Source organism: Sciurus vulgaris (genome assembly GCF_902686455.1).
Source record: "Sciurus vulgaris genome assembly, chromosome: 1".
NCBI lineage: Eukaryota > Metazoa > Chordata > Mammalia > Rodentia > Sciuridae > Sciurus > Sciurus vulgaris.
Window position 1 is genome coordinate 204316353 of NC_136461.1, and position 72089 is coordinate 204388441.

The 72089-nt window shown below is 46.3% G+C and overlaps 1 long non-coding RNA gene across 1 annotated transcript; it reads left to right on the plus strand.

The window, feature by feature from the left end:
* Positions 1-19234: 19234 nt before the first annotated feature.
* LOC306660919 lies at positions 19235-40023 on the plus strand. The gene is made up of 3 exons (XR_013763785.1): positions 19235-19319; positions 39310-39495; positions 39764-40023. It is a non-coding gene; the product is annotated as an uncharacterized lncRNA (long non-coding RNA).
* The last annotated feature ends 32066 nt before the right edge of the window (positions 40024-72089 follow it).

A 72089-nucleotide genomic window follows, 5' to 3' on the forward strand; every position in this document is an offset into this window, starting at 1 on the left:
CCCGACTCTTGTGGTCCCTCACAGCCCCTAGGAGTTGGGTGCCCAGTGAGGGACAGGTCACAGGGAAGAGGCAGGAGCCAGAGCGGGAGGGTCCAGGCAGGCTGCGCTGGTTTTCAATGAACAGTCCCTGCCTGTTCTGGGGCAATCCTCTGAAGGAGTTAGGGCACACACTCCTGAGTCCGCCTAACGGGAGTGTCGGTCTTTTCAAGCTGCAACCACCCAGGATCTGTGACCCAAGAAGGGGTCTTTGACCTCTGCCCCTTCACCCAGAACAACATCAAGACTTCCTTAGGGGGGGTGCCCTCCCTGCAGTGTGGAAGGAGACGACCTTCATCACCAAGGACTGGCAGTTGGGGTTGCAAGGAACCTCGGTACATCACCCTCATCTCCTAGTGGCTTCGCCTCCCACCATCTCTCTCCTCCCGATTTCCTAGAGCTTACTCTCCTAGTCCAGAGACCCTTTGTCTTATCATTATTTTATAACCATTGTTTATCTAAGTTATAAAAATATCTTGTCAAGACCCTCATGGGCGTGGTAAATTCATAAACTCATATGGTTTTCCCTTATTCATCTTCCTTGTGCTAATGTTACCCCTTGACCCAGCTGAAGAGCTCACACTGGAGCTGGGCTAGGGCATCCCCTCTCCTATGTGTCTTCCTGCTGAGCCATGGCATTAGCCAGGTACATGCAGATGTCACCAAAGGCTGCTCTAAGTGCTTCATAAACAATAACTCATTTGACCCTCGCAATAACCCTGGAAGAAGGATTTATGATTTCCATTTCCAGGTTACAATTCAGTAATTGAAAGCCTGAAAAGATAAGTAAATTGCCCACAGCTGCAACCCGGACTACTTGACCTCCATGTGTCTGGCTCAAGAGCTCCCCACTCCCTGTTGACGTGTGTCGCCTCTAGTAGAGCAGCCGAGCGCCCAGCTGCTAGCAGACTCAGGTCAAGGAGTGGCCATGAGGAAGACGTAGGCCCTCTGCTCCTCGCACACACTGCTGGAGCACGGAGCACGGATGGACTAGACATGAGGTGCAGAGAAGGGCAGGCAGTGCCGGAAGGCCAGCCAGATCCTGCTAGAAGCCTTGCAGTCATTCTGCAGATTGAGGTGTCTGAACCTCCAGTTCTGAAGTACAGAGCCAGATACATTTTGAAAATATTAGGGTTGAGAAGACTAAATAGGCTCCTGCTGTGCCAAGCAGCCGGCACTGGAGGTGAGGGCGGGGCAGGCGCTGGCCCCCCTGCGTGGCTTTTGCCCAGTGCATCTGCTCCAGGAAAAGACACCAGTGCCAAGTACTTATAGCAGGACACAAACTGGGACAAGCTCAAGAAACGTTTAGGGGTGAGATTGACGGGACTCTCTGCCAGAGGGGATGTGACAGCAGAAGGAGAGGAATGGACAGAGATGACTTCCAGAGCTCAAGCTCCTACCACCTGAGTGTGGACAGTGCGAGGGGTGGGGCATGGAGCGGGGTGCTAAGGGGACCAGTAGAGGAGCCAGGTGGAGAGGCGAGCTGCAGAGGCCCAGGCCAGGGAGAAGGTCAAGCAGAAAGACTCCGGCAAGGTCAGCATGCCAGCGTCAGTTACAGTCACAAGAGACCCCGTCATCTACAGAGAGAGACTTCAGTAAAATCCGGGCTAAGAACAGGGTCCTCTGAATCCACAAGATGAGTAGAGAAAGCGGAGCTCAGATGGCAGGACGGAGCATGCGCGGGGCAGGTGCAACCCGACATGCGCAGCCCCACCTCTCTGAGCCATGGCCCTTCTTCATTCAGAAACCGGAGGAGGGGAGACCGGGGAAGAAAAGACACACAGGTCCCAGAGAGGAAGGCGAGGCTCGTGGTGGCCGCCGCTAATGGGTTTGACCTGGAGCAAGCTCATCGGGCTCATCATAGGTTTCATCAAAAATTGTGTTGAAGGGCATCCAGGGGGTTCCACAATCTAGCTACTGTGAATTGAGCAGCTGTAAACGTTGACGTGGCTGCATCTTTGTAGAATACTGATTGTAAGTCCTTTGGGTATAAATCAAGGAGTGGGAGAGCTGGATCAAATGGTGGTTCCATTTCAAGTTTTCTAAGGAATCTCCACGCTGATTCCCAGAGTGGCTGCACCAATTTGCAAATCAGTGGATGATGATATATGATAGGGGTGGGGATGTGGGGGTGAGAGAAGAATGGAGGAACTTTAGATTATGTAGAGGGAAATGAGGGGGAGCGGGTATGAAAGATGGTGGGATGAGACAGATATGGTTACCCTAGGTGCATATATGATTACACGAACAGTGTGAATCTACATCGTGCACAACCACAGAAACGAAATGATGTGCCCCTTTTGTGTACAGCGACTCAAAATGCAGTCTGTAAAAATAAAAAAAAAAAAAAAAAAATTAAAAGAAAGGTTAATTGTGGGAGTTTCAGCAAAGCCGCCATCCGAAGGAGTCAGAGCGTGATTCAAATCACCTCTCTCCACCGGGAGCGTGGCCACAGCGGGAGGGGGGACTGCCACAGGAGCGGGAATCCAAGCTCCCCAGGATTCATTCCACGGTCCACATCCATGTGCTTCACCTTCCTGAAATCCTTCCAGTGGGAAATTTGTGATTAAACAACACACATAAGGAGGTAGAGCTGAGCAGGAGAGCAAGGTCATGACTGAATCTTTGATGACACTTAGGGCTATTTTATTTTTTCTAATGAAATAGCAACAGTGTTGTATAAAATAATTGCATATTTTATTTGTAGCAATAATGTGAACTAAGATTTGTTGAGTCCTTTTTTGTGTTTCACGAGTGGTACTGAATAATCCTGTAGGGCAAACAAAACACCCCAGAGCTTGGAGCTGCTCAAGGCTAGTCCATTGGCAGAGCCAAAAATTCTTTTTTTTTTTTTTTTTTGATATTTTAAATGTTTTAATTAGTTACACATGACATTTAATTAGTTACTAATTAGTTAATTAGTTACATATGACATTAGAATGCACTATGACACATAATACACAAATGGAGTATATTTTCTCATTTTTCTGGTTTTACATGATGTAGAATCCCATAGGTCGTATAGTTACATATGTACATACGGTAATAATGTCTGCTTCACTCTACTCTTGTTCCTACTCCCATGCCCCCTCCCCTCCCTTCACTCTGCTCTACATAATCTAAAGTAACTCTATTCTTTCCTAGTACCTCCCACTTATTGTGAATTAGATCCACATATCAGAGAAAACATTTGCCCTTTGGCTTTTTGGGATTGACTTATTTCACCTAGCATGATATTCTCCATTTACTGGCAAATGCTATAATTTCATTCTTTTTTAAGACTGAGTAATATTACACACACACACACACACACACACACACACACATATGTATATTACATTTTCTTTATCAATTCATCTGTTGAAGGGTATCTAGTTTGGCTCCATAATTTAGTTATTGTGAGTTGAGTTGCTGTAAACATTGATGTGGCTGCATCACTGTAATATGCTTTTTAAAAGTCCTTTGGGTATAAAGCACATGATAGCTGGGTCAAATAGTGGCTCCATTCCAAGTGTTCTGAGGAATCTCCATATCATTTTCCATAATGGTTGCACCACTTTGTAGTTCCACCAACAATGTATGAGTGTACTTTTTCCCCACATCCTTGACAACATTTATTGTTGCTTGTATTCTTGATAATCGCCATTCTGATTGGCGTAAGATGAAATCTTAAAGTAGTTTCAATTTGCATTTCTCTAAATGCTACAGATGTTGAACTTTTTTTTTTCATATACTTGTTGATCATTCATATTTCTTCTTCCGTGACGTGTCTATTCAGTTCCTTTGCCCATTTATTGATTGGGTTAATAGGTTTTTTGGTGTTAAGTTTTTTGAGTTCTTTGTATATCCTGGAGATTAATGCTCTGTCTGAGGTGCAGGTGGCAAAGATTTTCTCCCATTCTATAGGTTCTCTCTTCACATTCTTGATTGTTTCTTTTGCTGAGAAGGACTTTTTTAGTTTGAATCCATTCCATTTATTGATTCTTGATTTTACTTCTTACAGACCCAAAGTAGCCAAAGCAATCCTTACCAAGAAGAGTGAAGCAGGAGGCATCACAATACCAGAACCTAACTTATTATGGAGCCATAGTAACAAAAACAGCATTGTTTTATTGGCACAAAAACAGACATGTAGACCGATGGTACAGAATAGAAAACACAGAGACAAACCCACATTAATACAGTTATCTCATACTAGACAAAGGTGCCAGAATCATTCTGGAGAAAAATAATCTATTCAACAAATGGTGTGAGGAAAATGGAAATCCACATGTAACAAACTGAAATTAAATCTCTCTCTCTCACCCCGCACAAAACTCAAGTGGATCAAAGACTCAGGCACTAGAACAGACACCCCACACCTAACAGAAGGAAAAGTAGGCCCAAATCTTCACCATGTCAGCTGAGGATCTGACTTCCGAAACAGAGCCAGCAATCGTATACACAAAACCCGGAGCATTAGCCACGACACGGGGCAGTCTCACACACTCATACACATCCAGGTACCGTTCTTCTGTCACTAGATACTAGGGACATACCTCCCTCCAGGAGCTCGCCAGATGCCTGTGCATTCTGCTCATGTTTTGCAGAAGCACACACGTGCTGGTTTGCTGGTTTGGGACTTCATGGTTCTCTCTCCCTCACCTTAAGTCCCTGGTGGAATGCCATGGAATTTGCATGAACTCATCAGAGTGCCGAGGTAAGTAGGAGATCTGCCCGAGTCTATGAGCCACATTCCTGGCTGGGGAGGAACCACAGTATGTGCTGAGTTTCAGGTGCACTCTTTTGTCCCTGTCGGGAGGGAAGCAGCGGGGTACAGCATCCTGGGGAGAGGGTGATTATATTTTAAACCTGTCATTTTCCTGGAAATGTGCAAATGGATTATGGCCTCTTTCCCCAGTGCGAAGAGTGCCAGGAAGTAGAAGTGACAAAGCCGTTCCTTCAGTTGACTCGAAGGCACTCTCTGTGATCCCATTCGGGTTGATAAGAAACTAAGGAGCAGACCCCTTGACTAGACTTTTTCGAAATAGAGAAAAGATCATATCCCTTTACAACTTCTGTCAGCTTGAAAGAACCATGAATCATGGCAAAATGGCATTTTATATTTAGTAATTCGTCTCCCGTTCGGATCAAGATGACAAATCTTGTGCAGAATAGCTCCCTGTGACTCACATCAGCTTTTAAAGATGTTGGTAACAAAGTTTGACGAATCGTTATCGACCGAGCTTTGAGGGTGTACACGATTTATCTCAGCTATTAATAAGAGATGCAGTCTTCATCTGCTTCAGAATGTAATTGTTATTTCCTTCCCTGGCATACCTCTCACAACAGAGAAAGGATGTGCTTCAGACCTGACAGAGCCCTCGTGAGCCTTGTCAAGAGCAATGCTTCTGGATTCCACCACACCGAGAAACCTTGGTGTGGATTCTAAGTATAAGAAAAAAGCCAGATACACCTAAAAATGGACCTAAAATAGTGTGATAAAACAGCTTCATTGTTAATACATTAATAATTCATGCATATTAAAATTCACATAATGAAAATGGCAAAAGGCTAGCGAAATGTCCATCATTAGGAGGCTGGGGATCACTGTGCTCTTGTCTCCAGGGGCTGGAGCTTGGATGTCATGCTTTCATGCGCTCCAATTCATTGTGCCCAATCTCATCCCTGTAGTTAATTTGTTGACTCACTTTTTCCGACTGGTATTTATTCAGAAAACGCATTAGGCACTGGGGTATGAAGCTGGGAAGTCCCCGGTCCCTGGCTGGGAAGTGCTTGCAGACCCCTGGAGGGGTGTGCAGTGCACAGATTGATGCGCAGGCCAGGAGGAGGCTGCATGGTGTTGTGTGGTTGGATCTACTCAGATTTCAGAGAGGGGTGAACATCTGGTTTTCAGGAATTCAAGCTCAGAACTGGAAACTGATGGCTGGCTGGAGTCAGGGCTTCAGACACCGCGTGGACTCGCGCACCTCGGCTGCCTGGCTATGAAACGGGGCTGAGCGAGCATGCATTCTCTCAGCAGCGGGAGGGCTGCACCAGGCTGTGCACGCCAAACATGCAGCGGCGTGTTTAGAGCAGAGTCCTGCTCAGCTCCCGCCTTGCGAGTGAGCAACCGTGTGCCCGCTCTAGGCCAGCACTTGGCAGTTCCCCCTTGGCACCCCCTGGCAGGTGTGAGCTGGAGGAGTGGCTCAGGGCACCCCTTGCAGGGCCGGCCACTGCTCTTTCTGAAGCCCACATGCACAGATCTCGCCTCCACATGAGGGGGCTCCTCGAGCAGCTTCCTCTCCTGCCCTCCCCTGCCCCGGCCTTTGTCCCTCTTCACCTGTGTCTGGGAGGGATGCATCTGGACAACCCAACACGGGAGCTTCACCACCTAAGGGTTTATTGGTTTTACAAGGGACAGTTGTGCTGCAGCCATTAAGAACCAAGCCCTACCATCTCTTTGGTGGTGTGACTTTCCAAGAAGAAAAGGTACACGTGTTAACCAGCTCTGTTACGGTGATGAATACCTGCGATAATCACCTTGTAAAGGGAGAAGCTTTATTTTGGCTTACGGTTCAGAAGTTTGAGTGCATGGCCAGTCAGCCCCGTCATGGGCCTGTGAAGAGGCAGCTGGAGCAATACCTCATGGCCAGAGAGAGACCAGGGTCCCACAGTCCCCCAAAAGGCACACTCCTAACAACCTGCACACCTCCTGCTGGGTCCCACCACGGAGAGGTTCCACTGGCTCGGATGGCACCGTGCTGGGGACCAAGACTTTAACACATGGACCTTTGGGGAACATTCCAAATCCAAACTACAGCAGTGCAGGATCAAAGGAGTGAATGCTGGGCGGAGGCCATGCTGCTGAGCACCTTACAGAGTTCCTCCTAGGGACCTCACAGTCCTGAGCAGCGGGGCCATTGGCCACCTGCCTGTGAGAGTCTGGAGTAGACGGCAAGGAGGTGCTTACGTGGTCACGTGGTTCTGGCTGTCCTCCAGGACCCCATTTAGGTTCCCACAGAACCTCCCTGACAGCCACCATTGTCACCAGTAGCCCACCCAGGAAGGGCCCAGGTGCCTGCACTCTGTCCCTCTCGTCAAGCCTTCAACACCAACCTTGGTGCCACAGTTCATGTGCACTTCACTTCCCAGGTCACAGAGTGCTCTTTCTGTGACCTCCTATTCTACCCTCACCACCCCAGAGAGTCACACATCCTTTCTGAGGTTCCAAGAAGGGACCAGACTCCACCTTGCCCAGCAGGATGTTAGAAATGCCAGACTTTGGGCCACAAGTAGGAACCCTCAGCCCAGCTCTGGGATATTTTGGAGTCAGGTAAAAGAGGATTCCAGTGTTGGTTTGGCCATTTATTAAACGTGCTAATAGTGCAAAGAAACAGGTATCTTGTGTTGCTCTAACAGAATAGCACAGATTGGGTAGTTTACCAAGAACAGAAATCCACTTCCTCGTAGTTGTGCAGGCTGGGAAGTGTGAGGCCAGGATTGGTGTCTGCGGGTCCTTCTTTCCGCATCATCCCCAAGTGGAAGGTGGAAAGGCGAGAACAGCAGAGAGGGGGCTGAACTCTTGCAGGGCAGCTGCCCCGGATACCGAAGCTGCTCCCATGATCTTGGCGTTGATCCATCCACGAGGGCCGAGGGAGACGTCAGCCTTGTTCCTTTGAGCAAGTACTCGGGACGAGCCGCATCCGGAGCAGAGGAAGGTGAGAGGAGGCGCCGCAGGCACCGAAAGCCCAAGATGCAAGGGCTCAGGGCTCCTACCATGCTGGGGACCAGAGGGACTGGAACCCAGTCCCAGAGCACTGCAGCAGGGGTCTTCCCAACAAGCTCTTCAAGAATAAACCAAAGAGCCCCCATGCCCTGAGCTCTCTCTCCAGCTCCGCTCAGCGGAAAGTACTTGGCCTTTGTTCTGATGTGCAGTGCAGCCATCTCCTTTGGGTCTCACAGGTAAGCAGTGCATCCCGCTTTATTCCCACTTTACAGAGAAGCACACGGAGGCCAGACCTTGCCACGTGGACAGCAGTAGGAGGTCTCCATTTGAACTCAGACCTGCTCCAAATATATGCGCGAAGACCACCCCCTCCTGGGATGATGTCTTCATAGCCCCCTGGGATGCCATCCCTAGTAGTCCTTACTGGTCGGAAGAGAAGGCAGTAGCGGCGGTAGTAGCGGCGGCGTTAGCAGTAGCAACAGAAGCAGCTTCAGCACCATGAGTCGCGGCCTTCCAAAAGCAGTAGCCACAGCAGGGGCAGCAGCGACCCTCTCTGAGCGCTGCCTGTGGGTCGGGCTGCACTCTGTGATCTCAGATCTCCACTAAATAGAGAGAGAATTGGTGCCCCTCCCCTCCCCGAGGAGCAGGGAGGTAAAGCAGCTTAACTGAAGTCGGGCACCTAGGGGTTGGCGTGTGGATTCTGCCTGCATCCTGGTCCCCTGGCTTCCCGCTCTGGGTTTGGAGTGGACTGCCCCAGCGCTCGTGGCTGGACAGTGGGCCACCATAAGGGGAGGCGCAGCAGGAGGAGTCCATGCACCCCGTCTGAGCCCTAGCCTTCCAGTCCCTCGACAAAGGACTCGTCCTTACCTGTTCCCCTTGCCTGGAGTGGAGAACCAGTGGAGCCTGATGGGACTGCAGGAGCTCAGCGGGGAGTGGTGGGGACTTGTCCCCATCCACCGCTCGGGGAAGGCTATCCCTGTTCCACCCAGTTCTCCACCAGCCCAGCTGCACCTCCGACAGCCACGCACACGTCCTCTGTTGGCAGGCGTCCAGCGGTGGGCACCCTGGCACAGGTCATCCTACCATGTTATCTCGAGCACCCTTCTCTCAACTGCAACCAGCTTGCTCTGTCCACGCTCCACGTTTGTTGCAGGCATCTGGGCAAAACAAGTGGACTGCCTCCTTCCACGTCGGTGACAGGGCCACGGGGTCCCTCTGCTGGACTCTCCTAGGGTGGAGTTCCCCGGTCTGCTGCCTCCCGCCTGGCAGGCCACCCTATCCTGAAACACATCCAGCCTCCCTATCTCCCTTGGTCACTGTCTTTCTCCAGCCCTCTTCCTGCCACTCGGTCCTGCAGACCCTCCACCCACGCTCCCCATCCAGAGGGAAGGCTGGAGTCCCTGGCCTCAAACGGCACGTCCACATCTCTTTGACATTGTCCAGCCTGGGGCCTCTGTGGGGCGTGACCTCCTTCTGCATCTGATGTCACTCTCTCCTTCAGCACAAAGCACAGAGGACCTGCTGAGCAAGGACCTGAACAGGTCCCGCAAGCCGAGCTTGTACCTGAGGGACAGAGGCGAGTCCTGCCGGCTCTGCCCTGTGGAGGCCAGCAGCTGCTCCTGGTTAGGGGGCAGGAGGCCTCCTGGAGGGCTGTGGCCCTTGGGAATCAAACCATCCAGAGGGCTTTTGCTTAGCGAAGGCGGGCAGGGGTGTGAGCAGCAGGAACAGTGGGAGAAAGGTGGGGAGAGAGAACAGCCACGTGTAGGAGCTTGTGTGTGGGGGAGTCTGAAGCCGTGAGCCGGGCAAGGCCCCGAGAGAGTCTCAGTGCTAAGGGTAAATGCGTCCGGCTTTATTCTGTAGATTAAGAAGTGTGGGTCTCAGAGAGATTCTAGAAAAGAACTTACTGAAGGCTCTTTGAAGTCCAAGTATTTATCCTTCAGACCTCGAATTTCTTCTCCAAGAAGCCTCCTCTGCTCCTCTCTCAGGTCTCTGGAGACAGAGAAGCTGAACTGCAGCCCAGACGCTGCGTAGCCTTAGGTCAGCTACTTAGCCTCTCTGTGCCTCTCTTCTCATGGATAAAATGGGTGCAGTTGAAGTTCACCCACTTCACTGGGTTTTTGGATAATTAATTGACTAAGATATGCAAAGCACATTCGATAGAATATTAGTATTGGTTGTTTTGCAGACTAAACAGAAGATCCTTAAAGTCAAGAACTGTTTTGTATTTGGTGCTACATCCTTGTTGCTTAGAGGAATACTTGATATATTGAGGTTGGATAAATACAATACAATACAACACACAGCTCATCACCAGGTAAATATATAATGCAATACAATAGTAAATAATGGGGCATATGCAGCCTCTGTCCTCCCAGCTACAGGCCTTTTCCGTGGGCATCTGTATCCCAGCCCTCCCTCTTGCTGTGCAGTCCTAACACAGCCCTGATGATGAATGAGTGAGTGTGTAGCCAAAAGTGATGCTCAGCCCAGGAGCAGGCTGGCAGAAAGGCAGCGGGTGGCTGGCTGCACAGTGGACTCCTTGTGGTCCAGTGTGAGACATCTGCCCTCGTGGCTCCCCATGGCTGCAGAGGGCTTGCCGTTCTCCACCTGCCCATACAACACGTACTGCAGGAGGAAGGCTTTCTGTTCCTCTGACTGGACTTCATACCCCCTCAGAACCAACCTGGCAAATACTTGCTTGTAATTGAGGGGAACACTGACTCTGGGGGAGCCACCACGGAGACCGTGTGAGTGCAGGCTGCTGCTCATGGCCACTTCCAACAGTAGGAGCACACTTCCATCCCAAATGCTGCCCTTCAAGCCCCAGGAACTCCTGCAAAGCCGAGTGGCCTGAGCCGCCTCCGCCTGCCCCTCCTCCTCCACACCAGCAGCTCCCGAGACTCCAGCTCCGGACTGCAGGAGAGGCACCACCGGGCCATGGACGGAGGGCATTCTCTGCCATGAGATGGACGACAAAGCCAGCAGCCTAGGCTGAACAGGGAGGCAGCCCCAAGGTCAAAACAGACATTAACGGGAAGGCAGAAAATCGTAATGGGCAGGACTCACACCCTGCACCGGGACTCACCTTTCCTGTTGACTTTCTGCCCAGAAATGTGCTTATTTTCCAAGTCACTCCAACTCAGAAACCCACTAAAGTGTTAAGAGCAGTTCATTCTAAGATTTGAGTGCTACGACTTTCTTCTTGACAAATGTATATATTCCATATTTCTAGTACTAAGCATGTAGATCTTAAAAAATAAAACCAGGAAAAAATGTTCATAAGCAAGAAGTAATTTCTATCTACAGCTTACTTCAGGGCCTTTGAATTTGGAAGAACCTCTGAGGCAGGGCAGGGCCGCTGCCTGACCTCACCAGGGCTGGTTCCAGGGAACAGACTTGGCTGTTGACATTGGAACATGTTCTAGGCTCTGAAAAGAAAGGACAGACTCCACCAAATAATTCCCTGGAACCAGAACAACCGTGGGCAATAGTTTCCTTTGGAGCCTAAGGTCTGCAGAGAATCTGTTCATCTCATATTGGAATCAGAGCAGAGGGTGAGAAGGCAGCCCAGCGGTGGGACCTCTCTCCCCGGGGTGTGAGGCATAGCTGAGCAATAGCTTCTTTTAAAAGAGAAACCAGCAGAGTGCACATCTGGTTCTGGGCAAAGGTCCCAAACTGGAGAGGAAGAGTGACAGGTTCAGCTGGGGCTGAACTGAGACCAGCTTTGTGCAGTCCTTCACTCTGCCTTTCTGCCTGGGTTTGGGGTGAGGGGCTACTGCCCCAAGACCCTCCAAGACCCCACAAATCCACTGTGCTGGAGGGCCTGGGGGACACTGTGGATGGAGGGACCTGTACTTGTGCATGCAGCTTTGTTGAGTACCATGGTGACCCCTAAGTTGCAATTAGGGGATACCTTTCCACTGGCCATTGGCAGGTTCCCTGAAGGGCCCAGTTATCAGGAATCCAAAGCCGCAGCAGGAAGGCCACTGGGAGACGCGTGTGAGTGAGCCTGCAGGCCATGTGCCCTCAGCAAACTCTAGACATGGAGCCCTGGCCACAGAAGAGGTTGGGATTCTTTCCTGAGTGTCGATTTTCACTGTCCAGCTGCAGAAGCCTCAGGGCCCAGCGCGGGTTGAACACGCAAAGACATGTCATCCTTCACAGTGGAACCATAGGCACTGCTGGCTGTGTTGATTTATTTGATTATTTGCTTGTTCAGACCCATGTTCCTCGAGAAGATCAGGGCTGCCCTCTGACTGGTCGTCCAGTCCCTCTGACTGCTCCTGCCCTCTCTGGGCATGGGTGAAAGAACGAAACCCAGGGGCTGGACAATTCCACAGCCCTTCAACAAAGCAAAGCAAGCAAGACCAAGCAGGCGTCTTCTCTGAAGAGCATTATATAGATTTGGGGAAGTAAATGGTCTTTTGTGAGGATCATAAGCTATAAAAAATATGGGTGGGTATGGAATGCACAGAGGCATCTTCTCTTTTGCAGGAAACCCAATCGAGAATGAAGTCCACCCAGCAAACTGGACAAAATAAAGTCAGAAACACACAGATAGACGGCATCCCGAGATCCGGTCACTGTTGCAGGCAGGCAAGGGTCTCCTTCCTACCTTGGGTTTCCTTCCAAGCCCACACCCCCTCCCTCGCTTCCTTCTTGATTTACCGCAGTTGAGCTGTTGGAAGGACTTCTGTTTACAGGAGGAGTCAGAGGTCGGACGCAGTGCATCTCCAACGTGGGCTTCCCTGGGTCACTGGTTGTACAACTCCCCAGGCCGCAGAGAGATGAGGAGGTTAGTTGTTAAGAGACTGCAGCCAGCTTGGAAGGGGACCCTCACCAGCACCTGTCACAGGTTGGTCAGAGAGACAACGCAAAGTTCTGCCCTTTGAAGGGCAGAACGGATGGGCCAGGGGGACTGGTCAGCACACAGCTGAACCTGACTCCTCGGCCTCAGGAGGGCTTCACAAGCAATCCATTCTCCCGTCTCTTCACAGGAAGGAGAAAAGCTTTTCCTGCTTTTTCTCCACTATCATATACCAGGTGTGTCAAGAGGAATTAAAATTGTTGTAAAATCCACAGTTTGGTAGATCATGAAAAAATACACCCGAGGAGAACTGAGAGGAATTCAATAAAGATATGTGGGACCAGGTGAAGACGATTCTGAGTCTCTGGAAAAGAAATGGGTCTGTTTCCACTTATATATGGAATCATTCTTTTTTTTTTTTTTGGAGAAAAGAATAGCTGCAGAATTTACGGAAAGAAGGACCAGGCATGGACAGGGCAGCACAGTGGTGAGAGCCTTTCCAGGTTCCGTTTTCTTTCAGTCTATCAATCTGGCCCCTCCTTCTGTGGGTTTGCCCTGGGGTTGTCAGTCAGAGCCCCACCCTCGCTCTTTACAAGGTGCTCCAGGTATCGATTGCTGCCTACTACATGGCCCCATAATTTGGTGGCTTAAAAACAATAACCGACTCTACCCACTGCGTGTGGGTCAGCTGGACCCAGCCTGGCCCTCTGGCCGCTCTCTGGGCGGTGAGCCTGCATTCTCAGCAGGGGCTGGGAGGCGCAGGGCAGCTTCCGGAGAGGGAAGGGGAAGCTGCAAGGTCTCAGAAGACCTCATCCTCAAAGTCACACAGCATCACTTCCTCCACCTTCTGTACCACAGGCCAGCTCAGAGTCCAGGGACGAGAACAGCAGCTCCCCTCTCGGTGGGGAGAGCAGTGTGCAGAGACAGGAGGAGGGAATGGTGGAGCCCTGTGCTGATCGCCGACTACACTTCACCCTGGCTACAAATATTCAGATCTCTTGTGTGTGCAAAATGCCCTCAGGCCCTTCCAAGATCTGCTCATGGCATCAGACTGGGGCTCCAAGTCCCAAACCCCAATGTCTAATCCAGTCCAGCCAAGATGGAGCTTCTTAGGAGTGATTCCTTCAACACAACGCTTCAGATGCGGCACGTATTGATCCGCAGGCCTGACAACCCGGAAGAGCAATGGTCCTCAACCACGCCCTTGATGTATAATGATGAGTCTGGGCCAGATAACTGCATGAGGTATTCTCCTGCTCATGAAGGGGAAAGGGGACGCACATAGCAATCTAGAGTGCTCTGAAATTTACACAGCAGTATGTAACCTGTAGTCCTGGCTTACCAGCTTAAAACAACAACCAGCAGTTTATTTTGTATGCCTTTGATTCTGTGAACTCTCTGCCTTCTGAGGGTGGTTCTGCTCCGTGGGCTGCTGGCTGGCATCCCTCCTTTGGCTGCAGGGTTGGCCTGTTGCCCACCATGATTCAGGTGATTGGCACATCCAGGCAGGGAGGTTGCAGGACTCTTAGGAAGCCACTGTGTACTGTGGTGAGGATGGCAGGTCACGGGACAGTAAAATGTCTGGCTTGACTTCTCCATCCTCAACCACCCCTGGGGCCTTGTTCTAATATTTTGTAGGAAGGGGAAATCAGTAGCTGTCATACCCCACCCCATATTGCCGGGCAGGGACCCTAGAGGCCTGTGAGGGTCTGCACCTTTCCCATTAGTGTCCTTAGGGAGATCCACTCTTCCTCCTCCTGAGCTCTCATTTTAGTCCTCTGGAGACGCCCTTCAGGGATGAATCACAAATACAAATTGCAAAATTTCAGTGATTTATGCATACGAGTTAAATGCCCTGACTTTTGTACTCAAGACTGGAATTGCACAAGATAAGGATGAATGGTAAAAGTCATGCCAATAAATTAATATTTTAATTTTCTTTACTTAGAGTAACATTAAAGATCCAATTTTTTAAATGCCACAAATTGAGAGACACACCATGGATAAAAGGGAGGAAACTTTGCTTTTTAATACATCTAGTTAGCATTTCTTTTCCACATTTTTTTTTTTTAAAACGAAGGGCTCTGTATTTTCACTTGCACTGGGTTCTACACTCTCTGTAATCAGTCCCGTGTGACCACAGTTGGCTGGGAGCTTGACCCGCCATGCAACATCCATCCTGGCTTCCCGCCCACGTCTGTGGCTTCAGGAAGAAGCTGAACTGTGGGACCACCTGGGTTTCTCTTGATGATCTTGTCACTGGATCTTCACACAGAGGCTGCTGACCAAGAGGGCGGGAGTGCACGGTGCAGAGGCTCCCAAAGCCCAGGGCTGAGCATCACTTCCGCTGGGCTCCACAGGTCAAACCAAGTTGCGGGGACATCCAGATGTAGGGGCGAGGGTGGCTGCAGCACAGCTCCTCATGGGAGAAATGGCATGCACTACCAGGAGAAGGGTTGCAGTCACCCTGCTGTGACTACTTACCATGTCCCTCCCTTTGTATCAGAAAGTGGACTGCAGGTGGACACAAGACTGAAGCAAGCCCACTCGCTCCCTAGCACCTGGAATTGGACTCTCGAAGAGGAAGGGGCGTCCCTTCCTTCAGGTGGCAGCTGTACAGATTTAGGCTGGGAATGACCCACAGCCATTGTTCCTCAGAGGTGGAAAGAGCCAGATCATCAAATGAAGCAGCCAGAGAAATGGTTCTGCAGAGCAACTGTTGTACTATGTAGGTAAGCAGCACACCACCTGACCCTCATGGGGCACCTATGCAGGTAAGCAGCACGCCACCTGACCCTCATGGGGCACCTATGCAGGTAAGCAGCACGCCACCTGACCCTCATGGGGCACCTATGCAGGTAAGCAGCACGCCACCTGACCCTCGTGGGGCACCTATGCAGGTAAGCAGCACGACACCTGCCTTTCTGTTTCCATCACCTTCAGTTGGGCCTCGATCCCTGAGCTCAGGGCTGTGGCGGTGGAGGTCAGACAGGCTGTCTGCATTGTTTCCCATCATTCTCCTGCAAACAAAATCCATCCTGCTGCTTAAACTGAAAGCATGAGACTCTTTGCCCTTTCCTCCCTATTTTTCCAGACCCCGCGCCCAATCTGTCAACAAGAGTTTTTGACTATATTCCAAGCTGAAGCTCGAATTCATCTGCTTTTGACTAGCCTTTGTTCTTAATTTAAGTCAACATCCTCTTTCTGCCTATGAGAGAATCCTAACAGACTTTCTGTACTCTTATCCTGATCTCTTTATAAGCCCATGCAGTAGGATTTTAAAATAAAATTAGATCATAATAATCCACTAATAAGGACTTTCTATGCCTTTTTATTGTTGTTAGGTAAACCCGAACAGTTTGACAGCACCTATGAATCCTCCATGTCCTGGCGCCTGCCTGTCTCTCCCAATAGATCCGTCTCAGCTCCCGGCCTCTGCAGACCATCCCAATGTCACCGTGTTCTTTCAGCACCCCTGAGTCCCACAACCTCCCGGGAACTGGCCCTATTCACATGGCCGGTGCCAGTGCGTCCTGGGCAGGGGCCTGCACAGAAGTCTGCGCTGTCCAGAGCCTCCTCCCATCCATCTCCCCTTACTGGACTAGACATCATTTCTGCCGTAGCTCTTGCCACTATGACATTGTCCTTAAAAATTTTGGATTTTTTTTTTTTTTGTCTATCATCTGTCTTCTTCTATTAAATTATAAGCTCCACAAGGCTGGGACTGTAACCAATAGCCACCACTGTCAGGTTTTCAAACAAAAAATAGCAGCAGTAAAATAAAAATCCACCCCCATGAGGCACATATTATAATCCCCATTTTAGAGATTTGAAAACCAAGACTTAGAGAAGCTGGCTCATCTGAGGTCGCACATGCAGGGTGTGTAAAGCTGGGGTGGGAGGCATGCTTTGCCTGTACCCCAGGCCCTGCCCTGGCTGGTTGTATATGCTCCTTTATGAAGACCATCTGTCTGGGGGTTATTTTAGGAGATTCTGTGAATCAAGGATCATTCTGGTGGGATGCTGAGGCATAGGACCATCAAACAGTGTCCTGGTTCCTCTCCATTGTATTCTTGCTACTGAACACAGATTAAAATAATTCCTGAGCACGGCCGTACAGTTTAAAGAGAGAACAAAAGTGTGCACGCAGTTCCTGGCCACGTGGGGAGCTGTCTTGACCTGGTGGGGACGTGTGTTTGAGGGTTTATTTGACCTTTGGGTGGGTCGCTTCCCTCCCTGGGTTCAGGACAGCAGAGCGATTCCCCTACGAGCTGGGAGCGCCTGAGACGGCTCCACAGTGGCTGCCCTCACCCTCGTCCTCACGTGCAGGGCTTCCTGGCTCTGAGAACGTCACCCACCCGTGTCTTCCTGTGCTCTGAGTCTCCTCTCTTTCCTCCACGTGCTAATCATCACCTGCCATTTCCTATTGAGTGTCTCTGTCTGCACCTTTGAGGACAATGTGATTTTCTGGCTTTGGGGCCTTATTTTGTTTGCCAAGTGTACACGGGGCCCAGGCAGGCCTCTGGCATTGGACAGAAATCTGACGGGTATTTGCTGGATGAGTGGAGAAAGCAGAGCCGCGTCCCTGACGCCTGGGTCCAGAGCGTGCCGACGCTCCCCGAGGCTGCCTGAAAGGAAGAAGACACTGCCGTGGCCGACCTCCAAGCGCCCAAGCTCCCTACTCCAAGTGACTCGTGTGTCCCCAGCTATACACGTAGAGAGTTGGAAATGTGCCCAGTGTTCTGATGCGCAAGCTGACGGGTCAGGACGTTGGATGGGCTTCCAGCGGCCCACAGCTGGAAGAGCCTGCTGCCGAGAGAAATGTGCCCTGGCCAAGTGTAAAGGCCATGCCCTTGCAGCGGAGCACAGGCCCCGTGGTAGGGAGACGACTATTAATTATAATATTGAAATAGAATTACAGTGACTTAAAGGTACGGAAAAATGTCAAGCCGTCTCCTTCTCCCATTCTCCGCTGGGCACCTGACATTTTCCCTTCAAAACAGAATGAGATTTTATAGCTTTGGATAATGAGATCTTTTTTTCCCTGTGTCTCAAAATGTTTTCTCTTTGTCCTTTTGGTTGTCCCACTCTTTTCTGCACAAAAACCCTGCTATTTCCAGAACCCATCGCAGGACAGATTCGCCTGGTGTGGTGTAAAATTTATTTAACATGGAATTTGGATTAGAGGGGCTTGAAGAGCTGAACTCAACAACTGAGGTAAATTATGAACTATCAGATAAGACAGGGGCTCTGCCCTATCTGGAGTAAGCCGCTGCCCTGGTCAGGACCTCTAGGGGGTCATTGCTGGACATCCAGAGAATCCATTTTATGAAACCTTTCTAAAGTTTCTTTCTCTCCATTGAGCTGGGACAGGAAGATTATCGCCACTCACTGCTCCATCATCCAACCTCTACCCAGGTCAGGAGAGAGAAGGAGTCTGGGGTTCTGGGAACTCCTTTTATACCCTCACTGCTCTGCAGGGCTAATCACAGTCCTTCTGCAAATATCACAAGGGGTTAAGCTGCTGAGAGCTTTGTGTTAGGTAGTCATGTGGGACCCTAACTGCCCACTCCTTCCTGAACAACATGACAGTGGGCTTCAGTACGTGGCCACGTAACCACGCTCCCGCCCCACTCGTGAGCATGGTGTGGGCACAGGGTTTTTTGATGCGTTGCCTATGATAAACATTTGCATGACTTCCGCTTTGGGTCCCGTTCCTTAGAAAGAAAGAGACAGGAATTCTTGTACACACAATCCCCAAAAGGGCGGTTCTTAGAAGAAGCCAGTAAGGAGGTGAGGAAAGCAGGATGGAGTGGGGAGGGAAGAAGTTCTAGGGCCTGGCCCAAGAGAAGCTAAAGAAGGACTGAGTTCTGTAAAGTCAGTCCCAGCATGACCTGTGGACATGAATCACACCTCAGAGTCTGGCTTGCCTTGTGCAAGGAAGTGGAGCTTTGAAACTCTGCAGGAGTCTGTGCTGGCTTAAGGTCACCCAAGGTCACTGGTGTGGGGTTAACTCTCAGGTACCTTTGGGAGAGGTGGTCCACAAAATTTAAGGAAGTACTCACTCTTAAGGCTGTGCAAGTTTGAGGTGAGCATTTGGATAACCCCCAGAGTGAGGGTTCCCTTACAGTTTGCTCCCCAGGATGCTCACTAGCCTCACTCTGGTCCAGGGCCTGATGCTCTGAACTCTGCATGTGTCTTTGGTGTGAGCATACCTGTGCATGGGCTGGGACAGACTTAGGAGGAAGATTCCTAAATGACAGGGCATGTGAATATGCTAATGTCCAAGTGTAGCAGATACTGCCCAAGAGTTTTCCAAAAATGCTTGTGTAATTTATACACCCACTGGTACAGTACTGAATTCCGATGCAATCCTTTCTTGGTATGTTCAGCCTTTTAAATTTCAGTCATTCTGGTCAATGAGTTTAATTTACATTTCCCTGATGATATTGAACACATTTTCGTGTTCATTGACTATCACGTTTAGTGTTCTTGTTTTTTCTCCAGTTATGTTGTCTGACTTTTATTGATTTATAGAACTCTTCTGTGTGTGCATGCGTGTGTGTGAGAGAGAGAGAGAGAGAGAGGAATGGGTTATTCTGGGTACAAATTCTCTGTGGATAATATGTATTGAAAACATCTTCTTCCCATCCTGTGACTTCCTTTTTTTAAACTCCCTAAATAGTTCCATTTGATGAACAGACGTTCCTTCTTTCAATGCAGTTCAACTCTAAGCCTTTCAGAGGTGGGCAATGTTCCTATTACAAGGTAATATATATACTTTCCATTTTCCTCTAGAAGCTTTATTTTTGTAATTAAATAAAGGGGCATGTGAGAATAATGTCAGATTTCCAGACAAGTTGGAAAGATAATGCAGAGAGCGCTGTCAGCTCTGCGTCTGTCCTGCTTGGCTCCATCTTACATTAGCTAGGTGCACTTGGTACAGCTGATGAGTCAATGAAGAAGCATTATTATTATTAACTCCATAATTGATTGGGATTTTCTTAGGTTTTTCTGTACCAGCATTTCATCGTGGATACCACAATACATTTAATCTTGTTTCCTTAGTTGCCTCCTCAGATTTTTCCCATTTTTGATGACTTTGGCAATACTGAAGAATGTCAGTTAAGCATTTTGTAGAATTCCTTTCAATCGGAACCTGTCTTGTTTTTCTCCTGTTTAGAATAGGGGTTAGGTTTGGGGAGGACAGTGATGGAAGCAAGTATCTTCTCAAAGTACAACATCAAGTATTTTGGGTACACAGCATGGCTGGCAGTGTGACCTTGATCACCTGATAGGGCAGTGCTGCCAGGTCTCCCCTGCACAGGGGCCCCTCATCCCGCTTTAGACTCTGCTCTTTGGAGAAGTTCCCAAGTGCAGCCCACCTGAAGAGTTGTGCTCAGAGCAGGTATTTGGAGGGGGTTTCTCTCTTTCCCCCATGTACTGATTCAATCATTAATATGTATCTGTGAATATTTATTTTATATTTTGGGTTATTTATTTGTTTGCTTTGTTGCTTAAGTTGTCTGAGGTTTGCCTAGTGGCTCTTCTCATTGACACATGTTATTCCTCTGACCCAAACCTGTTCTTTTACTGTTTTAGATCACTTCTTTCCTTCCTAGCACTCCAAGATTCTCCAGGCTCATTTTGTATATTCCACAACCCTGTCCTGGAATTAATCATATTTGCAAGGAGCCCTGATTTCTGTTACCGGAACATGGCAATAGAAACCAAGATCTGGGTGTGAGGGGTGCTCATGGCTACTGGAGTGTCACTGCTCCGAGGCTTTCTCAGAGGACAGAGCTGAGAAATGCATGTGTGTGCACGAAAGCCATGCACATGTGTACACATGTCTACAACTGTTATTATGCCTGGTCCCCTCGTAGCTATGTTAAGCAGTCATTCACACTGGTGTCTCCAACTCTAATCTGATATCACATGATTCATTCCCGCTTTCCTGCTTATCTGTAATCTCCCATTTCAACACAAGCAATCTGATTTCCACCATCTACCACCTGTTTACATGTTTTTAATCCCAGTGTCCATTCACAGAGGGTGTCAGGACTGTTAACCTCTCCCTCCATGCAAAATATGTTGAAAATTGAGACATAGTTCCTTTTGTCTCGGTCTAACAGCTTCCATTCCTTTCTAAAGTTACAGAAATCAGCACCTCTTTTCTTCCATTTCCTTCAGAACGGTTATGTCAGACATTTATAACATATTTAGATTCTTTTGCTATAGTCTGCCTTCTATCTTGAGATTTCCTACCCTCTTATTTTTTTAAATTGCATACATTAAGATTTGTTCATCTTGCTGTGAAGTTCCATGGGGTTTTGACAAGTGCACAGTGTTGTGTATCCAGTATCTAACTATACAAAATAGTTTTGTAGCCCTAAAAAAATTTCCTGTGCTTCACTTACTTAACTCTCTCCCACCCTCATATCCATGGCAACTAGTGATCTATTTTCCTTCTTGACAGTTTTGTCTTTCAGAATATTATATAAATGGAAGCATACAGAGTATAATTTTATCACACTGGCTTCTTTCACTTATCAATATACATTTGAGTTTTATCCATGTTGCTATGTGCATTGATATTCCTTCTGACTGATTGCTGAACAGCACTCAGCAGTGTGGCCACACCACAGTTTGCTGATCCACTCATTTATGAGAGGGCTCCTGGGTTATTTCCAGTTCCGTGGATTATGAATAAAATTTCTACAAACATTTGTGTACAGTTTTTTGTAAGCATAAGTTTTCAAATCCATTGGGTAGACACCTAGGAGTTCAATTACTGGTTCACATAGTCGATGTTATAAGAGACTGTCCAGTTGTGCTCCCGAATGGCAGCACATGTTGTATTCCCCCCAAGGACTGAGACGTCCCCTTGCTCCACATAAGTTCTCCTCACTGTTGTTATTTTAGTCATTCCAACAGGTGACAAGGGAAGTCATCCCTTATTGCGATTCGCACTCCACAATGGTGATCGACCAGGGCCTCCTTCTCGTGTGAGCTCCCCATCTGTGGGTCTCTTTAGAGAGCTGTCTGTTCAGATACTTTCCCTGCTCTCTGTTGGGTTGTTTGTTATTTTTATTGTTGAGCTTTCAGACTTCTTTGCATATTCTGCATATAATTCTGTTATCAAATGTGTGATTTTCAATATTTTATTCCAGTATGTGTCTTTTTCTTGCATTTTCTAGCAGTGCCTTTCACAAAATAAAAAATGTTAATTTTAGTGAATTCAAAGTTATCAACCTTTCTTTTGTAGGAAAGTCATTTTTTCAATTTTACAACACCTTTTGCTGGTGTATCTGAAAACTCATCACCCATCTCAAGGTCATGCAGATTTTCTCCATGATTTCTTCTAGAAATTTTATAACTTTGAATTTTACATTTAGGTCTATGATCCATTTTGAGTTCGTTAGAAACTTTACTTTTTTTTCAAACTCCTCCATTTAGATGTAAAAACCACATGGAATTGATTTTTACATAGGGGTCAAAAATCCATTTTTTTCCACCTGAATTTTAGTTGATGCAGCACTATTTATTGAAAAGACTGTTCATTATTCACGACTTTGCAGTGTCACCTTTACACTAGTGAAGTGTCCTTATTTGGCAGCTGTGTTTCTGGACTGTACACTGGTCCACCGTTAGATTTGTCTGTCCCTGCACCAATGCCATAATGCCTTATCTAATGTGGCTTTATAAGAAGCCACACGTTGAGTAAATTATCCAATTTTCTTAAGATTGTCTTGGCTACTTTTTTGCTTTTTACATTTCCATATGAATTTGAGAATCAGCTACACATTGCCATAAATGGAATTCAATTTCTGATTAGGATAGCATCTAGAGATTAATTGGTGATGTGACCCTGCTGCCCATCCCAGCATGCTCCATGCCATTGCTCCCTGCAGTTCCTTGCCATTTCCATCATGGGCACGTCCCTCGGGTGCTGCATTTGAAACATCTCTTTCCTGTCTCTGCTTCTGGAAGGTCAGACGGTCTCCATCCTCCTTCACATGATCACCCACCCTGCCCTGCAACAAGGGACGGTCACTCTCCTGAGCTTCCTCCAGCCCAGCACCTCAGGATGCTCAGCTTCCTGGCAAGAACAGGCTTCCAAACAAGCCGCCCCCACTCTGGTGCTTCCTCTGCAGTCCTCCGTTTGTGCACGTTTCTCCCAGAAGCAAGGAGAGAAATTTGCTTCTTGGGTGGTCGACGCAGCCTGTTTGTTTCCTAGGGATCGTCAGCTTTGTGTCCTTCTTGGAACTCCCGGGTCTGTACCTCTTCACTCTTCTTCTCCAAGTCTCCCACCCGGCACTTGTTTCTTCTCGTTCAATGTTCCCTGGACATCTCAAATTTACCTTCCTTTCATTTACCTGCTTCCTGCCTGGTTCTCCCACTCATCATTCACAAATTTATTAAGAGATGATTGCTTACCAAAATAAATCTCCTCCCTTCTCAGGAGCTGTCAGTTCGGGTTCAGTTAATAACATTCCCTCTTGATCTTCAGCAGCTTCTTACTTCATTAATAATCTTAGTAAACCTTCCTGACGTGCACACGTGCATAGACACCCCCCACACACACAAAGCTGCAGCAGGAGACCAACTTATTTACTCAGGAGGCTTCTGGTAAGAAGAACACTGTCTTTGTGGGAAAAATGCTTTTATAAATGGTTTTAATAAATAGAAGAGAAGGTGGGTCTAGTCTCAGTTCAGACTCCCCACCCTGCCCAGGCAGGAATTAGCTGCTGTCAGTTACCTGTGGGGGTCAGGGGTTGTTTTGTATATCCAGTGGAGAAAAGTGTAGCTTGAATTTCTAGGGAAAAATCAAAGAGAAAAGATAAGGAGGAACCTAATGACCACTTGTGGCACATGGCAGTGGCCACCCAGTAAGCTGTGGCCAGAGATCTTTTGGAGAAAAGGAAAGTCCCCCACAACTCCCATGTGCCTCCCATCCTTGATAAGTCTAATTGGATCACAAATTCTCTTCCGAACAATGGATCCTTTGGTAGAAGGCGATGCTTTGCCAAGTTTGGTATCTAGGTTTTGAGAGGTCAAAAGCAGAGAGAATGTGAGTTCACGAACCAGAGACAGAAAAGGTCATGGAAGGAATAATCTCAGAGAATCAACAAAGAGGCAGAGAGACTTAGGATTGGATTTTGAGCTAGTGCAACCAGTTCACCAGGATGCATAGGTCCTCGGCTGTCCTCTGGGTTGTCTACATTTGTCTAGTGATTAACACGTCTTTCTTCTGTGTCTATGTTCAGAAAGTCAGACTGTGATAGGACAGAAGGAATAAGAAATGGTAGGAAGGAGGCAGAAAGGAAGGGCAAAGAAAAATATTTTAATTAGTAAGTTCTGCATACTTTCCTAGACCTGTCACCTCCTAAGCCTGTCTCCCTTCCTGGCCTGTTACTCCCAAATTCCTAGAAAGGCTGTAAACATATCTGTGCATTGTTAATTAAACCCCCAATCAATCAAGCAAAGAGAAATATGATATCTGGAGGAGTCTATAGTTTTGGAACTTTCCATGTTATCTACTGATCAGATCCATGTTAGCCTGAGGGCCCTGAGACTCCCCAGACACCAGAACCCATCCAGAGATCGCTCCTTACCTTCCCACACACCCCTCATCAAGTTTCCTTGATAAGAAGAATCAGGAACCCCAAACAGCATCTCTCACCTCAAGATGGCCACATCCTCACTGGAATGTGTATTCCTTGCTTTACCACAAAGGCGTCTCTCCCAGGAGGCGGCCTGCCTCTCCCTTCCATGTGCGTCTGCTTTCCTAGACATACTGTTTATGCCTCTGACTGGCACGTGCTGAAATTCTTCTCCCTCACACATGCCAAGAACCCTGCTGGTCCTGAATCAATGAGCTCCTTCCTCTGGGAACTCCTTAGACCTGCCTTCAGAGACACCTCTTCCATGACAAGTCCAGCAAATACACCTCTGACATGCTGAACAGCAGGAGTTCCCCTCAGCTATAGGTGGGGAATGGGGTGGCAGTAAATGGATTCCACGCTCACAGAACTGAGGAATGGAAGAGAACTTAAGACTCCCATGCTCAAGAGGTGGCCGAGTCCTCTCTGCTCCAGTGGTGAACTACTGTGAACCACATTCAATTACGTCCGTTGATGAGACTCACTTTCCGAATCAGCCCAACCCATTCCTGGGTATCTGCCAGTGACATTATCCTCCCTAGACTGAGGCAAATCTCTCCCTGCATTGTTCCATCTACTTATCCTAAACCAACACCAGGTGCACCGGAAACAAACACGCTGTCTTGCTCTAACGGTCCTTCAGATGTTGCAAACATCAACAAGTTCACAGACCATCGTCTTCATGCTGATTGGTTGCATTTTCAGTTTCTGCTCTAACATGCTTTGGATCACTTCTGCCTTCTTGCAACTCTTCCCAGGAAGGACTCTGCTGCAGGAGGGTATTCTAACACAGGTGCCATGCTCAGACACTGAGGTGCTCTGGACATGTCATGGTCTGCAACCTCACCCTCTGCTGTCCAGTGGAGGGGAGCCACAGCCCTGCCAGCTCGGACCCGCCCTGCGCGAGGCAAGGTGGGACGGAGGGCAGTCTTGTCTCACTTCCAGAGCACAGATGTTGTAGGTGGAACAACTTCCAGTTCTGGGGATTTGGCCACAGGTCAGGGAGTCTTTTCTTAGGAGACTAAGTTCTAAACCAACAGTAACACAAATCATAGAGCAGCCAGTCCTAAGTGATAGCTGGAATTCCTAGGAGGCCTTTGCAAAGCAATCTGGAGTGCTTCTGATTGAGCACTGCAAGAGGTCAAGCCTCTGGACAAATGTCAGCAGAGGTCATCCAAAGCAAGCCAGGCTCAGCACAATCACGCTCTGCTCTCCTGACCCCTTTTCAGCACAGAGGAATCTGAAGCAGCTGCTGTCTTTCAGAGCCTGCAAGGGCCAATTAAAACAGGTGATTTTTTGTGCATTTAAAAAATTAGTTTAGCATCTTCTACACATACTTTCACTTAGCCTATAATAGTCAGAACTGAAGGGAGGAAAAGTCAGATGGATGAAAAAGAGGATAGTGAAAAAATTCTAGCTGTACTAAATTAAATTGCTACTCAGTTACCATGTTCTTGTTGCTGCTGTTCCAGAAATGCAACCATAGTGAAATTGTAATTGCACTGGCCTAGCAACTGAGTGTTTAATGTGATCTGATATCATACTGGCATTTCCTCATGCACCCCTGTCCTGCAGTGCATCTGTCCAAGTGGGTTGGTTCTGATTATGTCCAGGTACAAGCTGTAGGGTGCAGAAAGGAAATCCCCCTTTCATTTAACCAAGTAATTTTGTGTTCCCAGAGGGTAGCTTCTTTCTGCTGCTAGCACCTGGTTTTCTCCTGTAGCACATTAGCTATTATCATTCTTACAAATATTATCTGAGGTGATATGGGAAATCCAGAGATGAAAAGCAAGAATGCACATAAGGCAGGTCTCAGCACATAGTATACACTCAACAAACACCCTCCCCAAAGCACACAGCTCAGTGGGATGGTCAAAGCTGCACACTCTTAATTGTTATGCAAGACACTGTCAAACAAAGATATTCATGGATTCTACAAATATTTGTTGAAAACTTAATACATTCTGGGCAGAAACAAAAGAGCAGAGGGGAAGTGAGTCTTTCAGTGCAAAGGCCTTGATGTTTCCTTAGCAGCTTGACTACAATCTTTCTTAAAGAAGAAAATAAAGATCTAAAGCAGGTCAGTAACTTGTTCAAGGTCAAATAACTGGTCACTGGAAGAGTCTGCATTTGAACCCATTTTTTTTCTCAGTTTGCTGGCATGCTTGCCACTCAGCTTCTCTCAGGGAGTTTCAACTCTCTGGCCTTTGACCTGGAGGCTCCAGGGTTTGGGACATAAGGACAAGGGATGGAGGCGTGGGTGGTGGAGTGGGTCAGGGAAGGACTTCCTTTATACTTAGGGGTCAGTGCTCCAGCCCTGGCAGGGATCTACACCATATCAAAGGGACACTTCCCAGGGTTGAGAAAACATAGAGCGTCTTTTAGGGCTCAACTGTCCTGCAGGGCACCTCAGTTCACAAGCAGAAACATCTCCGAGCCTAAGGAAGTGTGAAGACCTAAGGAGCAGAAGATTCAGTCTGAGAACTAATAAAATCCTGAGGACGGGAGCTGAGTTTTGAGGTTGCTGCTTATGAAGATGAGAAGTCTAAATCTCTTCTTTGGTGTGCAGGCCTAAGGCATGTGCCGCGTGGACCATCTGTGAACCGTGCCCACGATGCCCCTTGCCCTCTGACCCCACCCACCCAGGTGTTCTCTTCCAGCCCGTCTCATGGGAGGCAGTGTAGAGTGCATAAAGAACAAGGTCTGCAACCTGGCCTTCTGCTTTACCTGGTGCCCTAATATGGTTTGGGAGCTGTGAATGTGTCAATCATCAGAGAAACAGCTTCTCCTACCTGAGGCGAAGCGTAGGGACAACTGAGCCACAGGGAAACCCCGAGAGGAGCGTGTGGCCCATCTCTCTCCTTTGTCTTTTCTCCCTGGGTCTGGGTTTGGAATGATCCTCCGCTAGCTCTGATCCTTCCAGGGGCCATGGGATCCTTGGCCGCAGAGTCTCACAGCTCAGTGCAGTCAAGGAGGATCCAGCGTGTCCCTCAATACTCACTCATATTTTAGGAAAAGAGTCTGATGGGTTCAACACGTGTCACGTGCTCACCCTGGACCAATGAACTGTGGCCTGGTGGGCAGACTTGTCAGTGGCACTGATAGACTGTAGGCCGAGTGGAGGGGAAAACGCTTTCCCCAAAGGGCTGTGAGATTCCCAGTAAGAGAGAGTGGGGATCAGAGTGGGGGAAAATGCATGCTCACATCACTTGCTGTGCCCCCCAGGAAATTCTGTCTAACTTCAGTTTGCTCCTCCATAAAACAGGAATAATTCTGTTACCTTCCAGGCTTAGCGCAATAACACTGGTGTATCTGCACCTCATGCATAAACAATACGTTTTATTATTCATACATTAAACCATTTTATCTTTCATACATTTTTGTCATTTTTTTCCCCTATGACTAAAGTAATTTATGCTCATCTTTGGAAATATGGGAAATTGAAAAAGTTCATAAAGCAAGTCATCCATATTTAATCATTGTAACTTCTTATAAATGATTGCAAGAAATCTTGTAGCCTGTCCTTTTGCTTAGTATAAGTCCCAAGTGTATTTTTACATGTGTTTGTAGAGGAGGGGACAACTTGAACTTGATCAGGGTCCACAGGCAGGGTCAGGCATCTACAGAGAGAAGGTGCAGAGAGCCCACACATACATATTTACGTGTGTTGTTTGATGATAAAACCTAGCCTCCTTGGACAGAAGAAAAAGAGTGAGGTGACATGAACCTCACGTTCTTGAAGATCACGTGGACTGAGGCCTGAGCTTGAGGGATAAAGGACGTTGCAGTCAAATTTGAAGGGAGAACTACATGAAAGGCAGGTTACCCTACTTCTTAAGGAAATACAAGAAGACGTTGACTTAGAGCTCAGAGGTCCCTGCTCCTCTCGGGGACCCAGGAGGACTGTGGTTTCAGACGCATCCTGAGCCACTTAGATGTGGGTGTACTGAGCCCTGGTTGCAGGACTTTAGAAGGGGGAGGATATCTAGGAACAGTGAGGGATGGGGGAAGCAGGCAGAGAGAGAATACCACTTGCGAGCTTCAAGTTCAGACTTTGAAGTTCGTACTTCTGGTGAACATGCAGGAGGCTTTCCCCTGGGACTCTCAGCAAAGATGGGGCAAAACTTCATAAGCAGGGAGTCAGAAGCTAATGACTCTTGATGTACTCCTACTGTATACTCAAGTGAAGAGCTGGGAATACACACTTCAACCCATCTCTGGGTGTTTACGTGCATACTGCACGTCCAAAGGGGTCTTTAGGATTTCCTTCATTCAGTGCCCCATATGCCCCCTATTTTACTGTTTGGATGACTTCCAGTTGTTCATTATGATGAATTCTGCAGCAATGATCTGTGAGCTAGTAAGTTCTTTGTTGTGCCCATGTTAATTTTTAACTGTAGTATAAAGGAGAAACAACAGACTTTTATCCCCTCAAAGAAAAGGAATAGGGTCATGAAATAGTGTTTGATCATTAGAAAAATTCACTGAATAAATTAATCAAAGGAAATCAAAATGTTATTTCTTTAAATTTTCTTTTTTGACTTCATATGCCATAAATTTTGCAGTGCATACACATATGCACTTATAGTGACATGCTCATATTACAATATGCATGCATGCACATTATGTGTATCCTATAGTGGTTTTAAGTGGCAGTGTTAAATTGATATTTTTTTGGATTTTCAGCTACATATCCCTTCCACTGCAGCAGAGCCTGCTTCCTGTTGCTGTTGATCATAAGCAGGCCCACTGTTGATTGGGTGGCAGTACTTGCCTTTCTGACACGACAAATCCTGATTCCTTTGTCAAGAGCCGTGTGTCACAATAGGGAGCTGTGGTCCAGAGGGTCCTGAGGGAGCCTTGGAGAGAAACAGTCTGAAGACTGCTCTTTGGGAACCTGTGACTTTGCAAAGCTTTTTCAATACTTGTTTTGGGACCTTGGCTGGTTGGTAAACTGTTCTCAAGACCTCTCAGTCCTTCTGCCACCAGAACTAATGACTTTCATTTTCTGTCCCATAAAATATTTCTGTCCCATAAAGTGTTTCCTTGGGACCTAGAACCTCCTTTGTAAATGAGACACATCAAAATTTATGAAGGACCTTACACTAAACAGGAATCCCTTTGGATCCCTGCTGCTTCCTGCTACCAAGGCCCTACTTTATCAGGGAAAGAACTTATTTCCCTTCCTTCCACCATTTACAAATAATCAGATAACATCTTGTGTCTCTCTCCTCCCTCTCTCTCCCTTTCCCCACCATGTTTACAGAGGTTTAAAAATATATCAGTATTTTATTTTAAGATCATACGTAACTATATATAAGTAATATATAATTGTATGCATGTGTGTATATATGTTGTGTACTTATGTATACATGTATGTATATGTACATGTATATACGTACACACAGCCATTAAATATAGTGAGTTATGTCGATACAAACTGCCATGGATGAACTCATGATTAATCGTAAGAGAATGCACAGTGACGAGGTATATAATACACTCCACAACACACACCACATACCACATGGAGTAGGTACAAAGTTAGTCAAATCTCCTATTGGTTAACAAACTATGCTTCTGATTTCTTTGCCAGTTAAAAACTTAACTGGTGTCTTAACACATTTGGGATAGAAGCCCAGAAATGTGATTGCTGGAGCGTTGTAAAAGATGTTGCCATTTTGATCTTCAGAGACACACCGCATGGATCATTTCCAGCAGTGATGTGTACTATTAACTCCTTTTTTCCTGGTATTTCTGCCAGCAGTAGGCTTGATTGCTTTCTGTAGTCTGCATTTTGCTAGGAGTGTGAAGTGCTGCCTTGTGGGGGTTGAATTTGTGTTCTTCTGGTTGTACACGGGCTCAGTGCTTCTCATAACTGCATTAGTAACAACTGACGTTGCTCTTTTGTGACTTGCTTATTCATATCCAGTGCCCATGTTTGTATCTGGTCTTTCAACCATCCATTTGAAAAGATTTTTTTTTATATCCAATAATCTTAGTTATACATATTGCAGATATCTTATTTTGAATTAATTCTTTAAAATTAATCTGTTGATTTAATTCCTGGCATCTCCATTTTCATAGAATTTATTTATTTTGTAGCTTTTAGGGCTTCTATTCTGATTTTAAAAATCTTTTCTATTAACGGTGACACTGAAATTTGCTGAGACTTCTGTTTAATTGTTGGTGATTTTATCTTTTTTTTTTAAATTTCTCCACCTCTCCCACCCCTCTTTTCCCTCTATACAGTCCTTCCTTCCTCCATTCTTGCCACCCTCCTTAACCCCAACCCTAAACCTAACCCTAACCCTAACGCTAACCCCTCCCTCTCCCCATTATATGTCATCATCCGCCTATCAGCAAGATCATTCGTCCTTTAGTTTTTTGAGTTTGGCTTATCTCACTTAGCATGATATTCCCCAATTTCATTCATTTGCCTGCAAATGCCATAATTTTATTATTCTTTATGGTGGAGTAATATTCCATTGTATATATATGCCACAGTTTCTTTATCCATTCATCGACTGAAGGACATCTAGGGTGATTTTATCTTAATCCATGGCGACTTTTGTGTGTCAGCAGAGGAGGAGACATGAGGGAGTTTTCTTTTGGATAAATGACTAGTGGGTCAAAATCCTTTACCAAAAAGACCTACTTCCTCTCTTGTTGTAGTAAAGGTCCCCTTTGTGATCCCTGTATTCTGTCTTTAATGGTATTTCATCCTGAAATCTGTCCTACTTAAGTATTCATTCCTGTCCAAATCTCATGCTTATTTGGGTTGAATTAGCTGTATTGTATTTCAGTGTCTATGAATCCCTCATCAATTTTCTTCTGATAACATTATTGTAAATTCCAGGCAGTATTCTTCCATCTAAATTTTGAGATTATTTAATGTAATTCCAAAATGAAAGGGTATCTAATTAACAGTTCACTTAGTGTCTACATACATCAATATTGAAGAGCTGACCTTTTTTTATTATTTTCAATATTCTCAGCGAGGAACACAATTTCTCTTTCCATTAATTCAGATCCAATTTAACGGCCTCAGTAAGATTTTATAGCTTCTTCATACATGACTTATACATTCTGATCATTTTATTTCTAAAGTATTTTATAGCTTTTGTCATTATTCCTTAGCTTCCATTTCTAACCTGTTTTATTTTTAAGTGAAATAAAATATTGAGTTTTAACCAGCCAACTCATCAAAACCAAACATGCTAATTCCAGGAGGTATGTGCTTAAATATTTTTGTGAGTTTTATAGGTATATAAAAGTGTCTTCCGAAATACATAATTTTACCCCCTTCATGCGTTCAGTCATTCACTGCAGACTTACTGGGTTCACACTCTGCACCCCTCAGTCCTCCAGGTGCTTGGGTGAGAGCCCCCGATGCTGGTCTGGTGGAGCTCATCTGCTGCAGAGTTCAGAATAACCAGAAGAGGGTGGTTCTACAAAAGGCCAAAGCCTCCAGGACGACAGTAGGCCAGACTGGACGGGGAAGGAACCGCGGGAAGGGAGGCCAGGGGTAGAGGTGCATGCTGGAGTGGGGACAGGGAGGTCAGGCTGAGTCCAAAGGCCACTGCAAGGAATTTTTGAGAGAGAGAGAGAGTGCCATTGTGGTGTCCTGATTTTTGGGGGTGCTGCTTTGTTTTGCTTTTTCTTGGATAAACCTAGAAACGGAAGCTTTCATTGCCTGAAAGAAGCTGAACAGGATTGAGTAAGAGCAGGATGTGTTTTCCACTCCAAGGGCTCACAGTTGATACAACTGCTTTTATTCAGATATGAGACCATCACGACTGTCCTTGTGCTCACCCACCACCTCTCTCCCCGGCTGGCTTCACAGGCCTCCTTGCACACACTGGCAGGCAGATGGAGGATGCAACATCGTGGACGGCATTGAAAGTGGCACAGCCCGTGCGCAGACCGTGGGGGAGGAGGCCAGCACCCAGGCCGCGGACTGGACAGGTGCAGGGTAGGCAGGCTCTTTCTCCTCTCCCAGGCTTGCTGGGGTTGTTGCCGTGTTTGGCAGATCAAGGGCATGATCTAACTTACTCGTGGAAAGAAGCTGTCGGCCGCTTTGTTGAGAAAAAACTCAAGAAGCTACCAGAAGAGCGGTGGGCAGGCTCCTTTAGGGAGAGGGACACAGGTAATGGTGCCCTGAGCAGAAGTAACCGTGCAGGTGTGAAGCCCGGTCAGAGCTTGGAGAGAACTGTTGCGGGAGCCGACAAGAGTTCCTGCTGGATGGGATGCTGTGTCTGAGAAAAAGAGGAGATGGAGACCATCTCAGGATTTAGGCTTGAGTGATGGGGTGGATGGAGTTTTCATCAACTGAGACAGGGCAGCTGTGGGATGAGCTAAATGGGGGTTCTGATGATCATTGGGGGGTCTCGGCACATCCTTGAGGTTTAAAGCACAGAGATGAGTAAGATCACCAACAATGGAAGACAGAGAAGGGGATCAAGGGTGATTCCATGCACTACCATATTAAAATTTGGGAAGAAAAGAAACCAGTGACGCTTGCTGAGGAAGAGCGGCTTATGTTTTAGGAGGGGAACTAAGCAACCACACGAGAATGTATCAGGAGGGGGGTGAGCTACCACCTCAACACTTCTTCTTCTTTTGGTTCCAGGGATTGAAGGGGCCACTTTACCATTAAGTCGCCTTCCCCAGCCCTTTTGTTATTTATTTTGAGACAGAGTCTTGCTAAGTTGCTTCAGGTCTTACTAAGTTGTCGAGGCTGGCTTTGAGCTGGCGATCCTCCTGCCTCAGATTCCTGAGCTGCCATGTAATGCCATGGGATTACAGGTGTGTGCCACCATGCTCACCTCGACCTCAATACTTCTGCAGGGTGTCAGAGGCCGATGTCCTTGGGAAACAGCCCCTGAGATTTCTAGGAAGATGTCTTGTGAACTTCAGTCTCAGTCACATCTGCAAGAGAGTAAGGGACCCAGACTGGGTGGAGGGAGAAGCTGGTCAGTGAGGCCATGTTGGTGGAGGCCTTGCTGCCCCAACAGGAGCTCTGGAGCTGGGGCATCTGTTCAGAGACGTCCAGAGTTGAGGTGAGGTGCCCGTGTTGGTAGCCTCCTGTGGGATAGTCGTGGCAGGTGGGCTGCCTTCAAGGAAGGGCACTTCATCTTGGGTGAGGTCCCTTGGGTGACTCACAGGGAGGCACTCACCTGGGAGCTTGGAACTGCTAACACCACTGGCAGCATGGGAAGGAGCCTGGGTGGACGGTCAGAGCGACCACGACAGCACACACGCGCAATGGCAGTGACCAGAGACTTCTCCAGCATGGGGGCTACACCGATCTTCCTGCCAGCGCTGAAAACTGAATGGGGGTGGCAAAAGCCGGCCCGCAGTGGGGTAAAATCGCATGGGTGGGCGGAGATTGAAGAGCAAGCAGAACCACAGCAGTCACTTTAATGTGTTTTGACACAAAAGAAGAGCAGAGACATGCTGTGGTGGCTGGAGGCGGAGACGGGGTCGGGGAAGCAGCAGGATTCCGTATCCCGTGGTCCTGATGCTGGGGAGGCGGAAGCAACAGTGGCCTCGGAGTGAAAGGAGAGCCGGTGGAGCGACCTCTCAGAGGATTCCTTCTCGGGTGTTACGCCATCATTTCCGTTTATGTTGCGCCGCACTTACGGGAACATCCAAAATCGTGGAACACGGGTGGGTGAATGCCCTCCCAGCTCCACCTTGGTCTTAGGAGCGATGCCTTCAGAGCTTCGTCACTTGAAACACCATCTTCAACAGGATGAGGCCTAAGAGTCCTTTTACTTAGTAAATTATTGCATAGTTTCAATTGGTACTTTTCTTAAAGAAAGTCATAACAGCTTTGAAAACTGGTCAGTTCCTTTCCAGTGTCTGTCCGTGTGCTCTGGCTCTCCTCCCTCCTGCCCCCATCATACACCTATGTACTGGCGGGGCAAAGAGCCAGGAGCAAGGGGCTGGGCTCCCTGGGACAGTTCCAGTCCCACCAGAAGTTCTCTGTGGGATGACAGGAGTTTAATGCATCTTCCTTCAGCATCAGCCTTCTTATATTCAAAATTCCATGATAATTGTGATTACAATGACCCAAGCAGGTAGGCAGTGAGAGAGAAAATGTGTTAGCACCTACGAATCACGCAGCTGAGTATCTAGTGCCTACAGTGCTGAATACGCTTGCAGTATCTGCAATTTATTTTTGCTATACGAATAGATTCCCTGGAATTGTGTTTTTGGAATTAACACTACTAGGTCACAGCATTGTCTTATTTGTTAACAGTGCAAATTTCACAGCCCAAGTCATAAATAAGATTGATGCCTAGTGTTTGCAATTATTGTCCTTGTTTTATCTTTCCAGGACTTAGTAAGGTTGAGTCCCAGGGCTGAGCTGGCTTAAGAGTTGCATTGATGAGCTTTTCATTTTTCTTAAGCCGTTTTTCTAAATAACCTTGGAAAATGTGTGTTCTTTATAGGTTACAAAGAACTCAGTTGTGAAATCATCTAGTTCTGATGCCTTTTTTAAAGAGTAAATTTTTAATCACATTTCTAATCCTTTTTTGGGTAATTTGGCTACTCAGATTTTCTACTTCTTTTTAAGTAGTTTTGGTAGTTTGCATTTTGATTGAGAAATTTGCATTTTTTTAAATGTTTATTTATTTGCTATATGGATTTACACATTCATTTTTAATTCTTAAAACTCATATATGTGTTTAAGTTATCCATTTAATTTTGAATCATGAATATTTTATATTTTATATATTTTCCTTACTCAATTTCATAAGGCATTTACATATTTCATGGACAGTTTCAAAGAACCAAATTTTTAAATGTGTTCTAAAACATATATGTCTTTTCTTATGTATTTTATTAGTTTCAATTTTTACTTGAATGATCCTTTCTTCATTCAGAGTTTTTGGTTTGTTCTTGGTTCTTATTTCCCAAAGACAGTCCTGATTTCCTTTATATTTTGTCTTCCTTCCTATAGAACAATGCAGATAGTGATTCTAGTTTTTTTTTTTTTTTTTTTTTTTCTGACTACTGATTTTATTGTGGCACATGGATATTGCTATAAAGTTTTCTCCTTTGCATTGATTCTTAGTCTATAATTTCAGTTGTATTTGCCATCTTGTGTCTCTTCCCATAAGTCAAGAAATTAATAATTTGGGGTATCCTTTGCTATTAATTATTTGTAGCCATTATGATTTTCAACATAGTGTGTAGTCTATCACATCTCTATTTTGAAATTACTAAGATTTTTTGTAGTCATGTATATGATGGATCTCTGTAAATGTTTGTTGAATATATGTAAACTGCATAATATCTACTCAAAAAACAAAGAGAAATGCATATAATCATACATATGCATAAGTTATGTAAATGGTGTAATTGCAGCTTCTAAAATACTAATATTGCTACTGCAACTTTTTTATTGTATGCCTGATATATCTTCATCTATCATTGTTTTCAACATTTTAACTTTTTCTTAAATTCATTATTTTACCAATGTGAAGATGAATTTTATTCTTAAAATAAGTTTGGCAGCCTCTGCCCACTCACATAGAGTACAAAAACAACTATATATGATTTATTTTCCCACCTTTCTGTGTTTATTGCACTTCGTTATCTCCAAGTAAGTCACTCCCTCACATCTGGGGGTCTGTCCCGGTCGCTGTGCACCTGCCTCTGGGCTAGGCCTTGTTTAGAGTGTGTGCACTCCCCGCTACAGCCCATGAGCCCCACGTCTTGAAGTCTTGCTGGGTTCATTGGCTCTTCATCCAGAGTCCTTGCTTCAGTCCTTCCTCCAGATGAGTTGCGTGACTGGTCGGTTCTCTGAACCTCTGCGTGTTCATACATACCTTTCTTTCCCACCCACAGCTAAATAGCCTGTGGTTTGATGTACATTTACTAGGTAAAATCCTTCTTCTAGCAGTCTCACAACACCTTCCCATTGTCCTCTCATTTGAAGCTGTGGATGAGAAGTACCTTGCCTTTTTATTCTTACAAATTTCAATTTTCATAAAATTATTTCTATATGAAATATTCTTTTTACTTGTATATGTGGGATCCATTTTATTTTTATGATATTTTTGCCTTTTCTATATGAAAGTTTGACACAGTTTTATCTCTAAGGTTCTAAGACAAAGAACATTGTCGGATTTGGCTTGGTGGATGTGTCTGTTCTAATGCAAGTCTTCCCCAGGGTTTTAGGCATCTCACTCAAGCCTCTTTCCAGTTTGGCACATTTTTTATCATGTTAGCTGTTTTAGTAATACTCCTCCATCTATTGCTCTTTCATTAAGCTGTTAGAACTGGTATCTGCTAATTAACTCCATCCTCATTTTTTACTTTCACTTTGCTGTTCCATTTCTCTCTCTGTACTTGATCTTCCGTGTCCTACCAATGACTTCCTCCACTATTTTAGTTTAGAGGTTCTGTTCCATACAGTTGATTCTCATGATTCATGGTCTCTGTACTTGCAAATTTGGGTACTTACCAGGATTTACTTGGAACTTCAGAACCAAACCTTGTGGCACTCTCCCTATCGTTCCCGGACATGAGCTAGTGGAGGAAATGGTGAGTCCCTGCACACATTCCCAGCTGAGGCCAAATGTGGTGGGGCCCCGCTGTCTTATTTCAGCTTCATCTGTAAATAAGTGTCTTTTGCATGCTCTATTTAGCACTGTGGTTCGCACATTTTTGAGCTGCCAGGGTAATTTTGTTGTTTAAAATGTTCCCCAAACACAGTGTTGAAGTGCCACCCATTGTTCCTAAGTGCAGAAAGGCCGTGATGGCCTTGTGGAGAAAATATTTGTATCAAGAGCTTTGCTCAGGCATGAATTAGAGCACTGTTGGCATGAGTTCATTAACGAATACACAAAATACTAAGTAAACTGTCTTTAATCAGAAACACATGCAGAACGTGTTGGCTACTTAACAAAAGAATCGTGACCAGAGGCTCTGAGGAAACTACCCTTAATGCCTCCTAGCGCAGAGTGCTGTATTTGCTCTTATCTTCTTTATGAAAATCTGCCACCAATAATGAGAATCACCTGTATCAGGTCCTCTGACATATTCTCATGTGATAATGCAGTCTTAAGTATTACCATCTTGTTTGTTTGCCTATTTAAGTTGCTCATGTTCTTTGGCTTTTTTTCACTAGTAGGTGGCCCTCCAAGAAGGATGTAACTGATGAGAAAGGAAACATGAGCAGGTGATTACAAAGGGCCACCTACTAGCTATTATTATCTTAGCTCTGACCCCTAAAGCAGAAAGGGTCGGTGTTGTCCTCTCTACAGACCAATAATCCACTGGACTCAGCCAATGCTCTCTGCGTACCCCTCCAGCTCCCTAAAAGCTGCTCTGAGACCTGAAGATCAACACATCTTTCTAGGTGTGCACTTTTCAACCCCCAAACTTCTGGGGGTTCTAGATCTCCACAGATCACACTCTTTCCAGTTCTTCCATGTTCTGCTTCTAAACCCAGGAGTCTGTCCATTGGTTACCAGGCTCTCATCTGGCACAGGGGTACAGAGATCCCTCTGCACCATTTTTTGTTGGAATTCCTGTGATTCCCAATGAAACTCACCAGGCCTCAGAGGTCTACTGACACCAAGTCCATGGAGGCGGTTGGTACAGGGCTGCTGAGAAGAGGATGCAGATATGTCATAAAGATGCCATTTTCCAGAATTGGATCCTAAGTACATTATGCATAGGTAGATACCTCCATATTAGATGAACACTGTCCGTCTCCCAAAATACATAACTTGGAAGAATTGAGCTTGAACTCAGTGCCAGCACACCTCCTATTCCAGACATTATCACAGGAGAATTCCCTCTCTTGGTGGCTGTTGTTTCTAGTAGAGCTATTCCCAATGTTGTGGGCAGTTTGGTTTATCTCCTTTTAATTTATTGGCAAGTTGCTTACATCACATGGAAGCAGCTGAACTCTGTAATTAGGAGTATTGAAAGGGAGGAATTTCCATAAATGCCATATGTTTCACCAACACTGCTCAGATGAGGCTCACCCAAGAGATTTTGACATTGCACTTGTGATAACACTTCTATTATTGTACAGTCTATTATTCTCAGAATGAAGAAAATGAAGACACATTTTCTGGCCCACTAATTCTTGTTAGCTCACCAAAAATCAATAGACTTTCTGATACTACATATACCTCCCATTTGGGGTAATCCATTTCCAGAAGTCTCCACTAACAGTTTTTACATCCATTTGGGTGTATCAGTTAAATTGATGCCAACATGGGCATACTTTATCACCTGCTTCTTGGTATGTTTCCACGATACTTGTTTTTATTCATGAAGGAGTCTTAAAAATGTTTGTTTCATTTAAACATGGTGCTTATAACTCATTACATTTATAAATTCTTCTCCAATTGACTGTATTTGGCTCTTAGTTCAGTATCAAGTATCTTTCAACACGGCTATGCTGAATTTGAAGTTTCAGAAGCATCATTGCACATAGGCTAAGTCTGATTTTGTTAAATATTCATGATTCTATTAAAGTGTACTCAGTGTGGTATTTGATACTGTGGGGAGAGCACTGGGCTTAGAGGTAAAAGACCTAGTTTAAATCTCATTCTGGTTGGCTTAGGAGTCTGTTCTTTCTTTACCTGTGTGCCTCTATGAACTTTGACCTTCTCACCTTAAGGTGGAGATGAGAATAGCAGCCTTCCAGGAGTCTCACACTGAGGTTAGTGCTGAAGTGACTCACAATAGCTGGCCAGGGAGATGCTGGCTGAATTTGAAGTCAGGAGGGAATGTCTTGGACACACAGGGAGTACTGTGAGCACCATTTCCAAGGAGAAAGATTAACCCTCTTAAGATTAGAAAATACTTCGAATCATTTGAAGAAGCCCAGTTTACATAGTATTCATTCACATCAGCATTTCTATTCATTAAATTATGTCTGGCTTATCTCTGTTTCAGAAATAATTTTTTTAGGCCATTTTCCTATTTTCCATGGCACATTTACTCTGAATGTGACTTTAAAATGATCCTAGAATTTGCACTTTTTGCTGAATTACATTTCTCTTGGTCTCAAATTGTTTTAAATCTTTTTGAATCCCTGTTTTTGAAAACCACAGAGAGAAAACATGTGAGAATCAAAAGACTGGGCAAAGTACTGGCAACGAGATAGGATCAAGAAAAGAAAAAGTAAAAGAACTTACTCGATAGCTGTATATCTTTTCTCAAGTGTATACAACTGGCAAGTGCTGAACTTGCTTCAGACTGCAAGGGTGCTCGCTGCTACAGATGGCATGCCCAACACGGTAGGTACCAGGGCCTCACCAGGGGCTCTCTGTAGAGGTGTGGGCAGGGTTGGGAAACCCACCAGGATGGGAAGCATCCTGTGCAGCAGCAGGAGCACCCATTCTCTGCAAGACCCCAGGGGCAGGGGAAGCAGGGTCTCTGGAAGTGGCTGAGGGAGGAGCTTCCCACAAACCTGGTGACCACAGACAGAGAAGCACAGCCACCTGCCACCTGAACCCCTGCCTTGCAAAGGGGAGTATCTCACCTACCCTCTGATGCTCTGTACAGGTGGCCACTACTCTACAGAATCCAGCCAGTCCCTAGAGGACAAGAGGGCCTGCACAAAGCTCTCCCTGGGGGCACAGAGCCCAGCAAAGTGAGCAGAGAGGTGGCGTGCACAAGGTAAAGCCCTACCACACACACCAGGAGATCGGAGGTGATAAACAGGAATGGCTCATGAAGACAAATGCCTGAGCTGGCCGAGCTGGCCATGTGTGAAAGAATGGCAGTGTTCTGTGTGGAAAAGAGGAGCTCGGATCCACGGCTGCTGGAGGGATGAAGCCACCGTGTTTCCTGGGAAGTCATCTGGCACTATCTGAAAGATACCCAAGTGTGCATTTTCCTAGACTTAAATTTGTTCTGGAGAAATTGATCTTTAAAGAAATAATAGGAACATGGTTTAAAAAATTAACTGGACAATTTGAAGAACTTGACTATACAGGAAAGTCTATCACATCACCTGTTATAACAACAACACTTGGAAGATAGCTAACCCTATAGTGTGGGGGTGGACTGAACACCTTGGTGTGTCTATGTGTGGAGGTGTGTCTATGCTTACATGTTTTAATAGTAACATGCCATTGCAAATGTTGAGAAAGGTGTCACAAATCGCCATCAACTGTCAGCACAAAGACTCATAGAACATTGCTAAGTATGAAAATCAGATCGAGAAGGTATTTCTAGCTTTTAGATGAGTTGGAATTGGAGGTTGTGGGGTCTCTCAAGTTTGCGTGTTGGAAAGAGAAGCAGGGTCTTAGCCAGGCGCGAGCAGTAACGGTGGGCCATGAGCTTTCCACTGTCCCTGAGAGCCATTTTGCCTGCAGGCTTCGGAACCCACCTTTATGAAACAGGCCCTGTTAAGACTGCCTGTACGTCGGACAAGGACCTCTTGGCAGGGAGGGTTGAGGGGTTCTCTTGGCATCCAATTCTGCCATTTGGTCTGTTTGGTTTTGTTTTGTATTTCTAACTTATTTTCTGTTGCCGCCTGCAGCAACGAGACTGCGGGAAAGAATCGGAGGCGGACTGGGAATGAGCAACTTCTTTATTTTTCTCAGAGGCGCTTGTTTTTTTGAGGTGCTTCTTCTCAGAGGTGCTTCCCATCGGAGGTGCTTCCTTTCTCCCAGAGGAAGAGAATGCCTTATATCCACTAAGGCAGCCAATCAGCTTAGGATTAAGTAGCACGATAGGAGCACGTGCCACGGTACCAATTAAGAAAGAATGAGGAACCTGTGCTGACCACGCGTGCGGAAGAGACATCAACCAATCAGGCAAAAGGTCATGAGAGAGCTCGCCATGTTAACACTAATTATGCGCCACCTCTTGGCCCAACGCCAGCTGCCATCTTAGAGCTATTTCCTCAAACAGCTGTAAACATGTCTCTATAATTTTCTTTCTTTTAAATTTTGATTCATTGTACACAAATGGGGTACAACTTTCATTTCTCTGGTCCTACACAAAGCAGAGTCACACCGTTTGTGTGATCATACATGGACTTAGGGTAATGATGTTGGTCTCATTCTATTATCTTTCCTTCCCCTGTCCCCTCCCCACCCCTTATTTTCCTCTATACAATCCATCCTTCCTCCATTCCTGCCTCCCCCACCCCATTATGGTCTGCTATTTTTTTAACCTATCTCAAACTCTAAGTTCTAGAAATGTGTGGATTCCTTCATCCTGAAAACACATGAGAAGCACAGGGCATGGAGAAGAGAGAGAGGAGACAAAGGGGAAGGAAGCAGGAAAAGGGAGAAAGACTAAGGAAAGAGGGAATCATCTTCCCCCTGAGTACCTACTGTGTGCAGTCAAGACTGACTCCAGGACAGGACTCCTTGCAGCTCCCTGGGGCCGGGGCAACTCATAAATAAGGCCTGGCCCCTGTGCTGGCATGCTGGGGCTGCTGTAACCAAGTGCTGCACCAAGAACTGGGTGTCCTGAACAGCAGGCTCTCCTCGCCGCCCAGCTCTGGAGGTAGGAAGTCTGGTCAAGGTGCGGGTGGGATTGGTTCCCATGCCTCTCTCTGGGCTTCTGTGCCTGTTGACCCTTTTGGCCGTTCTGGCTTATAGGGAGGAGCCTCTCCAACTGCTGCCATTATCTTCACGGCATTCTCCCTGTGGCCGTGTCCAAATGCCTCCCTTCTCACCTGGACACCAGTCGTACTGGAGTAGGATCTGCTATCATGACCCCATTTTAGTTTGATGACCTCTGTAAAGATGTCTCCAAATACCTCCAAATGCCTTTGTTCTGGGGTATGAGGGGATGGGACTTCAAGGCATGAATTTGGGGTGTAATTCAACTTGTAATCAAGAGCCGAAGTCATGAGAGGGAAGCCCCTGAAGGTTGATTGAGAAAGGTTCCCCTGAGGAGACACCATTGATGCTGGCCCTGGAGGAGGAAGTCCAGTCAGCTCTGGAAAGAGGCAGAGCAGCTGTGAAGGAGGTGAGAGCCAGGGGTTTTGAGGACAGGCGGGTGGGCTTGGCCATGGCGGGCCCAGGGAAGGAGTGGCAGAGGTGAGATCTAGGTGTGGGCAGGGGCCAGACCATTCTGACCTCCCCCACGGAGGAGTTCGCATTCTTCAAAGTGCAGTGGGACCTCGCTCAGAAGCCTGACCTGGCTGCCTCCGTCACCCCGCGGCCTTCAGCCCAGCACCTCCAGCAGCATGGCCTCCACGCCCGCTCCATTGCTTGCTCCTGTGGCTGCAGGTCCTTCATCTCTGTGAAGACCAGATGGGACCTCATCCATCCTCAATCATCTCTCCAGCACCTTGCTCCTTTACTGACCTTCAGGGGCCTCTACAGGTTTGTACTAATTAAATTAAAAGCTCTAAACCTTCAATCTGGTCCTGCTAATGCTTTTCAGCTCTAAGCCTCCATTTCCGAAGTTATTAAACAAGGCTTTTGTAGTGATTGGAAAATCCCATCTGGATTCAGGTGGCGGGATGGACTCCCCAGCTCTGCCATTCATACCATATGTGATGTGGGTAAATTGGTCCACCCTGCTGTGCCTCAGCTGAGAATGTTAATAGCTTTTAATTCACAAGGCTGTTGAGGAGGTCGAATGAATCCACACACACAAATCATTTAGACAGTGTCCTATGCATAAAGAAAGCATCAGCAAGCCTCGTGGTCATCAATGCTGTTTATTAGAGATTGGCGACTAGACTCATCCAAACCGGGCGTGTTCACAAATGACCAAGATGGCATCTTAATGAGCTACAACTTAAAACTGCACACACCATACAGTATGGAACATTCTCTGTGTCTGTCCACACATCCTACCCATAGACCCTGTCCCCTCTGAGTGGGATGTACGCCGGGCTGTGATCCCCATGGGCTCCTTGCCCACATTGGTGAGTCTCCTGTTGAGGTGGTACTCTCCGCAGCTGGCAGGAGCCCCTGTCCCTGCAACTGCTGTGGCAGCTGCTCCGACATTTTCCAGTGTGATTGGCCATGGAAAGTCATCCTTAGAAGAATATCCCCTATTCCATTTTAAAGTAGATATTGCCACAAAAATGTAAAGTATACAGTTAAAAAATTAAAAATTAGTTTTAAAACACATCAAAAAGACAACAAAGCTGATAATCCACATTTTCCGTAAACCCGCACCAAGGACCCAGTGCATGACAGTTGCAGAGTTGGGAGCTTGGACAACCCCACCAGGAACACCTGTCAGTCCTGCGTGCTCCTGGTCCACGTTCATTTATCTCGCTTTGCCGGTCTGTCTCTCTAGTCCCTGCTCCATTCAACTCATGATTTGAGGTGGATTAGTACTTATCTTCTTCAGGCTCAGAACCCACCAGCGAGGAGTGTACTGTTATTATCCATTTTTGCATTTGAGACAACGAAATCCACCTGGAGATTAACTTCCATTTTTCACTTCTTATTAAAACATTTAGAAAATTTAGAACCAGACACTGCATAATTTTGACAAATTTTGTTGCCAAAGCCCTCATGTTTATTTCTGACCTCTATTCAAAATTCACACCCTGAAACAGCTAGAACGTGAATCTCCACAGAGCTCTGCCTATTTGGCTGGTCCTTATTTCCAGTATCCCATTATCAACACTCGTGTGACTTGACAGGTTTGAGAAATAGGCAGTCCTGTCCAAAAGGATGGAAATGATATTAAGGAGGCTCTCTCTCATTCCCACTTCCCTCAAGCCCTAATGATTGCAGATATCATTTCTGAGCCCTGAACACAGATCCAGCTGGGAACAACGGATGAATTTGTAAGACCATAAATGAAAACTGGAGAGTGTTGTGTTTGAAACAAGGCCCCCAGAAGAGGTGAAGAGCAGATTCCAATTTATGCAGAGAGCCAACCGAGGCGTCTGGTGGGATGTGTGAAATTGCATTTCCATTTTTCATCTTCATGCATTGAAAGAGCCCACGCAGCCCTGCAGATTCTGCCCGTGACACACAGGCCACAGAGGACACGCACCTCCTCGCCCTCTCACTGAGGAGTTCACCAAGAGCTGCGCTTGGAGGCCCAGGATCTTCTGTGGACCACAGCAGGCTTGTTTTTAGCAGAATCCTACACATGATTTGAGGGGCTCCACTATGGGAAGAAAGTTAAGGTGACCTTCCCGTGACATCTGGGGTGATGCCTTGACTAAGAAGAACTAAGCATGTGTGGAAGGACTTCCAGAAACCTTCCATAGTGGCCCAGTTGGGGCTTTAAAAGGTGCTATTAAAATCATAGTTGCACAAAGCTACCAATGCATGTTCAGACTCCGCCCCTTCTGTTCTTCATGTTGTTTCGAAAAGAATTCGGCCATTTCTTTGGGTTCCTTTTTAAAGGTTACTTCACTAAACTCGACATTAAATTCATCAGGATCTCTATCCTTAAGTATTAATGTGTTTTCCTTAATTCCTGTGGAATAAATTCCAAAGTGTTGAGGAGCTGTGGGTATGGTCACCTTGTGATAGTAATATAGAGTTGGCCCCTATTATCATCACTGATCACAGGAATGGGAGAGTAAACAGTGGGACATAGAAATACTATGTTTTCAGTAATACGAAGCACATTTACAGATTCATTCCTTTTCTGCGGGACTCTTGTGTTCCAAAGGGTTCTGGAAATCCACACTGCCAGCCGCAGTGATTGAGGGTACCTCTTCCCTGAATGGCCATCCGCAGTGGGCTGTGCTGTATGAACTTTTGTTGTTCTGCAGGCAGGGCTGCTAACTAGTGACAGTGCCCTGTGAACACTACATGAGTTCTTAAAAAATTGAAACACACTTGTATCCTCCATAAGAAGCTCTTTAAGTGTTTATTCCTTGTCCAAGTCATCCAGACCCTACCTGGGCCCCTCAGCATCCTCAGGACTCAGCAAGTTCAGGGTGCATACCTACAGTAACAAACTCCCAGAAACTCTCTCCATACTACGCCAATGAGACAGTCATAAAAGTCACTTCCGCACTAGATAAGAAGTGATATCTCATTGTTACCTTTGTTTAGTTTTCCTGGACTTATAATAGTAATTCAACAATTAACACAATTATAATAAAATAACACATATCTACCAATATACATCAATGTACTGATACAGAGAATATGGTCAAGTGCATTCAAATACATAGCTATTGTCTTATTTTGCTTTTTTTGTTTTCGCCATAGAATTGCCATTTGAAATTTCCAGCAAGTACCTTTGTCCAGATCCCAACTCTCAATCGAGGATGTCTTTATTCTGGGAAAGATTACGTGGATGGAAAATCAGCAAATCAGCACGACGATGACATTGATTTTTCTTTGCTTGCTTTTGTTTCTGATTTTAGAATACCACTTTTTCTCACATAACCGCTGATGAAAGGACATTGAACTTTGCAGAGATGGTGTTGGCGGTCAAATCCATGGCAGATCCGGAGGGCCTCATGGAGAACCGGCACCTGGGACTTCCCTGTTGAAGACGCCATGACATGGGCAGTCTGACTGGCTGGGTGATGTGACCAGATCACAAGGGCCACAGATGTAGGGCCTGGGCTCCACCACAGGAGGTGCTGAATCAGGGAGACCACACTCAGTCTATGTGTTTTGGCTGAGTCAGGCACCCCTGATCCAATTGTCCTCCAGTGTCCCAGAGCATCAGAGGAGCAAAGGGAGGGAGGCATGAAATTAAATCTATGGCGCTGGGAGTTTGTGCCAAAAGCGTTCCAACTGTTCCCAGAGCCATTCGCCACCCTTTCCCGACCTTCCATGTTCTCAAGCAGGCTGCCCTCCAGAACCAGACGCCCTGCCCTCCTGACCTCTGGTCGAACAGTGGGAGCTTCCAGCAGGGTGGAGGGGAGAGCGAGAGTGGAGAGCACTCCTACCCTGGCGCCTCTCTGCCTCCACGTGGATCTGAGCAGCTGCATCCTGTGAGGTCACCCTCCTAACAGGTGTGTGGCTTCTGTGACTCTCAGTCCTCTGGCACGGAGTGCTAACGTTTCCCATGATCGCTAGTCCCTGCATGCTTCACTGACCCTTGTTAATTCCTTGGACACAAATCCTCATTAATTCCTGAAAACTGTTCCTTGGTTAAGCCTTTTTTGGTTAAACTCCTTGGCTGTCACTTCCCTATGGGGAAACTGATCAATACGGAGTCCATGTCTGCATGGGAGTGGGGTGACCATGTGAGAGTAGCCAGTGAGAGGAGACATTGTCCTGCTTCCCGTACTTCCTGTGTAGGTTGCTGCAGGACCAGTGGAGGTGGTGTGTCTACAGTGCCCTCGAGATGAAGAAGGAATACCTGCTTTTGAGCATGGGACCTGACCATAAAGCATGGGCCCATGGATGGGGAGGATGTTCCAGGGTCCCCCTTAAAGGGCAAATTACTTCAAGGATTGACCAGGGGTGATCATAGGACCATGTAAAGCTCAGGGACTTGGATCTGCTGTGCAGTAGGAGACAACCTCAGAAGACAAAATTAAGGGCTTTTGTATGATGGGAAAAAAAAATGGAGTGTAATGTCAAACACTTAGCATAGTAAAAAATCTATCTATCTTGGCAGGGCCTGGTACTGAACCCCCACACTGAAGCATGCCTGCAGAGGCTGTGTGGACCATCAGTCCTTTGTCAGGACAGATGCTCTCATATGTCTTCAACCTACTTCTACTTGGCCTACTTTGGGAACTTCTGGATTTCCTATTTGTTCTAGTCCTTGCTACCTTGAAATGACCCACACCATTTAATGACTTTGAATTTCCCTCTCTTTCTTTTGTTTTTTATTGCTCTCCTCCAATTCAACAGGAACTCTGCCAAGAACTGAAAGGAATAGATAAGCGTGCACCCTTCCTGCACTCTAGACAGGAAGGAGTTTAATATTTATTTAATACCGTCTCTACAGTTGAGTACTTTATGTACATCATCCCAAATATTCTCCCCAACTATACGAAGCACGCCAAATTATTTCTGATTTTAAAGATGAGAAAACGAGGAAAAGGGAATGAACTAGCATACCCATTGGCACGGCAGCGAAATGGGCAGAGGACACAGCATGCGCCTCCCTCGTGCCACCCACTTAAGACAGGGCTGCCAGATTCTCACCTGAGGCCAACTGTGTGTGGCAGAATTGCCAAGGTGCTAAGAACACCAGGGAAGGTAACTGGGAGAAGCCACCCTCCTGAGTGGACTGTAAAATACGTAGGGGAAAAACCTGGGCACCCCAGGTGCGGCTGTGGAAGTCCTTCCACGGGGAGTTGGTGTGAACGCTGTTGGGCCCTGGCTAGTTGCTCAATTTGTTACATTAATGGATTCTAACAACTTCAGCCTAAAGCCAAAGCTCTACAGAAGGTCTTTTTAAGGGACTTTCCCTCTCATCAATGTGTCACTGTTGATGCTTGTTAGTAAGATCATAAAACATATGCTCAAGGACCTTATGGTTCTCTGAAGAAAGCCAATCTATGAAACCAAGGTGTGATTATGGCCAATCACTGTCTTATCAGGCAACATAAATTGGAGACTGTTTTCCCACGTGCAGCTCGTGACGACTCAGGCTGGGCACCTGTCTCTGTTTTATTGCCTATAAATCTTTAATATTATACTAGTTGGCAGCACAAAGCTACCATTTAAAAGCCCAGTAAGTTAAAAAACAATAGCCCCACAGACCCTGCCAATTCTAATTTCTTTAATGTTTAGGGTCATTAAGTGGAAGAAAGATATCACTATGAAGTCATTATATTTCCGACACTTGGGCTCAGAGAGCAGCTGTTCTTGGCAGTTAAGGATCAACTTTGCAAAGACCCCAAGAGGCAGCTCTATACTGAAGGGCTGAGTTTAATGAATTGTCATAGCAACGGTGCAAAGTGGGAGCGGCACATACTACCTCCTGTGGTCATCCTTTCTTGTTCATCGAGAGGTGGTGATTTCCTGAACAAGGGTCTGTGGATCGCCTACTTTGGACAGGGCTCCCTTCTAGTTTCTGAGGAGGTGGCACAAGCAAGTCAGCCTGGAGTCCACTCCCTTAGGAATCGAGGAGTCCCTGTGTATGTGCGAAAACAAGTGTGCAGTTATCCACAGTGCTGAATGCTGTCAGGAGCCGTGTGAGCTGTACCAGGAAAACGACCTGAGATTTGAGGTCTGCCAACTATGGTCAGGGAAAAATGCAGGCCTGGTGTTAACATAGCTCTCAATCTCTCAAGAGAGGCCAGATTTTTATACAAAACTGTCCCATTAAACTATCAAAAAGTTTAAGATGTTTGGAAGACCACAAAAACTAGTTATAGTCCAGCTGTGCGTTGTCTTCTTTTGCTGACCATTGCCTTAAAATCTAGAAGGACGTCATCCAGAAAGAGAGAAATCAGACTCAGAGAAGACGAAAGCATGGGCATCTACTGCAGAGGAAGGGGAGGTGATTCTGAAGCTTTGGGGGAACGTCAGCACAAGGCAGAATCTTATGTTCATGACTCTGAATTATATTGACATTATTACTTGCCTCAAAGAGGGACAGAGTAGCAGTAGCCCCCATGTTTGGGCTTTGGCATCAGATGACCGAGTCTTTGGTGAGTTTTAAAAGCTCTCTGATCTTCCAGCCTTCAGCCTCAAAATGGCCATGGATCTGCCTCAAGGCTTATTAGGAGGACTACCTGGGTCATGCAGATGGGCACCAATTACCATGCTTGAAATACAGCCAGGGTTCAATGAATGCCAACCATGTAATCATAATCGACAATTCAGAAGAGTCAGGTAACTGACCCACCATCACAGTTCACGTGTGGAAGAGTCAGTGTTTGAGCCCAGGTCTGTCTGCTTCAATTGGTTTGCTTCTAATTGGCTCCCTGTTTGGGACCCCAGGACCTGCCACGTCACGTAGGTGAACATGAGGCAGCATCGCGGTGCTGACAGCAGAGAAACCCTGGGGTCCCTGGACCCCTGGCTCCTGAATCCTTCGTGCTCATCAGGAGGAGGCTCTTGGCAGCTGCCCAGCCTTGCAGTCATCCTGGGGAGCCTCTCTTCCCACAGTAGCAACATCATGGCTGTTTCTTTGTGTCCTATGTGCTAATGAGCTCATGGACTCCTGGAAGGCCAGGGTTCAGGCTGGACTTGGGTAGCCTTCCTCCCGGGGCCTCACAAGAGCTGAGCACTTGTTACTCATATCCATATTCACCCTCAAAATCCAAAAAGTTCTGAAACAACAATTTGAATAATTTATTTGACAGCAAGATCCAACCTGACCTTAAGTAATTTAGGGGGAGAACTTGACTTGTATCCCTGAAAGCCTACGTAGAGTCCTCACTGATTCCAGGCAGAGTGTTCATATGTGTTGTTAGAGTGTAATTCAGTTGATTGGCAGCCTCCGTCAGAAAATGCCAACAATGTTCTATGACTATAAACCGGGGGTATGCCACAAGCCAGGTATCTACCGAAAGGCAGATGGAATTAAACTTCAGGGCTTTAATAACTCCATGTCATGTTCAACTACAAGAATGGGATCCTCGTTAGAATAAGGTATACTCCATGTATGTCTAATGTGTCAAAACATATTCTATTGTCATGTATATCTAAAGAGAACAAATAAAAAATTGTCATCGTTCACTTGAAGGAGCTCCCCAAATCACATCAGCTTCAGGCCTCAGAGGGATGATCAACCCTTGGATATCACATTAACTTTGTAAAATTTGAATCCAAGCACACTTTCACCTTGAGGGCTGTGGATTTGTGCAATTCAGCAAAGAAAAGGAAGGTGGAAAGACATGGAAGGGAACACAAGAATGAGGGAGGTTAATAAGGTAGATGAATCACATTGACAAGAAAACGCTGTCATGAACAGACTTTTAAATTCAGTGACTGAAAACAACCCCACACGATGAGAAGCTTACGTTTTGCTTAGTTGCCCATCCAAGGGGAAGGGTCCAAGTCAGAGCAGCTCAGCTGCACTAGGTCACTGAGGCCCCAGGCTGCAGCTGTGGCCTTGGGGTTGTTCCCTTAGCACCCTTCCAGGCAGAGGAAAAGCAAGAGGCGTCGTGCAGGGCTGTGTGTTTCCGCGTGTGTGTATTGTTTTAATTTTTCCCAAGGGTCAGTTTACGAGTGTTGCTGTCCATTTCCACTTACGTTTCACAGACTACTATAACTCAATCTCATGGTCACCTCCCGTGAGGGACAGGTAGTGTGGCTCTGCTTTGGGGAGAATAGACTTAGTGGAACAGAGTCTCTGTCGCATCAATCCATTCTCTAAATGGAGCATCAGAGACCATGCATGACCTACTGCTTTTCCAGTGTGAGAATCCAGGAAACACTTTGCCATCTCTCATCCTAGGCTCCTATTCAACAGCCCAAATCACCAGGACATGTAAAAATAGAAATAGCCAACAAGAATTCAATTACGTCATGCTCAGAATGTTCTTTGAGTCTGTACTGGCCTACGAGGTTGGTTTCTTTCCTTATTTGATGCCTTCCAAATCTTAAATCTTTAATTAAATAAATGAGTGAATAAAATAGATCAGGACCTGCCTCTTCTGCTAGCCCAGGTGTGCAGTGCGAGAGAAGGCTGGAGTCTGAGTCCATCAAGGACACTATAATAACTGCATTGCACATTTGACTGGCCCGTCAGCTCACAAAGCAACATAGCACGAGGTCATTTGATCTTCGCTACAGCCCTCCAGGGTAGGCACACAATCCGTTTTGTAGATGAAGAAACTGGGGCTCAGAAGGGTGTCAGGACCAGCCTGGAATTATGCAGGAAGTACCCAAAGTACTTCCCAATGCTTTCTGACTCCACAAACGGCATCCTTTCTGTATCATCACACATCCTTGTGTTTGGGGCCCAACCAGAAAAGAAAACCACAGCGTCAGGATTGGGGAGCAAACTCATGCTGTTGTTAGCATTCGGCATGGTCCTCACCAACAGAACCAGAACTTCGGGAAGGAAGAGAACATTCCAGGCAAGCTTGAGCCCAGAATGGAGACAAATACGCTTTTTTGACATTTGTGATACCGAGTTCCATATAAGGTGAACGGAATAGAGCTGAATCTATGGCCCACGGTCCAAGTCTGCCCCTCTGCCTGTATAAATAAAGCCACAGCTGTTCATCCACAGGTTTTCTCTAACTGCTTTTGCAATATGGCAGCTCAGTAGCTGCAACAGGGTCTGTATGGCCACAAAGCCTCAAATATTTATGATCATGCCCAGTACAAAAAAAAAGAAACAGAAAAAGAAAAGGCTAACCTCTAGGATAGAACATTGACTGGTGCAGGAGACACAGGAACAAGAAGTGACCGCTCAAGAAAGAACCTCATGATAGAAATATGGCAGACACAGAGTGGAGAAGAGGAGGGAAAGCCGGTCAGTGTCATTTGTCTTTAGAGCAGAAAGGGTGACAGCCACCTGCCCAACAGGGGAGAAAGGACTTCTGAGTGGTAGAGCGAAGGATCACTTGCAGAGCAGTGGGCAGACATACTGGGCACACGGAGCAGCTCACACAGAAATGCCCAGCAGGACCCACGCTCCTCCCCTGGGAAGAGCATGCTGGAGAAGAGGAGGGTCAGGGGGCTGAGTTCCGCTGGCAGTGACAGGGGACTGCTAGGTAGGGAACGACCAGTCTTGCAGACAAACCTTCCAGGCACACCTGGTTCCCCTCTTACAGATGAGGAGGCTGAAACTAAAAGGTGACATGATCACCTTGATTTTCAGAGCAAGGGGTGGGCTAAGTTTGGTTTTAAGCTCCTGAAGTTTCTGTCTGGCCCTTCAGCCCTCTGCCAGGAAGAGTACCTTGCCCTGGACCAGCCTTGTCTGGGCCCCAGCAGGTCACCACCATGCCTGCTCACCTACATGGCTGGGAGCATGTGACAGAGGTCACGTGGCATGAGGTGTTGGGACTCTGCAGGCAGCACCAGCCTCCGCACCAGCTGCCACAGCCAGATCCAACCTCTGGCATGCCAAGGCTGCCTCTCTCCTGGGTAGGGAAGAAGCCCAGGCTGCTCCCAGCAGGACCAGTGACGATTCACCATGGTGAAGCAGCCGGAGTCACGAATTCAAGACGAGCTCTGTCCCTGCAGCTCCTGGGCCCCTCCCACCCCCTCTCACCCCCTCCCACCCTCTCCCGGCAAGTGGCACTTCATGGGAAGGCTGCGGTCAGCCCAGGCCTGATTAAATCCACTTCACCCTCACACTCTGGATCCAGCTCGGTTTTGTATCAATGCCTATTTAAAGGGCCATAGAGGGAAATGACAGCTAAAGCATCAGACAAAGGCCATGAGACTATTTTTGAAATATTTAACTCCTTGAAGCTGGAAAGGAGAGCAACTGATAGTCTGGTTGATACAGCATGTCATTGCTTCTCTTTCTGGAAAAAAGAAAAATGAGTCTTCATCAGGCCACCTTGTGAGAAGAGTCATGCTTGGTCGTTATGGCTTTATTGTGGTGAAATATACATAACAAAATTGACCCCAGCACACTCACACCACTGGGGAACAATCACCATCACTGTCTCCACCTAACAGGGTGCGCCTGTTCTCCCTTCTCCTAGGCCCCTGGCAACCGCCATGCTACTCTGTTTCTATGAATCTGAGTGACATAGGCACTTCGGAAGAATGGAATTTGTCTTTTGTGTCTGGTTTATTTCCTGTCCCCAGGGTTCACCCATGTGGGAACAGATGTTAGAATCTCCCTCCTTTGTAAAACCAAATAATATTCCACGGTATGTATAAATCAGGATCTTTATCCACTCATCTGTGGATGGATACTTGGTTTGCTTCCAGTTTTTGGTTATTACAAATACTAAGCTGCTGTGAGGCGAACATCAGTTCCAGCCCCTGGCTCAGTTCTTCTGAGTCCACACCGGAGTGGGGTGCTGGGCCACGTGAGTCCTGCTCTAGTTTGTGCAGAGCCACTGGCCTGTTTCCAGGTGGGCTGCCCCCGTTTGCTCTCCCACTGGAACCAGCAAGGCTCTCATTTCTCCACATCTTCCCTGAACTTTGTTATTTTCTGGGTTTTTTTGTTTTGTCCTGTTTTTGTTTTTTTTTTTGTTTTTCTGTTTTTGGGGGTTTTGTGGTTAATAACCACACTAATGGGTATGAAGTGATAACTTATGGCTTTGATTTTCATTTTCCTAATGACTAGTGAGGCTGGATCTAATTTTGTGTGCTTTTTGGCCATTCATACCTCGTATTCAGAGAAATGTCTGTTCAAGTCTTTGCTTATTTTCAAACTGGAGTGTGTACATGTGTGCGTGTGTGATATTCTGGGTTTTCTGCAGGTGAGATCGTGCCTTCTGCAATACAAATCCTAGTGTGTCTTCCTTTCCATTCAGGAGCCTTTCACTTCTTTCCCTTGCCTAATTGCTCTGTGTTCATGCTTTCCATGCTGTTTTGAATACAAATGGTAAGAGAGGGCATCCTTGCCTTGTTCTGATCTTACGGGAAAAGATCTCCGTCTTTGGCAGGTATGTTGCTGTGTTTTGCATGGTATGGCTTCTGCTGTGTTGTGGCGGTTTCATTTTAGTCCTGGGCCGTTGGCTATTTTTATCATGACAGGGTGTTGACAATTGAGAAATGCTTCTGCATCCATTGAAATGATCTCTTCTGCTCCTTCATTCTGTTAAAATAGTGCATATAGGTTGACCAATTCGTATATGTTAAATTGATTCTTTTTAACCAATGCAAACTTATTTGGGTAAACCGAAGGCTACTGCCACAATCCTTTTAACAACATTAAATACAATTTTTGACAACCCAATATGGCCTTTAAGATTTGAAATAAGTGATTGCTGAAGTGCTTCTGCACAGTTCCTGTTACAGTGGTTTATGTGATAGAGGACAAGGTAATGAAATCAAAATCCAGTACAGAAGCGAGGCATGTCCAGCCTAGAGCATTTTACAATGCAAATACTTTATAGGATTCTTAGTATATCATCTCCATTTTAAATACAGCCCCATGAAACACAATATTATTAAGATTTAATCTGAATAATTGTACAGTCTCTTGAACATCAGTAGTTTAACTAAAAGGAAGATGATTTTAAATGACTTGAATATTGCTCTGGAGTCACCCTGGATGGTGGACTAAGCCCTGCAGGAGACTCACCTCTCCTCTCAGGACTTGGTAGTGGGAAAATTTGGGGTTTGGACAAGAATAACAAGGGAACTCCTTTGTGGCAGAGGGTCCTTGGTGTCCTGGAAGATGTGGCAGTTCAGGGAAAGCCCCTGGTGGCTGTGATCTTGGGAGGATTGAATGGTGTCCCCTCACCCCAAAACTTAAGTGTTGAGGCTCTGATCTCCACTATGACTGCATTTGGAGACAGGGCCATTTGGAAGGTAAGAGTAAGTACAGTCACAGGACCTCAAAGAAGAGGCAAAGACACAAGACTCTCCCCCTCTCTCCTCCCCCACAAGGAGGAGAGAGAGAAGGCAGCTGTCTGAGCCAGGAAGAGGGTTATCACCAGAAACCAACCCTAATGACTTTGACGTTGATCTTCCAGCTTCCAGAACTAGAGAAACTTAATCTCTGTTTCCTTCATGGCCCCATGCATGCTATTTGTCAGGGCAACCCAAGTACACTAATATAGAGGCCTCGTGTGAGCTTCCTGGAAAGGGAACAGACAAGAGGAACAATAAGTCCTCTCCTCTGTCTGCTCACAGGGCTGGAGGAATAGCACCCAGGCCAGACACCCCTTCCAAGTGGGCGACCGACACTTGAGAAGTCAGAAGAACCTAGAGTAGCAGAGGTGTCCAAAATACCATTTCTGAGGCTTTGGGGCCATTTTCTCCGCTAAGTGAAAGGTCACTGAAGCCCACACATCCTGGTCTGGAGAGAGATGAGACCTGGAAACGAGAGGGTTCCAAATCCCACTTTTCCCTGGGGAAGGAGGAGCTGGCCCAGGTGTGGGAGGGTTGCTGAGGCCTCCATCTGGGATCTGAGCACTCTGGAGGGGTCACGGATTCACAGGACACCCTGGACCCTACCGACTTCTCTTGGCCTTCCCAGCACGACCTGCCTCCAGCCACAGGGGGTTGATACCCAGAAGGTTCCATTTTCTGAAACCCCTGCCAGATACTGGCCTTGAATTACTAAGATCTTGAAGGTACTTTACAAAATCCCAAATGTAATGCCTGCCTTAGAGAACAGGGGCTGCTGTGTGTGTAAAGGACCAAGGGATCTTTCCTTTTCTTCTCTTAGAGCAGTGCCTGGTTTTCTGCAGTCATCTAAGTCTTCAGATACTTTTATCATACTTTTATCTGCTTGGACTATTTTTCTGCTATCTCTAAGCTGTCTCTCCCCACTAGAATTAATTTCCTGTGAGATTCCCTTCATTTTCTGGAGAGTTCATTCATTCATTTAAGTTTCTGATGAAACATTTAAGCCTCACTTTCAATCCCGCATTGGGTGATTTCCAAAGATACTTTTCCTCGGAAAAATTTTTCTATAGTACTTTATGATACCAAACTTAAGCACCTTAAAAATTTTATATTGGGTAGATAATATGTATTTAGTAGCTTTCTCCTTAGACGTTTTGTAAAGAAGTATTTATACTCATCTTGTTATGTTACATTAAATAATAAGTTCATTATAAATTGTTACTTATTATAAAGCTGGATTTTACCAATAAAAGAAGTCAGCTATAGTGGTCTGTACTGATAGAATCCAGCAAAGCCCCAGAGATCTGGGCCTGGACGTCACACTGTGCCACCTTCTTGTGTAGCATTTCCAAGACTGTCCTAAGGGAAGACAAGCTATCATAGACCCTCCAGGAAACTGCTACTTGCTCACAGCCAGAGTGACCGGCCTCTGGACTAAGGTGTCCTTAGGATGAGGATTTTCAGTGAAAAATCCAAAGAAGTCAAACAAGTGAGGAGAAATTGGATACTCTATCTAAAATGAAAACCAGCCCCTGGCCATTAGGACCAGTTAGCAGGGAGAGGCTCCAGTGGGGACAGGGATGACAAAGTGCACCCTTCCCACCATTTTCTAGAAACTGGTGATATCTTGACACTCTGTGGGCACTAGGGGACGTCTAAGGATTGAGGGGACAGGCACGTGCTCTTCAGATTGCACCTCTCAGAGGCACCAGCTCTTCACACTCACCATAGGATGTTCGGAGAGATGCTGTTCTCGGTGCACTTGACCCCTTGATCCAGAGGGCAAGCTCCTCGATCCAGAGAGGAGGCAGGAGGCCCTGCGGGTGCCATCGTACAGCCTGGCTATCACTCCAACCTCTGCTTGTCCTTTCCCATGAGTCCACATCCCTCTGCCCCCACACAGACAGCTCATGGGGTTTGGAATCCTGAATGAACCTAAAGGAGAGAATTTCATGGTTGAGAAAATTAGGACTTGACAGCAAGAAGTGGAGTGAGATCAGGATTGTGTTCACTGTGGAATAAACACAGAGAAACTCACTAAATAAAATAATGTGTGCCTTTTACTTAATACTTTCATGAAAACAAACATTTGACCACACATTTCTGTTTACTATCACTTGCTCATTTGTTTCAATAAGCTGCTTATGAATAATTTGTGTTTCTTTTAAATGTGCATTCAAAGCATCAGTTTAGACCATATTTTTGATCATCAGCATTTGCAATTACTGACAACAAAAGTTTTGTGTTGGAGAACAACTGGGCAGAAGTAACTCAATGTGTTTGCAGACGAATGTCGCTAAATCACTTACAACTTGTGGGATTCCTTAAATACTCCCCAAATAGTGTGAGCCTCCTTTATAGTTCTTGAAATTGGAAGAACTGGGCGTGTGTATGTGGGGTCCTGTAGAGAGAGAGAGACAGCTATAGCAAATAGATATATGTGTGCATGTATGTGCATGCCCGTGTATATACATGTTTGAGGGTATTCATGCATGTCTTTGCATGTGTATATATAGAGATAAAATTACACACACATGCACGTGTATTCGTGCTTGTGTCTGTGTGTTGTGTTTGCTGGTGTACATTATACATATGGGGGTGTGTTTGTGTGTGTGGAAGAGGCTCACCCTCTTCCAAGTCAGTGTGAGCTTCCACTCTTGCTTCCTGCTGTCACTCAGGTTTCCATTTACTCTGTTCCTGGTCATTTTCTGAACTAATGTTCTTCCTTCTTCCTGTGTGTCCTTGAAGAACCCTCAAAGACTGTCACTAACACTTGGAGTAATGGGTGATGTATTATTTAAAACTGGATTGCATTCAGTCACAAGTAGGAGAAAATCTGTCTTATGGTAGTTTATCCAGACAGGTTTCTTTTTGTTTATATACAGCAAGTCCTCAGAGGTTCCTGATGAACTGAAAGTCCCTGTTGCAGGATAGCACGCACCAGCTCACCTCGCACGGCTAAATGAGTTCAGAAAGCTGTTTTCTTCAGCAAAGGAGCAACCATTTCACATGTTACAAATGATGTTCAACCAGTTCAAACTTCAGTCAGCTGTTTTCTTCCAATTATACACATTTACCAGAATCTGTAGTTGGAGTGGAAGGCTGTACAAGGATGGTCACTATCCTGGCACTACACTACCAAGGAAATCTGCACTGCTGGCCAACACCTCTCAGCTGGTTCTCACTGGAGTAATCCCCTAGCTTTGGGCTGGGCACATCTTGAGGGAGGGAAGGAAAGGGGAAGGGAAGGAGGGAGAAAGGAAAGAAGGGAGGGAGAGAGGGAGAAGAGAGGAGTGGCAGAGGGGAGGTAGGCAGCCTCAACTACCAGAGGCTGTAGTAGTCCTGCTTGTTCATAGTCACAACACCAAGAGTAACATGTTCCCATCGTATAGACGCTTTAATTTCTGAAGCTGAAACATTATTTTATAATTTTAATGAATCTCTAATGTGTGTGTGCATGTAGCAGCTTATAACTTGATAATATTGTTCTATCTTGTCTTCAAGTTCAGTCATAGGTACAAAGAGAATCCTTTGTCACTGACCAAAACTCAGTGTGAATCTAGTAAAAAACAAAACAAAACAAAAAAGAAGCTTTCACTGCATTCAAAATCAATGAGGTTAATGTGAGTCTTAATGATTTTTTTCTTTTGATCTTCTGGAGTCTTTGTACCTCCAATACTGAACAACTATATTAGAGTTCTCCAGAGAAACATTACCAGCAAGATATGGAGACACATAGATAAATGAGATCTAGTGTGGGGGTTGATTCATGTGCTTACCAAAGGCCAAAAGCCCCATGATATGCCGTCTGCCAACTGGTGGCCCAAGAGAACCAGTGGTGTCATTCAGTCCAGGCCAAAGGTGTAAGTCCCAGAGCATGGAGGTCAGAGACCCCAGAGCTTCCAGGCCAAGGGCAGGAGAAGATGATGACCCTGCTCGGGAAGAAGAGGAACAAATCAGCCCTTTCTTCACCATTTTGTTTATCCGGGGCCCCAGAAGGTTGGACAACACCACTGCACTGGTGAGGACAGTCTTACTCACTGACTCAAATGCAAATCTGTTCCAGAAACACTCTGGCAGACTCACCCACAAAGAGTGTATTATCAACTAGTGAGCCCCTTGTCCAGTCAGGTTTATGATAAAATTAACAACACTGCCGTCCCTGGTACCTGGCTTCCCTTCTCTCTCCTCCCTGTCTCTACTTGTATGTCTTTCTCTCTGTGTATCTGTTTCTCTCTGGGTGTTTATTTTTAGGGCAATTTTAGGTTTACTGAAACATGGATCAGAAAGTATGGAAGTTTTCTGCATGTTCCACCTCTGGTCTGCCGACAATGTCCCCTGTCATATAACACTGTGCATTGTGGTGGCACATTTGTTACAATTGATGAACCAGGATTGATCATAACCTTATTAATAGAAGCTGAAATTTATCTAAGAACTGCCTCTTTCTGTTGTGCCATTTTATGGGTCTTGGCATTATTTATTAATCATTTATTAATAATGGCATGTATTTCCCATCATAACATAATACATGCCCTAAATATCTCCCGTGGTCCACCCATTTCCCCTCACACGCTCCTCTCCACATGCCTGGCAACCATGGATCTCCCTCCTGCTTCTGCTGCCTTGCCTTTCCTGCAACGTGGTGCAGTCGGAACCACGAGGTCTGTGGGCTTCTCAGATTGGCTCCGACAGTGCCAGGCCTTCAAGATTCCTCATGTCTTTTCATGGCTTAATGGTTCATTTCCTTTTAATTGCTGAATAGGATTCTGCTGTCTGGCTACTGCGCAGTTTGTCATCTACTGAAGGGCATCTTGGTTGCTTCCCATTTAGGGCAATTATGAATAGGCTCAAATTCCCCAGGTGGCGAATCTGAAATCCCTGTGCCCTCTCAGTCTGATTCTGGTGCTTGCTCTGTCTCTTCAGACTGTGTTTGTGCCTTCCAGTGTGCCTTGTGATTTTGCTGTGGAAAGTGGCATGAGATGCTCGAGGTGGAAGGAAGTGGGGTGTGGAGCCTGGGGTAGGAGGTTTCAGGATTGTGAGCCAGGGGTTGGGCTGTCATGCAGCAGATCACACAGGAAGCACCCTAAGCCACTAGTTGAGGAGCACACTGTGCATTGCAGGAGGAGCCTGTGAAGCAAACATAAATGTGCAACAGCCATGCACTGAATTCCCAGTCTTTTAGCTCAAATCTGCACCATACTTACACCTCAACTGACTTCTGAACTTTTCTTTAAAATTCATACTCCATGCTTGGAAGAAGAAAATGTAAATTTTTTGGCTTAATATTTCTGAAGGTGGTTGGGGATCGCTGGACTCTATCTGACTCAAGTTTGAGTCAAGAGTTCCCCTCAATCTCCTTTTAGGTTGCTGAGTAAATTGTAGTATGTTTGACACAAAATCAGTATCTGTCATGCACTCTTAGGCAAATGATAATTTTCTACTGAAAACTATTTCCTTAGTGATGGTAAATCTTCAACCACTGTTGACAGATACAATTTTTGCAAAACGCCAGAAAAGTCTGTAACATGTGGGGAAGCATAATTCAGCTTAGCAGATATTACTGAGCAGTTACTACCTGTCATTTGCTCCTTTGCTCTCATATTTGCCCCTCCCTCCTTTCCCTTCCCTTCCCTCAGTGTTCAACCCCATGAGTCAAGTCCAGCCAGATGGAAGCCTGTCAGGAGACTGGAGCTTGGGAATTGTGGGCCCCCCGTAGGTCCCTGTGTCCCCTTTAGCTTGTGGTGGGAGCGTCTGCTGCTGCAGAGCCACACCTATGGCCTTCTCTGTGGGAACGCGTGCCAGTGCCATCTTGCCTGGAGGAGCCTCTTGGTTGCACAGCCCCCTGGGAAGCTTTTCTAATCACTGACTTGTCTGGGGTGTACAGAGCCCATCCCTGTGACTTCAAGGCAGGACCCTGTGTGATGCAATTGCCAGTCCAAGGTTCCCTGCACGATCTGGTTAATATTAGAGGCCCTCTGAACCTCAACTTTGCTTAATCCCTCTCATGCTTCCCTAACCATACTAATTTCTCCTGTAAAGAATAACACACAGCTCCCTGTGTTATGAGCCAAGCTATATGGGTAATGACCAAACAGACTCCATTTTGCCCTAAGACTCCATGTCATGTAAGAAATGTTTCTCCCATGAGAAAACTCCACCTCTGTACTCACCAATAATTGCTTAGCATAGTATATTTGGCAACTCAAAATGACAATGCTTATACACTGTACTTGTGCAATGTATAAGCTACATAGAATGTCAAAGAATGTTTGTCTAATCGTTAGTAATCATTCTTTAAATTGTACTCAACTAGGGTCATTTTGACCCACTTCCCCTTCTTATGACCTCATGATTTTAGTTCATGGTTTTGAATCATAGCAACAGCCACTTATGATTAATGTACTAGCATGATTTACTTGTTATTTTGAACGATAAAAGATATGCTCTAACCCCTGGAGGGGGTCAAGGAGTGCAGACTTGCAGCCTGCCCTCCAACTCACCAGTGGCCCACCAGCTGGTGAATAAATGGTTCCATGTCCTGCATTGAGACTGACTCAGTGATTTATTGTAATCATGCCTTAACACCTGCTGCTAGCTCTGCTTGGAGCCCACCCAGCCTAGGACCAGGGGAGAAGTCAGGGACTCCCTCCCTTCCTGTTCTGTGTCAGGTGGAGTCTGATGCCATAGCGATGGCTTCTTCATTATCAGAGCTTTTGTCCAAGTAGCTCATACTAGGTCTAGCTCCCCCTGATTGGTCTAAATCCTGTGGGATTACTCTCTTCTCCATGGTTTCGGCTCCCTGCTAGAGGTCTGTCTCCCCCCAGATAGCCTGTGTGCTCAGAAATTTATCCAGACCCATGAATGAACTCTCCACAAAGGTCCTGGCTCCTTGGGCAGTGCCAGTTCCTTGCTTTGGAAGACTTGCTCTGAGGCAGGCAGCAGCTTTCTGTAGTCACTAAGCTCCAAGTTAGCCTTTACTTTTCTGACAACTTTGCAATTAACTCCTTGTGTTAAGTTCCCTCTGCTCTGCTCTGTGGTATAGATTCTGTGTGCCCTGTTGGATATTGACTGGAACACAATGGAGCCCCAGCCTTGATCTGGATGCAGAAGACAAAACAAGACGACTCCACGTTGCCCTCAGGCTGTTGGCAGGTGTTACTTTGGCCCTTACCACTGGAGGAAACCCTGCTCTGATAGAAGATCCTATGGCAGGAGCTCAGGGACACAGCACACAGGTCATCTGTGTGGTGAGGTATTGAGGTGAGTGGCAAAAAGGGGAATAGTACTGGGGAAGTGGCTGGGACTGAGTGGTGGAGAACAGGGGTAATGCAAGATGGCTAATGTACATTTTTTCCTGCTCCAAGTCAACTCTTCTAAATGGTAGTATAAAGGTATGCTGAGCCCACTTAACCCTCTCTCTCTACTCCCTGGTCTTGTCCAGTGGATGGCCAATGAAGCTTCCAGTCATCCAGCACAGGGAGATAAGGAGATTGAGCTCCTAACACTCAACAGCTGCTATGGGACACACACAGTGACTTTAGGTGAACTGAGCTGTCTTTGTTGCATGCTAGGGTGAAACACATCTCAGCAGGCATTTCTGCAGTGGGAGCGAAGAGTGGCTGAACTCTTGCTGAGCACCCTCTGGCCATTTGCCTCTCTCCCTCTCTTTATCTCAGCTTTCTCTCTATTGAAGGAGTCTGTTGGTGCACTGTCCTGTACTCCACGGTCCTCTGGGGACAGACAGTGTCAGAGTCCCTTGGGAGCTTCTTAGAAATGCAAATTTCCAAATGCTGGCCCAGACCTAGTGAGTCAAAGTCTAGATTGGGTCACCATTCTGCTTTCTATAGTTGTGTTTCTGGGTGACTCTGATGGGCAAGGAGCCTTAGAAGTACAGATCTGATGAGATGACCTCCAGATGTTTTTTTGTTCTAAGGGTCTGTGATAGAGTCATACTTGGCAATGGAAATAGAAAAGAAAGAGAGTCACTGCACAACAAAGTAAGGTCTCATGGAAGGTCCTGTGTGGCAAGTCCCAGGGAGCTCCTGCTTTATTGGGGCTTAATGATTTATCCCTTCCTTTTTGAATGACCTGTGACACTCACCTTTCCTATCTGTTCTTTCTGATTTGTTGATTCTTGTTTCATGGACCTATTCAAAGGCATGTCTTTAGTGTTGGTCACTGTTCACATTTGGATTTTTCAGGTTTCTTGGGGTTTTGCTCTTCCCAGTCAACTCCCTGCATTTCAGTTCAAACTCTGAGCCTCCTGGAGCATTGAGTTGGCTTTTCTCTATGTCCTCAGTGGGGATCAGCACCTACCCTGCCCACTTTTTCCATGAGAGATTTCCTGAATGTAGATTCAATTGGTCCACATGCAGCTAAGATGCTCCCAGGGCTCTCTACCACCATGGAAGACATTGGTCTGCTCAACCAAATCAAGTAAGTCACTACATCCTCTGTTATCAGATAACATTTCTGTTCTTGCCTTCTGTTCTGCTTCCCACTCCAGTCATTGCAATCCCACCTTCGCTGTTAGCTCTTCTTTCACATTCTGCCTCCTTGCATTCCTCCGTCATTGTTCTGCTATGATTGGGAGCACATTTTGCCATCCTGTTTCCTCAGGCAAGAGAGACTGGCTAATTGTTCATTTTTGTCTGTTACTCCTGGAAATGAAGCTAGACCATTTGGTGAAGAGAATGTACATAGAATGATAGAATCTCTGAGCAACCCTTTCTTCACCTTCACCCACTCATTAATACATAGGGTCTGGAGGAAGAGGCTGAGGCAATAGACACCAAGATGAAAAGACCTGAATCTGTGAATGACTGTGTGGAGCTGAGCCCTATCTCACATTTCACTCCCTACAATCTTCCTTGAACTGTGATGCATTTAATTTGTGATTCACATAGGAAACCAATAAAAGCAAAATTAAGAAGCTTGGTGTACTATTGGATTAATTGTGCATTAGTGCAACACAAAACAATACAAAACTCTGGCTTGCAAGCACGATTATTCCTTTGCCATTCAGGATGGTCTTCACTGGAAGAATTGCTTCAGGCAGCAGAATTGGCTGCAGGCTGCATATGTGTCTGGTCCACCTGTCTTCATCACCGGGCCCAGGTTGAGGGTGCAATAGTTTTCCTGGGCATGGGTTTCTGAAGGCAAATCACTGGAATCCAGGAGCCTAGCCTGAATGCAAACACAATTAAACAGCACCTGTATTGTCTGTTCTTATTAAATATGCTCACCTTCTGTTGTCCTTGCAAGAGTCTGAAACAAGAAAGTCCAATCTGTTCCAAAGCAAGGGAGAGGAAAGGGGATATTTTCTGAAAAAATATGTGATAAAACTTGTGGAACTACATGCCATTATCACTGTTCATCTCCTGATCTTAGAGTCACCTTAAGAATACCACTGGCTACCCCTCCCTGCTATCCTGATGGAGCAGTTCAGTGAATTCACCTTCAACCCAGACTCTCCATTTATTTAGTTTCTCTATCACGCCCAACCTTCTCTAACCCCACTGTGACATAAATTATGAAGGCATCCCCAAGCAAAGCAAGCTCTCATATTCTGTAACAGACAAAGCCGACTGTGACCTCCATGTCACTATGACTCATAAACCATGTAGAACTAATTAAAACATGCCCATCACTCTCCACACTATAAAGCTTGTTTTTAATACAAGTGAAGGAATTCAAGTTTATAAAGAAATTGTTCATTCTGGGCTTTGCATTTTAATAGTAGCAAATAACTCTTCTTACCTCTCTTAACAGAAGGTGCACGTCAGAGTATTTTCAAGCATTGGCAGGTGTCAGTCATACTGACTCCTTTCTTACGGAAGATCTCCTTCTATCTGAACTAAGTTTGCCTGCACATTAAGGGAAGGGTGGAACTGAACGAGAGTTTTCTCAGGAGCTCAACTCTCTCACGTTTCATATCTGTGAACCTCAAGCTCAATATCACCCACCCCAGTCTCTGCATGCTTCTGACCATGCACAGAAGCCACTGAAGCTGGGTGTCAAAGTGTCATCCTAATATTTGCTTTTGCTCCCTCTATAGTAATGAAAATCTTGGCAGGGTGCATGGTTACCAGCTCAAGACTATTTCCCAGCTTCTGTGGGAACTAGATCCCAGTGGAGACAAGTTGAAATAAGGTTCGAACTTCTCTTCCCCATCCACTAGCCTAGGGGGATGGCAAGTGGGAGCTGGAAGGGCCATCCAGGTCCTAGGAATGGAAGCTGCCTTGAGATGGCGGAGCAAGAAGAGAAAAGAGTTCAGGTCCCTAGTCCATGAAGCCACTGTCCCTCCCCTCGCCTCTTAATAGTCACACTGTTCAAGAGAGAAAGATAAATGTTTAGACCATTCTTCTATTTAGTTTTTGTCACCACAGTCAGAACCTGTATCTTAAATAATACTAACTTTTGTGTCTATTTATTCACAGTCAAATACCTTGCATTCTCCTTATGGATGAACTCTAGTCCTTGTATTCAACGTTCTGTGGAAAAATATTCTTTGAGTAGCAACTGGGTGCAAGGCATGGAACTATGTGCTCAGGACAGCAGAGTGCCCATGGAAGATGCTGTCCCCTGACCTTCCAGCTGTCAAACTCCATGAGCTCCAGCCAAGCAGTGTCCCCCACACTTTCCCACCTTACCTTGATGGGTACTCTTCCCTGCCTGGGGTGCCCCACTGTCCGTAGCCTGAGGAACTCTTAGTCATCCTTCATGACCCTGCACCAGGAAGATGTCCTTGGGTCCCATGGAGGAGTCAGCTCCTCACCATTATAGTTTCTATAGTGCTTTTTAATGTATAGCTTTATTATAGAATTTACAACAATTGACAACTCTACTGAAAAGCAAAGTCCTCCAGCGAAGGGACTTTATCTTCATTTGATCTTCAACAAATATTGATTGAGCTCTTGGCATGTGCCGGGCCTTGCACTAAACATTGGCAATGGTGCAATTTCTGTGCTCAGGGGGCTATGGTTGAGTGGATGCAGTGGCACCTAAACAAGCACACGCAGTGTAGACCTGCAGTGTAGACCTGCAGCAGTCACAAGTGCTGAGTGAGTGGGCCATGTCTTATGAGAACTCGTGCCAGAGGATCTAATCCAGCCAGAAACTGAAACATGGGAAAGGCCCCCTCTAATGTGATGCTTCAGCTGACTTTGAAGGCTCCACTTCACCTGGAGGCCATGCCAAGTACCAAGAACAGCACTCAGCTTGTAGTGGGTGCTCAACAAATATTGGCTGAAGGTAATGATAGTAGCTTATTGATGTTTTGGATGATAATTATGTTCATCACAACTTCAGCTCTTAGCACCTTTCATCTCACAATAATAAAATGTTTACTGTGATGACATTCTTACTTTATAGATGAGAAATCTGAAACCAGGAGGGCCAAGGCCATATACCCAGGAAGTGGTCAAGTTGGAATCGGAACCCAAACCCTGTGGCTCCTGAGTTCCAGCTCTCACAACACTATCAGATAAGAGCATCTGCTGCAGAAGGCTTGCATTGTTTCAGAATCTACCTGGGAGAGGTGAGTACTACCCCCTGCCCTTTTTAAAGAGATGATAGAATTGGAACTGAGGCATGGAAGTAACTCCTTCCAAAATCATGCAGGGTGTAAGTAGCAGAGTCAGGAACAGAATCAAGCGTGGTCCACAGCCTGGACCCAGTTACCTTCCACAGCCCCAGAGTACCAGCTAGTGATGGAGATGGTAACACCAGGGTCAAAATATGGTGAAAGGGAGGTAGAGGATGGGGGTCTGTGCCTCTGTTGACTTCCACCCTCTCCACCTCCTCTGTGTCATTTGGCATGTGTCACATGCATTGCAGTCACTTGTGATACTGTCTGATTAGAAGTTGGATCCATTTCCCCAAGCAAAAATGAAGCTGCCCAGAGTACGAAAACTTACAGAAATTCTCCATACTGAATAGAATATGTTTTTTAAAAAAATTATAAGCTGCATCTGCGGTTTTAAAGTCAGAGCTTCCTCCCGCCCCCCAAAAATAAATGGAAATAATACCGAGACATTGTTAAATGCTCTGAAAGGTATGCGAGAAGTGACAGAAGGGGGGCGGGGTTGCTGGCCTCGGTGCTGACTCAGCTCTGAGCTGCAAGATGAAAGTAACAAGACTTTAGCTGTCTCTGTGGATTCCACACCAATCATGTTAATTGGAAGCTGGAAAGAGGAAATGGTCACAATCAACAGATTTATCACCCAAAGGGCTGCGCAGTTCATAAATTTAATCCAGCAAAGGAATTGGGAAATAGAATTGATGCTTGTAAGAATCAGAGGCGGCTGGCAGGGGGAGGGGGTATCTCTCCAAACAGCCTTTTGCTGGCAGATGGCTGGGAGTTCTTGAACGTATTTTATTTGAAGATATTAGAAATATGAAAAGACGGCTTCTTCCAGCTCCTGGCTGAAGTAGTGTGGCTTCTTTTTCTTCTTTTTTTTATAGACTTAAAAAAAAAGAGCAATAAAGAGACACAAACAGGGTAGTTAAGTTTAATGGTGGCAAAACCCAGACACCTGAATATGTATAATTTATTTTCCTGAAAAGCTCACCCCACTGAAGCCACTATTAATTAGCAAGGACTTGTATTGCATAGCCAATGCTGCAGGAGGATTGTTATCTTGGCTACTTTAGGAAAAGGCAAAACAAAACAACAAGAAAAATCTTCGTTGCTTCATCATAAAAGGAGGTGGAAGAAAGTCATGACAAAGGGCTCAGGGCTTCGTGTGCACAGAGCAGGTACCCCCAGCCTCCCAGGGTCAGCCAAAGCCTCCTCCACCATGGAGACCACAGCACTGGGAAAAGAGTACCCAAGAGGTAAGGACTGGGGATGGCCAGAACAGGGCCACATGCTGTCCCCATACCTGGAACTCCTGCTCATCTTCATCTTCAAGATGAGGAAACTGAGGCTCAGATATGCCAGGAGCCCAGGTGAGAAAGCTTATCGATTGAAAGCTGGAAAGTCAGTTCCAAGCCATTATTTGACCTGTGATTGGTTGTTTCCCAATACACAGTCCTGATGCCAAGACCCGCTGTGCCCTGTTTGCTTCCAAGCTGCCCAGCAGAAAACTTACCTGGGACATCAAAGAGGCAGAACTGGGAAATGAGAGAGCCCTGCAACTCGTCTGAGGCCTGCCTGTGGAGTGCACTCACTGCTCGTCACCAAAGGACTGTGGAGACACGTAGGTCAATAAACCAGTAACAAGCATATTTCAATGCAAGTGTTGCTCAATAAACATTTAGCAGAAGGTGTGGCCAGCGCCACTGATTTCTAAAGCTGATCTGATTGAATGAATTGTGTGCGGAGACTTTGGGTAAAGATTTTCCTTACTTAGTCACTAGATTTTGTTTTCTGTAGAAGGGGAAGAAACTTACTTGGCTTTCAAGCAGGTATAGCATAAAGGAATGAGCTTTGTCACGGCAAAGAGAAGTTCAGGCCCATCTTCCTTGCCAGCTTGTTGTACCTCCCCACCCTTTATTTATGCAAAATAGAAAGAATAACTCAACTTGGTATTTTGTAGAGTTCAAATAAGAGAACACATGCAAAAGTGTTTGGGACCCTGCCAAGTTATAGTAAATGCTCAGTCAATGTCATTTCATCCACCAGGTGCCATCTTGGTTTTTGGAAGATAGTAACGACTACAAAAGTTCTCACTGTTTTTTACATCTAAATGGCCCCACGTCTTGTTATTATATCTGATCTTTACCCCAAACCTATACAGTTGGAAGGATAGGATGAGCATATGGAGGCATAAATAAATGAATTGCCCATCTGAGGCCACACAGCCAAGAAGGGGTGCCCTGGCTGTTCCCAGAATCCATGCCCTGGGGTTCCGAGCCCACTCACGTTTGCTGCACAAACAACATGCACTCCAACTTCCCCTGTTCCCTCAGACGCCTCCTGTGCCCTTCAGCTGCCCTGCTTCCTCATGTGCAAATTGACAACCATTTTTCCACCTGCAGAGGTCATGCGCAGAGCCAGTTGGATGTGCGATGAGCCCAGCACTGTGTCAGGTGCGAGCTCAGGAACAGGCAGGATTAAACTCATCATAACTTGGGGTGGTAGCGATTGTCCTAAGGCTAAAAGGTGTTGATTCTTGCATTTGGACACTGGCATGAATATCCTGTGATCAGTGGTCCTATTTCGTACATGAATATGTCATGCACAGAATTGGAAGAAGAAAACAAACGACAACAACAAAACAAGCTCTTTCAACACACAAAAGGAAAAATCCTTCTGAAACACGCCTGTGCTTCCTGACACGGAGGAAATGTTAACAAATGGTGCTGTAAATTGGAGGAAAGCACAATGCCTCCCTCCCGAGGAAGGCATCTCAGGAGCTGACCGTCGGCCTCACTTGGTTTCCAATTGATTTGCTGAGTGGTATATTCCTTTAGAAAGCCGAATCCCTCACCAAAATAGGCAATAGAAACATCCCATGATTAATAAGGTGCCAACACGTTGGCTGATGATTCAGAGAGTCAGCAAACAGCTGTCCAGAAAACACAGGGCAAACAATTTATGAACCTTTGCTCAGTGCAGGAGGGGGCGGACATGAATCCTAGCATAATAACCATATTTCTTACTTGTTTTGTCCAGAGAAAATCTTACCATAGATTAAGAGGTGGTTTCCTCGGTGCTCTTACATCCTGATTAGAGAAACATAAACTCTTTTGTGATTATCTCTGCAATCCGTTGGCTGCTGGAGAGGACATAAGATAAGGTTGAGCTGATGTCATAAATGCCAATTTGTTCCAAACCAACTCTGCTGACTTGTACCACTTCAAAGGGCCCTGGGGCTGACCGGGCATCTCAGATAAACAAGAACGTGTCTCTGATCAGGCGAATCGTTAGATAATCACCAGAAAGATGAAAGGGAGGAAAGATTCCTGTTCTAGAAATAGCGAGAGGGCAGTAGGAAGAGAATGGGAGAAAGAGAAGTACGGAGAGAAAGGGTGAGAACCAGGGAACTGGGACGGGGGCTGTGGGTGGCGAGGCGTGCGTAATGCACAGAAGAGCTTGTCAAGGACACCTTGGCATTTTCTGACTTAGTATTGAAAACCGAACTCTTACAGAGGAGAAAATGAACAAAAACAGGTTAAGTAACTTACCCAAGGTCACCCAGGAAGTAATTGGAGCAACAAGGAATAGAAGCCGGGAGGGAGGAAAGGAAGAAAAATGGAGAGATTTAAAGAAAAAAAGAAGGAAAATTAGTTTTAGAGAAAGACCGGTGGAGGCCACCAGCTTCTTTGTTGGGAAATTAGTGGCTTTTCAATCACAGGCAAGTGGGCATAAACAAAGAAGCACTTTAACTGTGCCAAGCTTGACTTTCCGCCTCAGAAAGTAAAACTCCAATTAGAAGTGAGACGGGCTGGATCCTGCTCACTAAGAAGGACAGAGAATCAGCCTGATGGGCCAATTTGTTAGTGGGGCCCCATCTGCAAATTCAAAAGGCTGGGGAGGATTTTATACGCTGCCACAGTCCTGTGCCCTTCTGCATGCTAGCAAGAGAAACTCCAGGGAGCCAAAACACACCTCTCAAAATAACCTCCCAACATCCATTTAGGCAGGGAGTTAAGAGAGGATGAAGGTTCTAAGTCATCACCCTTGTCTCAGGCTGGGAGGGAGGACCCTAAATAACAGTCACACTGGGAGCACAGTAGAGCTTTCCCCCAAAATAAGTAGAAATGCAAGGAACGAAGGCAATGTGATTTTGTAAAAGCCTCTCTGGAGTTCTTCGGCACAAGGAAGAAAAACTCTAGTAGAAACAAAAAATGGAAAAGAGACTAGACACAAGTATGCCCCACTATGTGTTCCTGGAGGAGGCAGGGTCACTGCTGAAGGCGCTGTAACACCGTGCCTGTCCTCAAGAGCTCGTGTCTAGGTCACTACAGAGCAAGGAGTCCCACCTGGGAACGCCACCTCAGATCCCAGGGGTCCTGCTCCGTGGTGGCCCTTGAGCCTGTGGACCCTAAGACTCAGTTTGCTTTAACCAGATATCTGATATATGTGGTTTCAGTGACTTTGACAGACGTTTCTTAGAAAACAGAGGAAATATTTAAAAGTGTAGCAGCAATAAATGTGCACATTTATTCATTTAGTATGTGCTCAGCAAGCCCTGAACACAGGGCCTTAGCAGTTGACAGCCAGAAAAGGTCCTTTTCTTCATGGTAAGGGACAGACAAAATCCCAGGGGTGGAAGAGAGTAACTGCAACCCCAGGCTTTCTGTGAAGGACGTAGGCCCAGTTCTGAGATGGAGACCAAACAGGCAAGTGGGCTGCCTTAGTAGGTGGCTCAGAGGGTCTCTCTGAGGAGGGCACTGCCATGGACATTGTCAAGAGGAGAACAAGGACTGTGGAGAAGCCTGTGTCCCAGCAACGGCATGGGCGGGCCTGAAGGTAGAGAGGTGAAACCTGAACAGAGCCTGTGGCCCTTGCTGGACCCAGCTCGTCTCCTCCAACCCTCACGCTGATGTCACCACAGGGACTTCTCAGAGATGACACATGAATACCTGCTGATCAGGAGCCAGAACACACTGACCGGTGGGGAGAGAGTTGAATACCTGCCGCTCTGTCTGAATTCCTCTGTTGCCTCTGGACATTGACTTTGGGCTGGGTCACATTAAGTGGTTCCACTTCAAAGTGCTTTGGTCCTGATAACATCTCAGTTTGGAATTTGGAGGCCCTGGACTCTGTCCTCTGCTCTGTTTCAGCCTTCCCCTTCTGACCACCTCAGCTCACGTCCAGCCCTTCATTCTCCATCTTCTATTGTGGTTACCTGTCACCCTCCTGGGGCACTGGAAACCTCGTCTGTCTGTTCATGAGCTCCAAATCCAGTGCCTGGCATGTGGCTGACTCTGGGAAATGAAGATGTGCAGACGTATGTAACACACACCGCCACTTGCCTGGTCCCTTGGCTCCCAAGGCAAGGCATGTGTGCTCATCTGACTTCCGTCACTATGACAATTACCTGAGCTAACTGACTTAAAAAGAAGAGAGGTTTATTTTAGCTTCTGGCTTCAGGGGTTTCAGTCCATGGTCACTCGGCCCCTTGCTTTGGCCTGTGGAAGAATAGCACACCATGGTGGGAATATGGGCTGGAGGTCTTCAAGGAACCAGGAAGGAAAGAGACAGAGGGGAGTCTGGAGTCACGATATTCCCTTCAAGGGCATGACTCCGATGACCTAACTTCCTTCCACAAGGTCCCACCTCCTAAAGGTCCCACCACGTACCAATAGTACCATGGGCTGGTGACCAAGCCTTCAACACATGGAACTCTGGGGTCTCCAGATCCAAACCCTATCAGCGTGCTTTCCCAGGAGACTGCTTTCTGCACCAGGCAGAGAATGAGCACCAGGAAAAATAAGCAAGTGGAGAACTCAAGCACCATCTGGGCCTCCCCAGGACCCTCCACACACTCCCTTCCCCCATCCTCAGGAGCACACAGCTGCCACACAAGCAAACACTTCCTCATCAGATGGTCTTCCAAGTGGAATCTGCCTTCACGCGCTCCACTCTGTTACCTGAAGAGCTATTTTGAGCTGGC